Source organism: Benincasa hispida, chromosome 4 (assembly GCF_027475165.1).
Source record: "Benincasa hispida cultivar pf3 chromosome 4, pf3_genome.v1.1, whole genome shotgun sequence".
NCBI lineage: Eukaryota > Viridiplantae > Streptophyta > Magnoliopsida > Cucurbitales > Cucurbitaceae > Benincasa > Benincasa hispida.
This window is the reverse complement of record NC_143481.1, coordinates 33,449,165-33,521,253: the sequence shown is the minus strand read 5'-3', so window position 1 is coordinate 33,521,253 and position 72,089 is coordinate 33,449,165. Positions and strand designations below refer to the sequence as shown.

Below are 72,089 nucleotides of genomic sequence, written 5' to 3'. Positions count from 1 at the left end.
CAAGCCACTACATACTCAGCCTCCATGGTGGAGTTAGCAATGCACCCTTGCTTGGTGCTTCGCCATACAACTGCCCCTTTGTTAAGATTGAACACTGATTCTGAGGTGGATTTCCAAGAATCCTTATCAGTCTGAAAATCAGAGTTCGTGTATCCTGTAAGGATCAAATCCTTATAACCATACACAAGCATGTAGTCCCTCGTTCTTCTTAGATACTTAAGGATGTTTTTAACGGCGATCCAGTGATCTAATCCGGGATTAGATTGATATCTACTGACTATCCCCACTGCATAGCAGATGCCAGGTCTAGTACATAACATCGCATATATCAAGCTGCCCACAACAGATGCAAATGAGTTGACTCATGCTAATGAAGATTGAAAATTGAAAATATGTATGACAACATATTTAGAAATTTTGACTTCATTCAATAACCATTTGGAATACGAGGTATTCACTAAATTTTGAGTTAAATTACAATTAAATATATTTTATGATTAACATTAATTTTGTTGGTACATAGAAGGTATAAGTTTTCATTTCTATTTTCAACCATTAATTTCTAATTATCATTTTTAGATTTTGTAGAGCTTTGTTTTAATGATATTATTTTTAGATATTGGTTTTTTTAAGAATTAAAGTTAGTTTTGATTTTTTTTTATTTGCTTCACAATACTTATATTCCGAATTCAAATTTATGAGAGATTTAGGGTGATTTAGTTTATTAGATCTTATTTTAAGTTAGATTTTTTTAAAAAAAAAAAAATACACCATATTCATTAAGGGTGTTCAAAAAATCTGATGACATGAAAAAACCGATCAACCAACCTGTGCGATTTGGATTGGGTTATCAACTTATTTGGGTTGGGTTAGGTTCAAATAAATGAAAATTTTATGGGTTGGGTTGGTTCATGGGTTCACCTAATATAACCCAAACCAACTCGAATCGACCCGAATTTATTATTAACTTTAAGATATATTTTTTTATTACTTATAACACAATTATTTATATATATGTTGATTTTAATTTTATTTAATTCCAATATTTTTTAATAATTTATTCTTTAACAACTCTTAAAAGTGGTTTATTTACCCTTTAGAAAAAAAAATCACTATATAAATTGAAATTGAGTTGTTAATCTTAATTCAATATATGAAAATAATTAAATTAGACTTTTACATATTCACGTTTTGCTTCTTTTTATAACAAAATTTTAAATAAATTACCCAATTAACCCAAACCAACTCAACCCAAATATTTTATGGTACGTTTTGCTTCTTTTTAGAACAAAATTTTAAATAAATTACCCGATTAACCCGAACCAACTCAACCCAAATATTTCATGGTTAGGTTGGGTTCATTTTTAATAAAGGTTATTTGGGTTGAAAAAATTTACAACATGAATTAGGGGTGTTCAAAAAACTTGATGACCCGAAAAAATAGATCAAGTTTGGGTTGGGTTATCCACAAATTTGGGTCGGGTTGGGTTCAAATAATAAAAATTTTATGGGTTGAGTTGGTTAATAGGTTCACCTAATATAACTCAAACCAACCCAAACCAACCCGAATTTATTATTAACTTAAAAATATATTTTTTTTGTTACTTATAACACAATTATTTATACATATATTGATTTTAATTTTATTTAATTTCAATATTTTTTTTAATAATTTATTCTTCAACAACTTTTAAAAGTAGTTTCTTTGCACTTTAGAAAGAAAAATTTCACAAGTTGTTAATCTTAATTCAATATATGAAAATAATTAAATTAGAATTTTACATATTTACGTTTTGCTTCTTTTTAGAATAAAATTTTAAATAAATGACCCGATTAACCCAAACCAACCCAACCCAAATATTTCATGGTTGGGTTGGGTTCATTTTTTAATAATAGTTATTTGGTTTGAAGAAATTTACAAACCGAACAATTGAGTTGGGTTTAAAAAGTATTTCAATCCAACCCAACCCATTAACACCCCTAACCCGAACAATTGGGTTAGGTATAAAAAGCCTTTCAACCCAACTCGTAAACATCCTAATATTCATAGAGATTTGGCAGTAGGGATGTTTTTGTCCACTCTTAAATTTTAAATAGTATCAAAATTAATCGTTTGACCATTTTTATAAAAGAAATCTGTATGATCATTTTTCTAAAACGTGATTTTATTTTAGCTATTTATCCGGTTGCCCCGAAGAAAGCAAAAGAAAAGAAAAGAAACTGATTCACTTATATAGAAGCTCGGCCCAATTAGCCCAATTTCGGTATTGGGCCTCAACTGGGATCTCATCTCCTGTTCTTCGACATATCGGATTCCGATCCGCTTTCCTGAATCCGATATGTCGTTTTTACGTCAGACAATGTCGTTCATCTTTGCGATTCAATTGAAAGTTGAGTTGTCAAATATTGGGGGAAAATTTAAACAGCCATTAACGAACCAGTCCCGAAGGCGAAAGCTTCTTCTTCTCTTTTGCAGAATTCTCCAATTGCTACACAGACTCCACGAAAGTTCAATTAACAGATAATTACTTGGATCGGTTATTTTACATACGCTTTATCGCCATGGGTTGCTCCTCCTCTGTCCCAGGTATTTTCAATTATTGAATTTCATTTCTTCTGCTTTGTTGGGCCTATGAGATTCTTTATTCGTTTATTTAAGTTTGATCAAAGAGGGTGTATTGAGAATTCAGGAGGTTGATTTTTTGGTCTGTTCTATGTCGTTAATTATGGAGTTGTCTTGGTTCCTTGATTTTCTTTAATGGGGGGACATTAGGGTTTGGTGGGTTTTGCCTTAGGTATCTACTATTCAGTTTTTACTGTTACTTATTGGAGTTTTGTTGAGTTTCATTGATCTTTTGGGGGTTTATAATGCAGACAGGGCTTCTGGGCGATCGGGTGGGCTTAATCCAGAGAACAATGCAGCTGATTCCAAGAATTTACGCGTCAAGGTATTTGAGAAGCACCCAACTTATTTACTTGTAGTCCTTTCCTTTTCTTTTTACTGTTAATGGACTCTATTTCAGTCTGATAATTGGTAATTTGTCTGACTTACAATTCTTTCCTATAAGAAGACAAACATACGATGGCTAAGATGCAGCAATGCTTTCCTCATTCGGGAATTGTCGATTGAGCTATATATATTTTTTAATTTAATGATATTTGAAGTTAAAGATATGCTTATATGTCAAATACCGTGCTTGCTAATGCTTAAAAGTTCTTATGATATCTTCTTTTTCTATCTTCTCTTTCTGTCTTTATGCAGCTTGTCCTGCTAGGTGATTCTGGTGTTGGTAAAAGTTGCATTGTTCTTCGCTTTGTCCGTGGTCAGTTTGATCCAACGTCTAAGGTTAGGACTATGTTACAGTTTGTAAATTCTTAAAATAAATATATGCTTAATACAATAAATTAACATTTTTATCATTTCATGCCCAGAGTAGTTACAATCTTTTGATTAATCATGTTTGTTGAGAAAATTCAGGTAACAGTTGGAGCATCATTCTTGTCACAAACAATAGCTTTACAAGATTCCACAACAGTGAAGTTTGAAATATGGGATACCGCTGGGCAAGAGAGGTAGGATTATCCAAATCTCTAGTTGGTACCCGTGTGTTTGTAACTTCTTAGCAAGTAACCATATTCTCATTGGAAGCCCTTTTCTGCTTTTTCATGTTCACAAGAGCTTTTTGTTGCAATAGGTTATCACTGTTGATTTGTCTTGATTTAGGTATGCTGCATTAGCTCCACTTTACTATCGTGGTGCTGCAGTTGCAGTTATTGTATATGATATAACAAGCTCAGATTCCTTTGCCAAAGCACAATATTGGGTTAAGGTATGTTTCAAAGTGATTAAGTAGTTTCCTACTTCTGTACAATATTTATTGCTTATGATTGATGTATCTATTCGAGTTCAGATTATAATATCCATGGGCCTTTTACTAGCAATGGTCTTGTTTCATAGTCATTATGCATAAATAAACCAAAACCTATGTGGCAATTCCTCATTGGTTGAGCATCCCACTCACCGGTGACCAATTTTGGAACAAAAAATGTAATTCTTTTTAATCTATGGGCAGATTATCAAATAATCACATTCTTTACTATCTATCTGTTGTTCTCTTGGAGCTTCTCCACATTTTCTAGTTTACATGCACTTTATATGGACTTGGTAATGGAACCTAAACAAATCTTCGTTAATGTGTTCATGTTGATTTGGTTATCCTTTAAGCTTTGACTAATTCACAATCTTACACTTCATATTGGCACTTACAGGAGCTACAGAAGCATGGTAGCCCTGATATCATTTTGGCATTGGTCGGTAACAAAGCTGATCTTCAAGAGAAAAGGAAAGTATCTGTTCAGGTAAGTTCAGTGTTATTCAATCAAATGCATCCTTCTTCTCCTGTCTTCTTTATTTATTGTTTTTTTTTTTCTCTCCAAAATGGGGGAAAGATATTTTAACTCACTAATGTGAGATATTTATGTTTCACTTTTGAAGGATGGGACTGAGTATGCAGAGAAGAATGGAATGTTCTTTATTGAGACATCTGCAAAGACTGCAGATAATATAAACGAGCTGTTTGAGGTATTCCCGACTTTATCCTTTTTATATGACTTTCATAGCTTCTGTTCATAAACAAGCGAGGTAGATAATTGTGTATAGTGATTTTTTATGATATTCCACTGTTGGCTGTGCGGTATTAAACATTTGAATATTGCTGTTTATGGTTAGAAGTTCAGAATCTGCATAAGTCATTATCATATCCCGTAATCTTTATAATATTCTTTAGAGTTTCGGAACTTTAGCAAACCAATTCTCTATTGGTGATAGTGTTGGACTCCAGAAGGTGTGAGGTTAGAACGTTCTTTCACCCCAGCTTTTAGTTGGTGGTTGTATCTGTCATTATGCTATCTCCATAAGGTGTCAAATCAAGTTGCATGCTGCCAGAACTTTCACCTCAGGTCTCTATTGGTGGTTCTATCATGATTGCTCAGCGCCACCCTTAGAATGTGGCCCGCAGGAGGACAATTGTAATTGGAAATTTTCTGGCTGTTAGCTCTTTTGCTGATTTGTTTGTTTGTTTGGATTGAAATGCTTTTTTTTTTTTACCTCTAATTTGTCTGTAGTGCATGTTTTATTAAATGTCTTTCGTCTCTCTAGTTCATCCTTCTATTGTTGAAGCCTTAGGATTTTTTTCTATTTCTGTCCATGCCCTTTTTGTTGAACGGTGGACGACTAGCCCTCTGTTAATTAGTTAGTTTGTTTATTTTATATGAAAATTGGAATCTTTGGAATCTTTGAGAAACATATTTCATGGCATGAATTATGTGAAGATGTTTGGATAGCTGTAGTGATCACTTAGCGATGCGAGAACCTGTCTCCCTTTCGTATAAAATTTCTCTAGAAATATATGTCACTCATACTGAGAGGGGCAGTTTAAGATATTTTTTTTCAAATACATTTCGAGATCAACGATATCTTCTCTATTTGATTTGGCAGGAGATTGCGAAGAGGTTGCCACGACCAACTTCCTCATGATCTTGTGTGACATGAATGATGTTGTCAGCAGCTTATCCTACAGGAAATCGGCCTGTTCCCTTCTGATCTGTGTATAGTTTGGTGAGTCCTGCAGTCTTTTGCTTTGTTATTTGATTTGACTTGTTGATATCTTCAGTCTAAAGTGTAACTTTAAACAGATATGAAAATGGTGAAAGATTTATTCCCCTTTAAACCATAAGCTGTATTTGTAAACTATGTTTCCTGTGACTGATAGAAACATTACTTGGGTTTTATTTCTTTTTCTTTTAGATGATATTCAATGGGAGTGGAGAAATTCAAACTCTATTTATGATCTTTAAATGCATTGAAGGATCAAGTAAAGCATCATGTAATGGAATTTGGTTATTTTGTTTCCCTGAGGTTTTGGTGGTTTCTTTTTGCCATTTTAAATTAGAATGTCCAATTACTTAGAGGGTGAAAAGTTGGTTGGAGTGTCGGTTGGACCATCCCTATCACCGACTACTGATCGAAGACATAGGAATAAGAAAAATAAGGGGAAAAAACGTTTTTTTCTCAAGTAAAGAAGCCATGGTTGATTGGTTTCATTTGGATGGCTGATTGCTTATGAAAGAAGCAACTTTAGTTTAAGGTTACTTTCTCTGAAAATTTAGGTTAAATTGATACTTTGGTTTTAAAATTTAGTCTATATATTTTATAATTAGAATTTAGTCCATATGTTTTATAAAACTCTCGTAGCTAGTCCTTGCAGTTAGAACTATTTGTGAGGATTTTATCAAATCATATGGGTTGTTTCATGGCTTTCATCAAACCACAAGGACTAAATTCTAATTTTTGAAAATGGACCAAAAATTTAATATGGATGGGTGGTTTTCATATTCTTTAAGGGGGCGTTTGACACATGATAAAAGCCTAGGGTTGAGTTGAGCTGGTAATTATATCTGGAAAGTTACATGTCTATATTTGGTGTGCAGAGTTGAGTTAAGTTGGTAATTATTGTCTGCGTTTAGATGCAAAATTGAGAGTTGAGTTGAGTTGTGTTAGGGTATTTGGTGTTGATTTTGTCGTCTTTTTTTTTTTTTTTTATGTATTGTTGATTTTAATTTTCAACTATACACGTATTTTTCTAACTTTTCTAAGATAAAAAATAAATTAAAAAAATCAATTCTTTTCCATTCTGAAAACATAACAATTCTCTATAAAGTATTCATATACATAACATAAAATTTTGAATTCAATTTTTTAAACACTTAAATAGAAGTGATTGTTCCATTCAAAAATCCAGCTTAATTATTAATTATCGTAAAAATTAAAAAGAATGGAAAGGATTAGTGCCATCAAATGAAACTATTGACACCCTTTTAGATAGAAGGGATAACACTTAAATGTTAATCTTAAGAAAAACAAAAAATTTACAATTTAAATAATAAAATCAACTATTAGATAGTCTTTTTTGACTAATTTGTTGAATATGGATTTAACTTTTTCTAAAACCAGTGAAATGATTTTAGAAATATTGATATCTATTTTTTCTATCATAATGTTGCATCAGTGTACAAACTATCTATTAAAAAAGACACACACAACTTGAGCCATAATTTTAAACTCCACTATTTCATTAGAATTATGTAATATTTAAAAACATCAAGGGATAAGTTGTTTAAAATATATTGTTGAATTTTTGTTTTGTAAAACAATAATAAGATGTCATATGTTATATTTTTTTAGATCTAAGAAAAAAATGAAATAGAAGAAGAATAATTAGATCTAAAAGAACATCATAGAAAGAAAATCAAAAAAGAGAATGGAGGAGTTGAGAAAGAAAAGAGAAAATAAAACTCATACGAGCCAAACAGAGAAAGAAGAGAGAAACTGAGAAAGACGAATCGGACGGTGAAAGAAGAGAGAAGATAAAAGGAGGGGAGTAAATGTGAAGCAAGCATAAGTGAGAGAGAAACGACAAAGTAATTGAGGGAGTTGGGAGAGTAACAAAAACATGTGGAAAAACGGGTGAGAGTGAGAATGATAAAATGTGGGTAATTAAACCCACCGTTTTATTTTTATCAGTGGTCGTTGAAGTTGGACACACGAAGATGGGCGGAAGTTGCTTGTGCGAAGGTAGTCATTGGAGTTAGTCGCTAGAGTTGTCGTCGAAGGTGGTTGGTGGAGCCTGGAGTTCTTCGTCGAAGTTGGTCGTGTGAATATGGAAGTTAGAGTTTTTTTTACCAAGGTGGTTGTCAGAATTAGTTGCCGAAGTATCGTTGGAGGTGGTTGTCGAAGCTCGGAGTTGGCCACCCGAAGGTGGTCATCGGAGTATGTCGCTGGAGTGTGGTAGCGATAATCGCAAATAGAGACCGATGGGTGGAACCATTAAAAACATTGGAGGAAAAGAGAATTTGGGAGAGTTGGGGTGAGTTGGTAAAATAACCAACTCAACTCTACCAACATTTAAAGTTGGTTATTAAACATTGAGTTAAAAATACCAACTCAATGCAACTCTCCTCGATTGTCAAACACCCCTAAGAAAAAATGGAAGAGAGAATAAGATAGGGTCTTGCATGTGAGAGAGTAGATTGACCTTTAAAGATAGATGTATTTGACAATAGGGGAATATAGTGGGGAATCAATTGGAGGAAAAAATACTTTACCAACTAGGTTGAAACCCATATTAAGTTTTTGACAAGTAGGAGAAAAAAAAATACGATTCGACTATGAGAAACAGAGAGCGGACTTTACAGAACTCTCGTTCAAGTTTAACTAGACTTTGAAGTTTGTGTATATTTAGTTCTTGAACTTTTAAAAGTATTTATGACTTTATTAGGTCTCTAAACTTTTAATTCAATAGGTCTCAAAAAAGATTGAAAATTTTAAAATTAATTGATTTTATGACTTATGGATGTATTTAAAAGAAAATTGAATTTGGTTTAATATACTTATAATCGAATTTTGTGGATTAGTAATAATATTTTTATACAAGGAAGGCTATATTCGAGATTTTTTTTTAATAAATATTAACTATGATTTTAAGATTTATTGAAATATAAAGATTTAGTCTTATTTTCTTAATTTTTTAAATTTGATTTCTAATTATTCTTCAAGTTTTGAAGTTAGTTTGTAATGGGTCCTTGGCATGAAAAATACATATAAAAATTCTATGGACAGAGTTTAATGATCTTGTATTGCTCTCGATTCATCATTTCATTAAGTTAACTAACAGCCAATGACCAACTAAAAATTCAAATGAACAAAAAAAAAAAAAAATTTACTAATTCTATAACTTGAAATTTTTTTTACCCACATTTTTAATAGTCCTGAATTCTTTACTCGATTAAGGTCCATTTGGATTGACTAGGAAAAAAAATATTTTCTAAAAATTTATTTTTATTTAAATATTTTTTATAAAAATTATTTAAAATATAATTTAAAAGTATTTCAAAAACTATTTTGAGTAGTTTCCAAATAATCAAATTTGTGTCAAAATAATTTATGTTTTAAATTAAATATTCGAAAATGTATTTCAAATACACTATAAGAATGTTCTTCAAAGAGAATATAGTTCAATTGGCTATATGTGTTAGCGACTACGAACTCGATAGTTCAAATTCCTCGCTCGAAGAAGAAAAAAAAAATTAAGAATATTCTATTAAAAGTTTATTCAACTAAATTTTAGCGTTGCAAAGTACTTTTCCATTACCTGAGAACTGAGAAGTTGGTATTAAAAAAGCAATGATTTTTTTTTTAACGAAAGAAAAACGAAAAAAGAAAAAAATAAATAAAATAAAATAAAAACAGTTTTTTGGGCACGCACCTCTATGTGGATGAGGTTATCTAGTGAGGCTCATGGCTTGAAGTTCTAAAAGAGTATATGTATATATTTATATCTTTCTTTTTAGGTACAAAATAAGGTTATTTGGTAATTAGTGGAAGGTTTAAATCCTATTTTGGTTCATGATCTTTTAACTCTATTCTATTTTGATCTCTAAACTTTCAGAAACGAGCGTCTTAGTCCTTGAATCTTTAAAAAGTGTTTATTTTGGTATCTATTATTAAAATTTTGTTAACTTTTTTATGAAATTGTGTCTAGCATGTGTTAGCAAAATAAAATTGAAATAAAATGTCAACAATAAATGCGCCAAAATACTGAATGGTCAAAATCTTAAACGCAAAAAAGACTTTTGAGTAATATAGAAAATCGTTTTACTGCCTAATTCAAAAATTGAAACCCTACATTTTTTAGCATGACTAACTTATTTAGCAATCTAGTCATTTAAAAATACAAGTCATCTCATTATTTTGTCTAAGAATTAACCGAATTTAACAGCAAGGACTAAATTAAGTATTGTTTATAAGTTCATGAACTATAATAGAAGTTTTTAAAAGTTTAGATAACAAAATAAAACAAGTTTCAAAGTTCATTGACCAAAATAGGATTTAAATCTTATTTTAATCCACATTTAATTCTCCAAAAGCATTTTGAAAAGTTTCTACAATTTAACTCAAATTTTAAGTTATAAGAAAAATTAATTCTGAAAAACTCTTGCCCTTCTGCCTTCAAGATTTGGTTAAATTTTTTACATTTATTTTTTTAAAAAAATAGTAATCATAATAATAATTCTTTTTTAGTTCAATTCATATGGGATGAGAATTAAACTTCAACTTTTTTAGTATAATTGAAAAAGAAAAATTCAAACTACATACTTCTTGATTGTTATGGATGATTTTGGATCGAATGGTATAATTGACATTTAGAAACGACAAAATCAAGAAGAATAGTGATACAAGCAAAAAGTGGAAATTGAGGACCAAAATGGGCCAAGAAAAAGATGATTGACTAGAGCCTAGGCTAAGCCATGGTCGAGGTTGAGCCTTGCCAAATGCCTAACAAAACATGCATTATGCATGTCTTGGCCCGAGAGAGCGTTTTGGGTCCGAGATATAGCCCAAACAAGATTCTCGGCCAAGGTCAAGGTCGAAGCTGACCCTAACCAAACATAAAATTAGGCTCGCCTCTTGGTCCGATAGGTCATCAAATTATCCTAAGGCGATTCTGAAATCCTAGGGAACAACCTGGTCAACTTTTCCTATAAATGTATCTATTATAGCTCCGTATTTGGTAATTTAAGAGTTCTGATTTCTTTTATACATTTAATTCTCTTACTGACTTAGGCAACAGAACCCTTATCACAGTTGCTGTCACGTAGAGGCTTATTGTTAGACCCCTAAGGCTCAACATGAGCACGAAGGAAGGTTCGAGCATTGGCCAAGGGTGCCAAAGAATGTAGACTGACAATTGACGATAATTGACAAAGTGTGGACCAGAGTCAAGGGGCTTGGCGGGGACCAAACAAACACACATGAAGACCCACCCAATCATCAGAGGGTGGAGGGTCGAGTGGCGCACGCCTCAACTGAAGGAGGAATGGTTGGACAGGCGAGCGATGCGCACAAGAGGAGGGTGTGAGGGCAAGCAGGCAACACAAAAGGCCCAGGGCTAGGAAGACGCGTGCGCAAGAAGTGGCATGCCAAGAGGGTGCGAGCGCATGCACGGCCAACGCCAACCCCAACGATAGGAGCTCAACTGGGCAGATGCACACGAGGAAGGCATCCCAAGCCCCACACGGACAGGGTGGTCCACAGGCCTCACTCCTTGAGTGCTGCCTGAAAAGGTCTAGAAGAACACATGGCACTCGCTGAAGTGATCAGAGGGGGGGACACGTGGCATCCATTAGTGGATGGAGTGGCTAGGAAGAGGATTAAGAAGGAGGAGAAACTTTAGGTGCAAGTAGTCCAAGTCCACCGCTCCCTCCCAAAAGATAGGAAGGATGTTAGTTGTGGGACTCAAATGAGTGCTCGAGAAAGAAAAGTGAATAGTCAACCCATCCACTTAGGCCACTCCATCCACCTTTATAGGTTAAGTTCACTCTTCCTCTTTCATATAAATAGAATGCAAAATTTGTAAGGGTCACAAGGAAATTCACTTGAGCATTTGAGAGCAAAAGTAAGTTCTCCATTGAAAACTCTTCTAGAGTTGGTCTTGCAAGTTAGAGCCTTTTTTGTAATTGTGGTTTTTATAACTTGGACAATAAATATATGAAGATGATTATTGTGCAAAAATTAATTTAATATTTGATATTAAATTAATTATTATTTTAAATTAATTTATGAAATTAATTTTAGAAAATGTTTTTTCAGTTTTATTAATCAATATAGTTTTGAAAATCAAAATTTTGATTTTAAAAGGAAATTGAAAATCGGTTTTTGCACGCCATACAAAATGGAAAATGTTGTCTTTCCATTATCATCTTCATCATGCACACACAAACCCCATCTTCTTTTCTTCATTAATACTCCAAGCATGAGCTGCAAGTCATGCAATTCACTTCTTTACATGTTCATCTGCAATAAATAAAGAAGTTTGGAGCGATTTGAGGAGAGCTAATACAAAAATTTTGAGAGAAAATCTTTGTGAGAAGAAAGAGTTCTTCCATTTGGGTTGCTGTGTATTTTTCACTGTTCTTCATTTATTCAAGTTGTTCTTGAGTCCCCCAACTCTGTCTAAAGCTCCAAGAGGATAGAAGGGAAGACCTTGAGGTGGTTCACGATGATCTTTGGTGAAGACTGTTGCTGTACAATCAAGTTCTTGGAGAGTTCTTCAAAGGTATGATCTTAAAACCCTCTTTTTAGAAAAGCATGCTTTAGCTTCTGCCAAAATTAGTGAATTCGAATGTTTATGGATCCTTGATATTTCTGCTGCATGTTATTTAACTCTTTCAATTCAAATATGGCTCACCTACATAATTTGGATTATAGATCATATCTATAATTAACTATTATATATTAATCTCATTAATATTAAATTCTCTCATTTGACTTGAACAATTTAAATCATTCCTCATTACTATCCTTTAGTGAGCTAACAAGGGGATCTTATGGATGTACAGATTAGAAGCTCCAATGATATGGGATTAATTAATTAAAATCTTTTAATCCAATTAATCAATATTCATTGACTACCAATCACTCAACTAAAGACCGATAGTTGCACTCTTCTTACTATAGATATATTTCTATGTCCATGTATATAACCAATCAATAGAGCGATGACTCTTCACAAATGCTCATAACTATAGTTGGGTCAAAATACTGTTTTACCCCTGCAGTTACATCTAATTCCTTAAATACCACTGATTCCACTAATGAACAAACAGTTTATAGTCCAACTATAAACTAACACCTCTCAGGCTAGTGAAAGGTCGAGGCCTTATTGTTCAAGATCTGGAACTAGCAATTAGGGGAGCAATTCATCTACTTTCCCAAGGAATGGGAATGAATGAATTCCATCTTGTGTAGCTATGTTCCTAACTCCTAAATCACACAAATCCTCAAAATGATCGGCTTGTTAAGTCGGTTATCATAGGCACTCTTGCCCTTACAGATCAAAGAATTTTCGTTATAAACAGGAGTTTCCAAACTCACTCAGGATTAAGGTCAAGTCTCCTATGGTCATCCTAGTGAAATATTAGTTTCTTCAAGTAACGGTATTATAAAGAGAAACTAATTATTTCGCAGTCCGGTCTATGTATAAACTCCTTTATACAAGATCCCCCACCCACATGTCTCTACATGAACATTATGATTCATAATGTTTGTGACACTTATGTCTCATGTAACAATTACAAAATGGGTTGTATCCCCAGTGTTACTAGGATAAGGCACCCAGCCTTCATCCATTTACTACAAATCTTTTAGGTTATTACTTGAACATGAACCACATGTATGTTAACCACATACTGTTTAAGTGACATCATATAACCTTGTATCTTAGTTTATTGGATTGAATTGATGTTATCTAAATATCAAATAAAATACGTCTAATTTTGTTATATAAATAATTTGTATTAAAAAAACTACAAACTACGAGATATACTAGATTTAGGACATCAATCCTAACATTGAGGAAGTCAGGAATCCTAGGACAAGGGGCACAAGGCCTGCCACCTGGAGTGGAGATAATCCAATTCGATAGTGACAGTGACGACTATGACCTAAGCATATGCTCAAGCCTCGGTGGCGTCGAGAAGTGCTTACAATACTTTATCGATCATCTACCAGAGGATTGCTAATAGGTGGCAATCCGGGCACTGATGGTCCCTGATGGTCCACTCTTCTAAAGCCGACATGGAGGCCTGCGGAGCCACGCAACAGGCTCTAGGAGCTTCCTAAAGGAAGGGATGCATGTTGTGCTCAATAACTTCAATCAATCAGGCATGGTTGGGCAAGAAGCTGCAAGCTGGACACAGCTAAGGGAAAAAAAACTCTTCGTCTTACTCACTTTAGAACCCTGATGACTGTAGAACAGAGGAATGAGCCACCTCCAATGAGGACATTGGGGTTTAGCCAGGAGAGGTTTGTCAAATCCCTAAGGCTCGACATGAGCACTAAGGGAGGTTTGAGCATTAGCCAGGGATGCCAAATGGGGTAGACTGACAGTTGACAACAATTGACAAAGTATGGACTAGAGTCAAGGAGCTTGACGGGGACCAAGCCAACGCACGTGGAGACCCACCCAATCATTGGAGGGTGGAGGGTTGAGTGGTGCTTGCCTCAACCGAGGGAGGAACGATTGGACAGGCAGACGAAACCACGAGAGAAATGCGCGGGGGCAAGCGGGCGACATGGGAAGGCCCCATGCTAACCTCCAAGACATGGGCAGGAGGACCCGGGCTACATGGTTGGGAAGACACGCACGCGGGGAAGGGTGTGCTCATAGACACGCCAAGCACAGGGATGGCACGCATCCAACGCGCACAACACGAAGGACGTGCGTAGGCATGGGCGGGCATGCACAGCCAATGCCAGCAACAGGCACTCGACTGGGGTAGACGCATACGAGGAGGGCATCCCAAGCCCCACACGAACAAGGTGGTCCGCTTGAGAGCTACCCGAAAAGGTCTAGGAGGACACGTGGCACTCGCTGAAGCGATCAGAGGGGGGACACATGGCAACCATCAGTGGACATAGTGGCTAGGAAGAGGTCTAAGAAGAAAGAGAAACTTTAGGTGCAAGTGGTCCATGTTAACTCCCTCATAAAAGATATGAGGGATGTTGATCATGGGACTCAAGGGAATGGCCGAGAGAGAAAAGTGGAGAATCAACCCATCCACTTAGGCCACTCCTTCCACCTTTGTAGGCTAAGTTCACTTCTTCTCTTTCATATAAATAAAGTGTGAAATTTGTAAGGGTCACAAGAAAATTCACTTTAGCATTTGAGAGCGAAAGTGAATTCTCTCTATTGTAAACTCTTTTAAAGTTGGTCTTGCACGTTAGAGTTCTTTTTGTAATTGTGTTTTTTATAACTTGAGCGATAAAGTGTTATTTTCACAAGTGTATCTTTATCCATTCCCCCTTTAATCGTGAGTGTCTAGCACAACCCATTCTAAGGTGTGTTCGACTATCTACAGTCACTTGTGAGAAAAAAAAATTAGGGCCTAACGAGTAGGCTGGTCAAGTGAGACTTGACGCTGCACGAGAAAACCTCAAAATATGCAACATCATGCTTCCATCTCGTGACATCAAATACGTTTACCCTTGACTAAAATTTGACATTGATATTGATCATCAACATATATTTTATGCGAATTAAAATAAGCTACCACATATAATATAATAATTAAGTTGTCACGATTCAAAGTGTAAAATACTCCGAACTCCATGCTTTTATTTTCCTATATTCCCTTCAGCCATGATTCATGTCAACCTTGCAATTGTAATATTTTATTATTAATCACTTTTCCTCTTTCTATCTATCTCTTATTTCAATTTTTCTTTTCTGGTAATCTAATTTTTTTTTAAAAAAAAATGCAGCTCATATTATTTGGTTTCAATTTAAAATTTAGTCCGTCTCTATAATTTAAAAAGCCCCAAATAATTTTTTTTTTATTTGAACTCAATTATACATGGTAATTGAAATTCACAAATTATTACCAAAACCCGTCTTTTACCTATCTTAAAAAGTAAAAATCTAAATATTTCAATATTTTTATTTTATTTTATTTTTCCTTTTTGCAAATGTATTGAATTATTTCATTATTTCTTTATTCAACCCATCTTAATATAGTCGTGGACATGAGCATTGTTTGACTTTGACTCCCAATATTTAGAATTTTCCAATTTCTCTCCATATTCATATAAATTTTAATATTAGAGGGAAAACTTGAAATTTCACTCCCAGACGACATCTTCACTAAGTATTGTGACTATAAATATATCATTGACCAAAATTATAAAATGTCATTAAAAAACTAAATAAAAACAATTTAAAGAAAATAGATTAAATTGAAAATACATCGAAATATGACAAACTAAAACACGTATTTAGGGACTCTTTGGGATGCTGGGTTGAGATGTGATATCTGGAGTTCAAATATCTATAGATTTTATATATCTGTGGAGTTCATATGTCTGTGTTTGAGATGCAGAGTTATTTGGTCAGAGTTCATATGTTTGTGTTTGAAGTGTAGTGTTGAGTTCATATGTTTGGGATATCTGGTGAAATTTTTTTTAACTTTAAATAATATTCCTTTATGATAACTATTTTTGTTTTGAAACTTTTTTATTCAATAATTCTACTTATCTTTGTGTTAAAACTTAAAATTTTCTTCCTTTCTTTCTCTCTCTTTTTTCCAATGAACAACCATCAACCCATTGCATTTATCAGGAATATAATTAAATAAAATGAAAAATTATAGAGAACCAATTTTTTTTATTCCTAATTTTTCTCTGTGAATTTCACCATTGTCTTCTTCTTTTTCTTCTTATTCTCTGTATTTTTATTATGTCATAATTTTTTTAAATGAATCTTCTCCATCATCTTAGCAATCAATAGAATGTTATCACATTTCTTCGACAATTTCACTTTCAATTCATCCAAATTTAGAAAATCATCAGAGAACAAATCTTCATTTTTCATTATTTCTTGCCAAAAAAATGTTCCAAGAAAAATCTCTTCTTTTTTTTTTTTTTTTTTTTGGTTATGTGTTATATACTATTCAACTACATACAACTTTTTCAAATATTATTAACACTCATTTAATATGTGAAATCAATTAAATAAAAATATATTATACAAATTACGTATAAATATTACACTTAATGTAGACAAAAAATTGCTATTTATATAATCAACAACCCTACAACGTACTTTAACAGACATTGGTCTTATAATAGTCGAAAGTGACTGTCAAAGTTGATTATTGAAGATGATTTTTACTGGAGTTTGTAGTTGAAGGTGGTTGTTGGAACCTGAAGTTGGTCTCATGAAGGTGTTATTGGAGTTGGTCGCCGAAATTTGTCGTGGGTGGTGAGCCTAAAATTTGTCGTTGGAGTTGATCGGATGAAAGTGCTCGTCTAAAATTTGTCGTTGGAGTTGGTTTGTCGAAGCCCGAAGTTGATCGTCAGAATTGCTCACTCAAAGATGATCATCGAAGGTGATTTTCGTCAAAGTTTGTAGTTAGAAGTGGTTGTCAAACCTATGAAGGTGGTTGTCGGAGTTAGTCATCAGAATTTGTTGTCAGAGGTAGTTGTCGGAGCCCAAAATTGGTCGTTGGAATTGGTCGTGTGAAGGTGGTCGTTGGAGTTGGGTCACCAAATTTAGGTGATTGCGGGACCTTGGAATTAGTCGTCAGAATTTTCATCAGATATGGTTGTCGAAACCCAGAGTTGGTTTCCAGAGTAGGGTAGCAATAGTCACCGACAATGATCAATGTGTGGAGCCATTAAAAACATTGGAAGAATGGAAAGTTTGAGTGAATTGGCAACATATATCAATTCAACTCCATCAACATTTAAAGTTGATTGGCCAAACATTGAATTGGTATATTATAACTACTCAACTTAGGTTGACAATTGAAAAGTTACCATTGAGGTGAAACGGAGAGGTAAAGTCACGTGGATTCCAGATTCGCTTTGTACGGTGGCCGCCGCCAGGTCACGAGCTCCTACAGGCACCTTTATTTTTTCTTTTTCTTTTTTAAACTAATATTTAAGAATATTGTGAATTTACCTAAAAACCAGGGACTCGATGGGTGCAAATGAAACGCCCATATTGTTCTTCCATCCGACAAGGACTATTAACCATTTTTCTCTCTTTTTTTCTTTTCTTTTTCTTCTTTTAAATATCTTTATGGTCTTTTTGTAATTTCAAAGGTTTAATTTAAGTTTTTTAAATAAATTAATTTGGTTTCGAAGTTAGTTCGTTGTTGATTTTTTTAATTATTATATTTTTATGGGAATTAATTAAAAAAAACCCTTTTAAGAACTAAATTTAAGGTTTATTGCAGTAATAAATACTACAATGGGACATTTGAATATACAGAGACAAATCCAACTTCAAATAATGACCAAAATATTTTTTTGAAAAAAATACAATTGACATTTTTTAAAATTAAACTTAAAACTACGCAAAATATGAAATACCTTAATGTGTGGAATGCGTTTATTATTATTATTTTTTTAATATAAAGATTTCAATTATACTTTTAGAGTATGAAAAGTTTAATCCTATTTTTTTAATATTAAATGTATTGTATGTGGAGTTAAACCCTTGATTTAAAAAAAAAATAATATATGTTTGAATTAGATTCATGTTAACGATTTCATTTTAATCTTTAAACTTTAAATTTTATTTCATCATGAAACTGGTGAATGAAAATGGATATTATGACAACTAGTGCGTTAAAATTTAAAGTCCATGTATAATACAGTATTTCCAACCTTTTTTTATGTAAATGTGCAGACAAATTAAGAAAAATATTTAATTCTATAAATAATGAGATAAATAACAAATTAGGTCGATGATATATATATATATTTTTTTTTGATGAAATAGATAGCTCAATATTTTTTTTGTTATATGTGTCCATGTAGTTTATTTAGGACTAGTTACATTGTTAATTTTTATTTTTTGGTTTAGCAAAAACTGTTCAAATGTGATTTTATAAACCCATTTGAAGTTTTTTTTTTTTTTTTTAATGAAATGTAAAATAAACGATTAAAATAAAATTTGTTAATAACTAAAAAGAGGAGGGAAAAAAAACCTTAATTGAGGAATATTTTGCTATCGTAGTATTCTCTATCTACCTTTTTAAGTTTCGTCCATATCTATATCTATATGTACTTTCCAACTTTCCTTTTTATTTATATTTTATTTTTCTTAATACTTTTTTAAAACTACATTTATTTCTCATCTATATCTCTATCTTTTATTTATTAATTTACTTATTATTATTATTACAAATAAGAGGGAAAAACAATACATTTTGCTTCAATTCTATTTAGTTTCTAGATTTCAAAAGATTCACAATTAATTCTTATGTTTTGAATTTGGTTACAATTTATTTCTTAAGTTTCAAAATATTGTACTTTTACCATTGAAATTATTTGAGTTTTTGTTTTAATTTGGTCTAAGTTTTAAATTTTACATTTTTAAATCTCTTTTGATAATCATTTTGTTTTTTGTTTTTGTTTTCGAAAATTAAGGCTATCGACACTATTTCATCTCCAGATTTCTTATTTTATTATCTACTCTAAAAAAACCAAGCAACATTTTGAAAACTAAAAAAAAAAAAAAAAATAGCTTTTCAAATGTTATTTTTGTTTTTGGAATTTGACTAAGAATTAAACCATTGTACTTAATAAAGATGCAAAACGAGGTAAGAAATGATGAGGGAATAGACTTAATTTTCAAAAACAAAAACAAAAACAAACAACAAACAACAAACAACAAAATGGTTACCAAACAGAGCGTTAATCTTCAACTTTTCACAAAATACTCACTTTCGTTAATTCCTATTAATTAATTTTAAATAATTATGAATTGAAATTTTAAATTTAATTTTAATGGCCATGAAAAATAGTGAAACTCAATTAATTATGATGCTTTTAAATTATTCAAACACAGAAAGTGAGTATTTTGATGAACAATCAAGGTTACAAGTATAAATATTGAAACTAAGAACTAAATTGGAATAAAACTCAAATTTTAGTGATAAAATTGTAATATCTCGAAAACTAGAGACGAAATTGAAACCAAACTCAAAATTTAAGAACTAAAAGTGTAATATTTTGAAATATAGAGATCAAATAGAATCTAGTCTCAAAACTTTAAAATGTATTTTTTCTTTCCCTAAAATAATCATGCACAACTGTTATTATTGTGTGAAACCTAGATTTCCATTTTTCCTACTTAAGCAGGTGATTAAGGGGTTAACTAGGAGAAAGTTAAATCCTATGTTGAAGTGAAGGAAATTTTTAAGTGTTGGATAGATTTTCCCTTAAGTAGCTTTGGGTTAAGCTTAAATTGATGAAAATTGACAAATTGTTGGACTAGGCATTGCTATGCATTGGCATAAGATCTTGGAAAGATTACTTGGGCAAAGGGAGAATTTGAAGTGGGAGTGACGAATGCCTTGGAGGTTAGATCAACACATTAGACCCAATGGATGCGTTGGAAGAGTTGTGATGGATGTGTTGGTGGTGGTATGCGTTGGTGAAGGAAGATGGTTGTGTGAAATGTGTTGGAAGGGACCAATGCGTTGGAAGGGTTGTGTTGATGCGTTGAGGGGATTGTTGGTGGTAGAATGCGGCTGAAGTGAAGGCATGCGTTGGAAGGCAGCCTATGCGTCGATGCACAGTGCTCAGCCCATGCGTCTGAGCGATGCCGAACGCTGCCAAGCGCTGCCGAGTGAGCCAAGCGCCCATGCTTCAAGCACTTCCAAGCGCCCATGCGTCGAGCACTGCCGAGCGCTGCCAAGCGAACCAAACGCCCATGCATCGAGCACTGCCGAACGCTACCGAGCGTTGTCGAGCGAGCCAAGCATCCATGCGTCAAGCGCTGTCGAGCGCTCATGCGTCGAGCACTATCGAGCGTTGCCGAGCGCCCATGCCAGCACCCATGCTACACGCCCATGCGTCGAGTGGCCAGCCTATGCAGCACGCCCATGCGTTGGTGGCCAACACCATGCGCCCATGCCAAGCAAGCCGTGCGGTGCTACCTAGTGAGCCATATGTCGAGGATGAGCAGTCACTCTATGCGTTGGTGATGGTTGGCTCTTGCGATGGCCAAGTTGGGTTGCTATGCATTGAGTAGTAGGCTATGCGTTGATGACACCATGCGTTGAGCATCCAAGGGTGGTGGACGCATATGAAAGATGAGATCACATAGAAAACGTCATCAAACATGTGTCTTCTTGAGAGGAAACCTTAGGCCTTAAGCATTTGAGGTGGAGGCTTGAGGAGACATGCAAATTTAGTCTCATGCGTTGACAATGTAGAAGAAAGACATCCAACACTTGCATGGATCAAACCTTGCGTTGGTAGACACCTCAAGCAAGAGGTGGAAGAGGCTAAAGGTTGGTAATCTATAAGAATAACACATGGAGGAAATGGTGTCGAATTTGGAGAACATTTGGACGCCTATAAATAGGGCTAAGGACTTGAGATGATAATTCAATTCTCTTCAAAGGACATAAAGAAGAGTGTATTGGGAGGAGGCTATGCGTTGATGGTAAGACCAGGCGTTGGTCAAGAGATTCCAAGAGGGGAGATGTTGTCGGATAGAAAGGTCAGTAAGTAGCATCAACTTAGGACGAGGAGATCTCCCAGAATACTTGTGCGTTTGATGTGATTCTAAAGCCATCTAAAAGCTAAAAGGGTCTATTTTTCATTGTGGGGCTGCCAAAGAAGAAGCTCTAAGGAATCGGGCTGGAGAATGAGGAAAAGACAAAGAGGTCGAGTTGTCAGGTAAGCCGGGCCAGTCTTGATGTTTTGATGTTTCCGGCCAAACCCCAAGGATTTATGAGCTAATATTTTGAGATAAACTTCTTGAGACATTTTATAGCATATTTGTAGAAGAAAGTAACTCGAGATAAAGCCTAGAACTATGAATAGTTTTAGCTTTAATCTAAATCTGAAATTTAAGGTTCAAAAGAAGAGCCCGAGAAGACCAAGGAACTTCTAGAGAGAAAAGTTCCTAAAATGACCAAGATGAGTGATACTTTCCTTTAAGCCTTAAAGCATATCTTTTAGAGTAATTTGTATATGCTTAGGTTATGAATGTGTATCTAGTATGAAAATGAGATTATGTGATGGGGATGGTCAGGGGGTCAATAGACCTAGTGCTTGAGCCTGTAAGCAAAACCTCACGGAATGGTCAGGGGACATGAGAAGTCTGGTTCTTGAGCCTATGAGAGGATCCTCGTATGGGATGGTCAGAGGGACGACGGGCCTAGCTTCTGAGCCCATGAGCGGGGAGCTATACACAGAAGACAGAGGGAACGTGAAGAGTAAACATTGTAGCTAGTAACAGTTATCTATCTACCGTGTGTGTAGGTAGACAGCATACTCATTCTAAGTGGTTATCGATTTAGCTATCTATCGTGCACGTAGATAGAAGTTTGAGAATAGACTCGCTCAAGGCGGAGGTTTGAATGGAAGCTCGTATTCGTGATATGCTTGTTATTTATGAGTTGAAATAGACTCTAGAAGTTGCTTACCACTCACTGAGATTTGTAAAAGCTCATTCCGTTATTTCATGTTTTTCATCCCAGGTAGCGAAAGGTGAGGAGTTCCAAGGTGCTGCTAAGGTCAAGGTCTGCCACAAGCCACAGTTACACTTCCAGCGAGTTTCACAGTTGGTGTTATAAACTTCTAGTTAAGTCTTGGAGTTGTATGAACGTTACATTGTTGTAATAAAATGGGTCTACTTAATCCGCTGTTGTTTGCCTCCTTGACTTAATTAGTTGGTTGTTGAATTTGTTCGTTGGTATCAGAGTTATTTCCGCAAGAGTTATTAGGCAGTAAGTGTCAACCAAAAGGTTGATAACTGCTGCAAGTCGCGCCCTGTCCCAGGCTCGAAGAGTGATCTGGGGCGGGGTGTGACATATTGTCATCATTTTGGCAAGAGCTATTTTAATTATAGAAATATTACTTCTTTTGTCTTTCCCCCATCCTTTTGTGGAAAGATGATTGATTCTTTTGTTACTAGTTATAAAAATATAAATTTGTTATGAACTTGAGGAGCACAACAGGAACACAGATACCAATATAATATAATATTAAAATAAATTATACATAATATATAAATAAACAAGATAAAAGAAGAAATTTCTCTAAATTCTCCACCTTCTCCAATTTTCATGGATTTTACCTAATGTGTGTGTCCTCCAAAACTCACCAAATGCCACTATTTAAAATCTGGCAAGTAGGAGGTGGATTAGATAAACACTAATAATGTGTAATGTTGAGACACATGAACAACACTTTGGGAAATGGGGGCATGATACATGGTCAATGAACACTAAGTATGAGCATCCAATGGGCATCTATTATCATAATATTTATAATACTCCTCCTTAGATGTCCATTATATATATGAAATATGTCTCATTAAAACATTATTAAGAAAAAACCTAATGGAAAAAAATCCTAATGAAGAGAAATGAGTACATATTTCATATACTTTATACTCCTAAAAAGTATACTTACTTCTCCTTATGGAAACATCACTTGAGATCTCTGAGTTGGCGCATTCTAATGTGCATCAGTTTTTCAAAGATTGCGGTAGGTAATGCGTTTGTAAATAAGTCTACCAAGTTATTTTTCGAACAAATTTGTTGTACAGTGATGTCGTCATTTTTTTCAAGATCATGAGCGTAAAAAAACTTTGGTGAAATATGTTTTGTTCTATCTCCTTTAATATGTCCGCCTTTGATTTGAGATATGCACGTTGTGTTATTTTCGTATAATATTTTTGAAAGATTTTTATTAAAACATAAACCACATGTTTCACGAATGTGCTGAGTCATTGATCTTAGTCATATGCATTATCGACTAGCTTCATAAATTACAAGAATTTTAGTATGATTTGAGGAAGTAGTTGTTATGGTCTGTTTCACTGACTGCCATGATATAGCAGTTTCTCCACATGTAAATAGATAACTTGTTTGAGATATGGTTTTGTGTGGATCAGATAAATATCCAAAATCTACATAACCAACCAGATCAAAATTCGATTTATTTGAATAAAACAAACTCATATTAATCATTCTTCAGAGATAACGGAGCATATGCTTAATTCCATTCCAATGTATTTTTGTTGGAGAAGAATTATATCTTGCTAATAAATCTACTGGAAATGCAATATCTGGTCTTGTATTATTAGCAAGATACATAAGTACACCAATTGCACTAAGATATGGTACTTCAAGACTAAGAAGTTCTTCATTATCATATCGAGGTCAAAATATATCTTTCTTCACATCTAGTGAATGAACTTCCATTGGAATGTTCAATGGATGTGCTTTGTTCATATAGAACCTCTTCAAAACTTTTCCTATATAAGTTGACTGATGAACAAATATCATATCTACTAAATGTTCAATTTGCAAACCTAGGCAAAATTTTGTTTTTCCAATATCTTTCATCTTAAATTCTTTCTTAAGATATTCTAATATCTTTGAAAGCTATTCAGGAGTTTCAATTATATTTAAGTCATCAACATATATAGTTATAATAATAAATCCTGACTGTGATTTCTTTATAAAAACACATGGACATATTGGATTGTTTTAATATCATTCTTTCAATAAATATCCACTCAGGCGATTGTACCACATTCGTCCTGATTGTTTCAATCCATATAGCAACCTCTGTAACTTTATTGAATACAATTCCCGGGAATTTGATTTATATGTTTCAGGTACCTTAAATCCTTTTGAGATTCTCATATAAATATCATTATCAAGAGATCCATATAAATATGTTGTAACTACATCCATAAGATGTATGTCCATATTTTCATACACAGTCAGACCAATTAAATATCTTAATGTTATTGCATCCACCACTGGAGAATGTCTCCTCATAATCAGTACCAGGTCTTTGTGAAAAACTTTATGCAACTAGTATTGCTTTATATATTGTGACCATATTATTTTCATTTATTTTCCTCACAAATACCCATTTATATCTCATAGATTTGACACTGTCTGATGTTCAGACTATTGGTCTAAAAACCTGACGTTTTGAAACTGAGTTTAATTCTGCCTCGATTGCTTCTTTCCACTGAAGCCAATCTTTTCTATGTCGACGTTCTTCAACAGATTTTGGTTCAGAATCCTCATTTTCAAATAACAGCAACATTATATGCAAAAATGTTGTCAATAACTACCTGATTTCGGTTCCATCTTTTTCTTGTCATGACATAGTTTATTAAAATCTCATTATTATCTTTAAGTATTTCACCTTCCTCACTAGTCATGATAAGGAATTTTTTCATGGGTATTTACATCTTCAGCCAAGTCTTTTTTTTACTATTAATTTTTTTTTTTTGGATTTGTATCTTTGGAACCCACTGGTCTATCACGCTTTTGGTGTGTTCCAGATTCATTAGTGACAATTCGCTATATTGGGATATCAATTTTCGATGGAACATCTGCAGTTGGTATATTTGAGTTAGTTATTTTCTTTGCATCTATAAATGCATCTGATAACTGATTTGCTATATTATGTAAATGAATTATCTTCTAAACTTCAAGTTCACATTGATCTATACGGAGATCTAAATGAGACAATAACAATGCATTCCATATAATTTCTTTTTCCAATCTTTAATTCCTCCCCCCAATGTTGAAAACATTGTCTCATTAAAATGACAATGAACAAATCATGTAGTAAATACATCACCCACGAGGTGTTCAAGATATTTAATAATCGATGGGAAATCATATCCAATATATATTCCTAACCTCCTTTGAGGACCCATCTTAGTACGTTGTGGTAAAGAAATTGGAACATATATTGCACATCCAAAAATTCTCAGATGGAAAATATTTGGCTCATGGTCATAAGCTAATTGCAATGGCGAGTATTTATAATAAGATATTGGCTTAATGCATGCAAGTGACGTTGCAGCTAAAATAGCATATCCTCATACCGATGTAGAAAGTTTAGCTTTCATAAGCAATGGTCTAGCAATTAATTACAAACGTTTTATGAATGATTCTGCTAAATCATTTTGTGTATGAATATGAGCTACAGGATGTTCAACACTTATCTCAATTGACACACAAAATTATCAAAAGCTTGGGATATAAATTTACTAGCATTATCAAGACGAATGGTCTTAATTGTATAATTAGAAAATTGTGCTCTTAACTTAATTATTTGAGCAAGTAATTTCGAAAAATACAAGATTTTGACTTGATTATAATAAGTACATGTGTGACCATCTACTGGATGCATCTATTAATACCATAAAATATCTAAATGGTCCACTTAGTAGGTTAATAGGTCCACATATATCACCATGAATTCGTACTAAAAATGCAGATAATTTAATCCCCACTTTAGCTAGTGATGGTCTAATTATCAATTTTCCTTGAGAGCAAGCATCACATGATAATTCATTAGATTTAAGAATTTTCTGGCTCTTCAATGAATGTCCATTTGAATTCTCAATAATTCTTCTCATCATTATAGACTCTAGGTAGCCTAATTTGTCATGTCAAATTGTAAATATGTTTGGATTAATGAATTTCATGTTCATTGTTGCATATGTTTCAATTACTCGTATATGAGTATAATATAATCCAAAAGATAAAGCAAACAACTCTTTCAATATATGCTTTTCATATAAGACAGTAGATATGAAATAAAGATACACCACATTATTTTTTCTATCAGTCTCAATATGATTACCATTGCAATGTATATCTTCAAAACTAAGTAGATTTCTCTTTGCCTGACTAGAGAACAATGCATTGTCAATTGTAAATTTTGTTCCTCTAGGCAAAATAATATTTGTTTTTCCAAACCCTTCAATCAAGTTTGCAGAATCTGATATCGTATTGACTTTTGCTTTTAGCATTGTTAGTTTGAAAAAATATTTTCTATTTGTAAGTATTGTATGTGTAATTGCATTGTCTGTCAGACATAGATCTTCTTTACTCATTTTTTAGTCACCTAGCATATGAAAATGATCCACGTTTCTTCACTAAAAGAAAATAATTACAATAAGAACAACAATATTTGGAATATACAAAGGTTAACATCTACTAAGAGGAAAACAAAACATGGAGATTAATTTTTTTTAAAAAAAAAAAAAAAAACAACAACAACATTAAGTATAGATATTTTCAAAGTCAAAAGAAACATTTGATGTTCCATCAATTATGTCGATGTTATCTTCAGAAGATTCAAAGAAGTTTGTCACATTCAAATTTTCATATGGGATAGGTCAAATATGTTGATCCTGGTATGCAAAATTTGCTTTCACATTTTTTTCCCCATTTTTTCCTTCATGGAGGGTTGATAGAGATCAGCCAAATGTTTTGACACGTGACCAATGCCCAGTCATTCCGCATCAAAAGCATTTATTTTCAACACTTCTTGAACTCCTATTTTGTATAGTTTTTCATTCGCGATCATCGGTTTGTGTGGTTCTTTTGAAATTTAAATGATTAGAACGATCACCACAAAAATAACAATGATTTCTTCCTCTACCACGGTCATGACTTCGATCACAATTATTAATAAAATTCATAGCATTGACTTTAGGGAATGGTGTCATTCTAGTAGGTCGAGATTCATGATTTTTCATCAATAACTCATTATTTTGTTCGACCACGAGAAGACATGAAATTAGTTTAGAATATTGTTTAAAACTTTTCTCTCGATATTGCTACTGTAGAAACATATCCAAAATGTAGAAAAATGTCTTCTCTAACATATTGATTTAAAGTTTTGAAACCTCAAGTGCATCCATTTACGACGAGGTTTAGGAAGAAGTTTTGTTTTCTGATGATCGCATTTTTATGGCATCCAGATGTATTTCGGCATCAAGCACTAATGACAAATAATTATTACAATTGATATCAAATGCTATAAATTATAATTTTATAACATTTTCATAACAACACTATTACAAAATATTGTATTTATATTATAAATTTAATATATATCAAATATGTAAAACAACATTTAATTTATTAATTATAATGAAGAGAAAAACTAACCTACTTTTAGGACCTATCTTTAGCGAAGAAAACGATTGGAGCATGTGTTGATAACGTGTTGTGAACGTAAGGAGCACAATAGGAATACGAACACCAATAGAATATAATATTAAAATAAATTAAACCTAATATATGAATAAAAAAATAATTTATCTAAATTCTCCACTTTCTCCGATTTTCATGGATTTTATCCAATGTGTCTTCCAAAATCCACCAAATACCACACTTATAGGCAATTTGGCAAGTAAGAGGTAGATTACATTGACACTAATAATGTGTAATGTTGAGACAAATAGACAACACTTTGAGAAATGGAGTATAATACATGAGCATCTAATAGACATCTATTATCACAATATTTATAATAAATTTGTATTTTATACTCTAATATTTAACATGTTATTTCAATGTTTAAAAGGGTTTGTTTTATTTATTTTTTAGTGCAAACAGTTTTAGTTTAACCTTTTATATTTTAAGATTTTAAAAATTAATTACTCTGTTATTAGTAGATTAAACTTGATTGTAATAAACTTGAACAAGATGACACTTAATTATTTTGATTGACATACTAGTATTAGAATTTTAAATAAGAAATTTATATTGATTCAAACAAAATAGGGTTATGTTTCATATTTTTAAATATGTGTTTTATATAATATTGATCAAAATTGGATTATAAATAAAACTATTGTTTGAAATTCCTTTGATATTTGATAATATATTTATGGTTAAAATATTGTTTAGTCCGTACTTTGAGACTCATTCAATTTCAATCTATACATTCGAAACTCATTCAATTTCAATCTATACATTCGAAACTCATTCAATTTCAATACATACACTTTTAAATATTTAATGATAGTCCGTTCATTTTTAATAAATCTTAAATTTGGTCCTTAATATTAATCTATTGTTCATTAAAAAAAAAAGTTATCTATTAACATTTCTACCATTAATTGTGGAAATATATCACATATTGTATTTTAATGCATAAAAATTATCATTATTATTTAACAAATTTTAATAAAAATTAACTTTAAAAGACAAATTAAATTAAATATTTTATTGAAAGTACATTGACTAAAATTAGACATTTAGAAATACTGTGACTAATATTAAACAATCTATAAAGTAAATGACTAAAATGGTAATTTAACTTATTTATAAAAATGTAATGACCCACGAAATATTAAGTTTAATACAAAATACTATTAATATGAAGATACTTTTATGTAAAGAATTGTACAATATTTTTTTTGGGCCAAATTATATAAAATACCTCTAAACTCTATATTTTGTGTCAGAAATACCCTTGAACGTAACTTTCAAAAATTTCAGAAATACTAACTTTCAAAATGAGTTCACAATAATTCACTTATTGCTAGTTTTGGAGGAAAACTGTTAATATTTTGTGTAAAAAATATACCTGAACTTTCAAAAGTTTCAAAAATACCTCTAAACTTTAAAACAACATTAGAAAATGTGTACCCTTACTTTTATATGAACAAAAATCGTTAATATCGTCTTACTTATTTATTCCATGTTTTTCTCTCCTCCCTTCTTCCATACCCTCTTACTCTTCTTTTTGTTAACACAAGGATTTTAGGATTTAAATGTTTTAACAAAGTTGTACATTAGTAGTTGAGTGTGTGTTGATAGCCAAATACATTTTTTATTCGACTATTTATCGTTTTGGTATGCTTAAGGAGAGATTTTGACTTGGGATTTTGTGAGATTTTATCATTTAACTTAAAATTTTGGTTTTTATTTTGTGGTGAGAGAAATGGTGTAAGTTGAGAATTGGAAAATTAATAGAAAAATGAGGACACCAATATAATTTGTTTTAAAGTTGATTCTTAAACTTAATAAAACTTCAAACAAATTAATCACAATAATAACGGTAAGAGCATTTTTATAACAAAATTTTAACGGTTTCATCTAAGACTAACGACAAAGAGCAAAGTATAAAGTTCACAAGCATTTTTTTTATAATTTAATACATGAATGAACTAAACATATAATATTATTATCTTTTAGTACAAGTACAATCAACTATAAGGTGGGGATTAAATCTCTTGACCGGTTGAGATCGAGATCATGTCAATACCATCAAATTATTTTGACAATTAAACTCATAATACTAAATACACTATTTATTAACGCTTTTATACATAATATTGTATTTTACAATTATAAATTCAAAATTTAGTACACCATGAAACAAAATACACATTCCCGGCTAAGAAGGCCATAACATTAGTCATCAGAATTCCAATTTATTTTCCCTCAGAATGATGATAATAATTTCCTCAATTTATAATAATAATATTAATAATAAATAATAATAGTAATGATAATTCAATTCCCGATTCCCGATTCCGGGCTCCCATCCAACAAGAGACGTCTCCAGTTTTCCGTAAATTTATATTATTCCTGCGATTTTATCATTTATTTTATTTTATTTTATTTTCATAAATTCACTGCGATTCTGTTGCTACACGACATCATCACCATCTTTCCCGCTGTCCTGAACCACCGTCCTTATCATGGCCACCGCCACACGGCTGAGTAAGCTCGCCGTCGCCGCCGTAGCCACAGCAGCCGGTGGCTCAATTCTGCTTCAGCCTTCTTTCTCCTCCAATGACCGCGGCACTAGTGGTCACGCGATTGAGTCCTACAGGAACAAGATCAATGATCCGACTGCAGTCGTTCCGCCGCGATCAGTCCAGGAGTCGGCTCTGATCGGAGCCAGCCCAGTCAATCCGCTTGACATTCTCGTCGTCGGCGGAGGCGCCACCGGCTGTGGCGTCGCCCTTGATGCCGTCACTCGAGGACTTCGCGTTGGTCTCGTCGAGCGCGAGGATTTCTCATCCGGCACGTCTTCGCGCTCTACGAAGCTCATTCATGGAGGTACTTAGAATTTGAAGAATTTGAAATTATGTCATTGTTCATTTGTTGAATAAGCTGTGTAACCTGGTTTCGAAAGTCCTATTTTCTTCATTCGCTGTATAATGAATGGTACGGTGAAATTCTGCTACTCGATTTCATAATTTTGGTTCCGATTTATATATTAGTTTTCGATACGATCAATAACATTGAATTGTATTCGGTTTCTGGTTCTTGGACGCTAAAATGCCTCGTATTCGTTCTCAGGTGTGCGGTATTTGGAGAAAGCAGTGTTCAATTTGGATTATAAGCAGCTTAAACTTGTGTTTCATGCGCTCGAGGAGCGAAAACAGTTTATTGAAAATGCACCACACTTATGCCATGCGTTGCCCTGCATGACACCTTGTTTTGACTGGTTCGAGGTCATCTACTATTGGATTGGGTTGAAGATGTACGATTTTGTTGCAGGGCGTCGTCTCTTGCACTTGTCTCGGTACTATTCTGCTCAGGAGTCTGTGGAGCTCTTCCCTACCCTTGCTAGGAATGGTGGGGGCAGAAGTTTGAAAGGCACCGTGGTGTATTACGATGGGCAGATGAATGACTCGCGGGTCAATGTGGGGCTGGCTTGTACTGCCGCTCTGGCTGGTGCGGCGGTGCTTAACCATGCTGAAGTTGTGGGATTTTTGAAGGATGAGGCTAGTGATCGAATAATTGGTGCAAGGATCCGTGACAAGTTGTCAGGTGCCAAAATACCCTCTTTGCAATCTTTTATAATCTGATTTGAGTTGTTTTGGAAGACGTTTTTTTAGTTAATTGTTACAGGGTATGTCATTGTGGATGCTTACAGTTTTACTGGAATTGGAATTTTCAGGGTTCAATCTCTCTCTAAAGAAAAGAGAGAGAGTTTATTTTACCCTTTCCCCCAATCTCTTTCCCCTCTTGGTTTTTGTTGCTTTGTGGCAATTACTGTTGTAGGATTGGACATCAGTTGAGGGGCTATAAAAATTATCATCTTCAACATATGATTAGAAGCATCGAAACACTATCTTTTGTTGATCAGCTTGCTATATTGATTTAAGATCACTGCAAGAATCTTCTGTAGGAAGTTGGAACTAGATTTTACATGGTTTTGTATTTGGCATAAATGAGAGTAGATGCTAGTTGGAATTTACTCAATTAAACTAGTGGCGGAGTGATGAATAAAATTCTAGACTGGCCTCTATATTCATTTTGTTTATCTGATTCTCTCTAACTGTTTAAATGTACCAGGTAGAGAGTTTGATACCTATGCAAAGGTGATTGTCAATGCTGCTGGGCCATTTTGTGACTCAGTGAGAAAGATGGCCGATAAAGAGGCAGTGTCTATGATCTGTCCCAGCAGTGGTGTCCATGTAGTTCTCCCTGATTATTATTCTCCCGAAGGAATGGGTCTTATTGTTCCCAAGACTAAGGACGGACGTGTTGTTTTTATGCTTCCATGGTTAGGACGAACAGTTGCTGGAACCACAGATTCCAACACCGGCATCACTATGCTTCCTGAGCCACACGAGGATGAAATTCAGTTTATACTGGATGCAATCTCTGATTACCTTAACGTGAAGGTATGTGGATTTTATATTCTGACCCAAAAATGGTATTTGATTGCTCATTGGCACCTGTTTCTTTTTAGTTTTTGGTATAAAATTAAATGTTTCCTTTTCTTCTCAATATATCTTGATTGTATGAATAGCTGTGTTAAGATTTAAAACAGTTGAAATAATTCTTTAAGGTCTTCCTGATTTCCATGTATTTGTCTGCATTCATGTTTGTGGTTTGTATCCATAATTTATACAAGGTCGTCTTTTTTCTGCTTTCTGGTAGAACACTGAAGCTCAAAACTCGTGTCTTTTTTCTTTTGTCTTTTTGTCTGTTGGTTTATTGTTTGTCTTCTTATCTAATCAGTCTAAGTTAATTTGGTTATCATTCTTAATTACATTGATTTATAATTCTTTGGGAAATTAACATTTTGAAAAATCTTCTTAATCGATTTCCTGGACCAGAAAAAATTTGGTAGTTGTCTTGTTCTTTCAGCCTATATATCTGCGTCCTGGCACCAACCTTTATTCTTTACCTGTAGCTACTTTCCACATTGTTTCAATAAGATTTGCCAATAACTTCTGTTGATAGTACTCACACTTCAAATCATTAGCAAAAGATGACATTAAAAAAGAAAAAAGAAAAAACTTTTCAAGGTGTACGCTATTAATTTCTATATTATGTTAAAAGAGGGTCACATTTTAGCACAGTATAATTTTTAAGTCTCCTCTTTTACACCTAATAAGCTAAAATAAATTTAAGCGTGCACCCTCTAATTGTTAAGTCTCCTTTTTTTTGTGCAAAGATATACCAGCTAGGCGGCTATACATAGTCATAATTTTTCTTTCCTTGCACACCCTCTGATTGGGTTCCTTTTATATACCCAATGATTGGGCTCCTCTTGTACCTTTGGATATCTTTGGATATTTCATTCAATCAATGTGTGTTTCTTATCCAAAAATAAATAAATAATAAATGATAATGATAATGATAATAAATTTATGTGTGGGTTCTTTAGTTTAGTATTTGTGTGGCAGTAAAGTTAAGGTTAGTAAACTTTTCCTAAGTTTGCACGTGGAGAATAAGTTCAAAGATGACTCAGACTTGTTTATTTTACTGTTCCTTCATATGGATGTTTGAAGCTGACAGTTACCTCAAACGGATGGTGGTCAGTGATATCATTTTTGACTGCTGGTATAGTGATGCAGCAAAGGGAACTGTAAATATGTAGGTTGGGATTGTGCTTGATGGATAACTTATATATTATGTATACGTTTGAATGTTTAAGTCCTCATGACACCTCAAAAGTTGTTGATGTTCTAGTTAACTTCACATTCACTTGCGCTTGATAAAAATTGTTTCCGTTTCCTCCCCCATTCTGGTAGTATTCTTCAGGAGACTCAAACTCAATTCCCCTGCAAATTTTAGGTGCGGCGAACAGATGTTCTCTCAGCATGGAGTGGTATTCGTCCTTTGGCTATCGATCCATCAGCTAAAAATACAGAGAGCATCTCAAGAGATCATGTTGTTTGCGAAGATTATCCCGGATTGGTCACAATTACTGGTGGGAAATGGACTACTTATCGGAGGTACAATTATCCTGGCTGTGATTATAATGCCTGGCCTACATGCTTGAGAATTGTTAATAATTGAAATGGAAATCTTAATGCATGTTGCAAGGCTTCAATATTTCTTGCTGTATAGGCTGGCAGAAAGGAATTCTTGGCGAGCCTTACACCTGAGATGTTTTTGACACTCTTTATCTTGTTGTCCAAAGTAAACCACGTTATTGTATTGTCGGACATAATCACATAGTACTCATTTCTTTCTGTTTTTTTCATTTTTGCCTTTTATCTTTCTTCTGCCTTCAATGTCTTTACACATTCTTTTTACACCGAGTATAGTTCTGATTGGAATTGGTTTCAGCATGGCGGAGGATGCTGTTAGTGCAGCTATAAAGTCTGGGAAGCTGAAGCCGACAAATGAATGTGTAACTGACAAGCTGCGGCTTGCTGGTGGAGATGGATGGGAACCTGCATATTTTACTGTCTTAGCTCAACAATATTTACGCATGAAGAAGACTCATAGTGGTAAAGTTGTCCCTGGAGTTATGGACACTGCAGCTGCAAAACATTTATCTCAAGCGTATGGTGTTTTAGCTGAAAGAGTGGCCACCATAGCCCAGGTTTGCGTTTCTCTCTCTACCATGCTAACCTTTTTTTATTCTTTTTATTTATTTTAGTTCTTATTTCACATCTCTAAAGAGAACAATTCCATTCGACTCCTCTTAATTCTGCATACTAATTGGATAGTCATATTAGGGTTGAATAGTCATTAGTCTGAATTTGTCGTAGGAATATGGTTGTATATGCTACATAAGTGGTTGCCACGATTACCTCTCAGATCGAGCAAAATGAAGGATAGTGATATGGCTTTAACCCCGAAATTGTTGTGGCATTTCTCTTAGGAAATAGACCCCCTTTGGAGATGGGGGCTCACTGTAAGAGCTATGGGCATCAATAGCAAGTCCTAGGAATAGAAACTGTATTCCTTAATCTAGAGTGAAAATAAAGTCTTGAAGATTAAAGTTGGTAAGGGATCCCCAATCTTTTTCTGGTCGGATTTGTTTTGAGAAAACCAACATAACAGCCGTGGATGAGAAACTACGGTGTTCTGTATCTTTATTGGTTAAGGATTGCCTAATCTGGCGGGAATTTAGAACTCACTTGGATTGAGCTTTCTCACCTTCTTGAAGGTGTTCAGTTCTGACTAAAGGGTTTAGGCATGGTGGAGTTTGATTCAAATGGGTTCGTTTTACCTAAATCTTTCTTCTCCTTCCTTAAAACCAAAGGAAATGGTGATGGTATCTGGTTGAAGCAGTTCTGATAGATTTTTGGAGGAAGAAAGTGCTCAAAAAGGTGAAAGTTTTAGTACGGTCCCTTACTGAAGGAGACGAGGTTAAAGAAAGGAGCCCTATTTCTCCCTTCCCCCAAGTTGGCGTAATCATTGTAACAGCAACTATTGTGCTGTGCTGCCTTCCGATCCCAAGGCCCGACTTGGTCTTGTGCAGTTAAGTTTTGGTTTCAACAAAAATGTTGGAGAAAATGATAGTTGAATCTTTAGTTTTTCATAGGCATCGTGAGAAAAGTCTGCAAAGGGGATTTTGGAAAATTCAGACGTATAGTCATTTTGTGTACTAAATATCTAATTCAACTAACCAATTTAAGGGAAGGGAAATCCCTGTGCGTTGGAGTCGAACCCAAAGCGTATTCAATTTTAGTAATTTAGGCCTGTTGATAACCATCTGGTTTTGATTTTAAGTTTATAACCAGTACTTCCACCGATTGATTTCTTGGCTTTGTTATCTAGCCAAACTTTGAAAACTATAAAAATAATAATAAATAAATAAATAAATAATGTTAAAATTTTGTTTTTGTTTAGATTTTGGCTGATAATTCAAATCTTTCCTTAGAAAAGATGTAAACCATCCTAAGAGAATTAGAAGAAAACGAGCACAAATTTTAAAAACTCTGGGCCAAATTGTTATCAAAAGGAGTCAGAGATTTAAAATCCATGAAGCCACTAAAGGCTTACATTCGAAGCTTGTAGAGACATTTTTTAGTTTAGTTTGTTTGATGAGCTTTCCAGGACTGAATTCTTTTTTTTTTTTTTTCTTTCTTTTTAAATGATAGAATGAAAGTTTGGGGAAGCGATTAGCCCATGGCTACCCCTTCTTGGAGGCTGAAGTTGCATACTGTGCACGACACGAGTACTGTGAATCTGCAATAGATTTCATTGCCAGAAGATCACGACTCGCTTTCCTCGACACTGATGCTGCTAACCATGCATTGCCTCGAGTAATCGAGATATTAGCAGCTGAACATTATTGGGATAAGTCAAGACAGAAGCAAGAACTACAGAAGGCCAAAAAATTTCTAGAAACTTTCAAGTCTTCAAAGAATGCTCAGTTCCATGATGGAAAGCATAACTAGTGAGTTCCTTTGATGCTTTATGTTTGTTAAATATTTCAGTTACATACATGTTCATCATCATGATTGATCTTGTTTGAATCCAAGGTTTTCAAACCCGACTACCAAGCAGAAATTTTTCAAGAAAATTCTACTCCTCAACTATAATCAAACTCATCAGGTGAAAATAAGTATGCTTTGCATCTTGCCTTTAACTTGTAATTGCCTAAGGCTGATATGGTGCAGCCTACATATACCAAAAGAATAAATAACTCAAAGATAGTTTTATATCTTATTCACCACAGGAAGATAACGTTCTTTATATTAGTTTGAAGATGCACTGTCTTCACATGCTCATTTCTTTCCCCATTTTGTATAAACTTCTTCAGAATTTCCAGGTATAAATTATTGGAAATTGGGTTACTTTTTGAAGTCTTATTCTCTTACTTTGTGATCTTGATAGAAATTTGAACTATTTTGTCATTTGTAATAGAAGGATCAGAGTGGAACTGGGTCCATAATCTTGTTCTCAATTCAGAACTCAAAATGTATGTCTCTATTCATATTCGTTGTAAATTATGTTCAGTTTTTGTTTAAACATGAGGGGCACGCCTAAAACTTTCAACGCAATAACCTTTTGGAAGTTGAAAGAGATGAAAAATAAGTGGAGGCTTTGTTTTTAGCATGGCACAGTTGGATAACGTTTTTCTTCGTTTTCTGTTTCCTATTTTTAAAAAACTAGAAACAAGGATATGTTTGGAAACTATTCTAGTTTCTTATTCTTTAAAAAAAACGAAGATAAAAACATATATGATAACTATTTTTTGTTCCTCATTTCTAGTATTTTTTTCCCTTATTTCTCTCTTGTTTTAGTTTAAATATAATATAAATATAAATATATATATATATATATATCAATGCATTAAAATATATAAAATACAATTATCAAAAGTTTACATTGTTTATTAAACCTCGATGCAAAACTAGAAATAATAATACAATTGTTTTCATTCTTCAAATGTTGTCCAAAGTTGAATGGTTTTGTTATTTGTCACTTAATTCATTTGACTCAAGAGATAGTGATGTAGGTTTGGTTCGATTGTACTGTTTTTGTAAATGTGTTAAATATTAAAGTTGAATTAAATGCATTTTAATTGAAAAAATTATATATTGTGAAATTAAAAATTATAATTATATGTGTGTATATATATATATATATATCGAAAAATTATATTAGGAAGTTTTAAATAGAACATGGAGGACGTTCATTTCCAATTTTTAGATTAAGGTGTATGTAGACTGGTTTAAACATTTACAAACTGTGTACTAGACTTTTTAAATGAATATCTAGAATAGAAGTACATGCGTAACTCAAAATTACGTAATCATTCTCAAACTTGAACCACAAACACATGAGAAATTTCTTGAATTGTCATTCTACCCGTATCTCTTTAGACAATGAATAGTATAATTGGTTTAACTTTTGTTTTATTTTGAAAATAAACCATTTTTGAAGGGGAGAAAAAACTATAGTTTTTTATCACTATTCAAAATAACTTTCGTAATATTATTGAGATTTAAAAATAACTTTCGTAATATTATTGAGATTTATTTTAAACATTTTTTATCAAAAGAGTTGGAATAAAAACGATTATTAAAAAAAAAAATTCTAAACAATCCAAATATGTCCCGAGTTTCTTTGAGAAGAAATCACGTGGTCTTTGGTCTAAGTCAAAGCAGATTAAGAAATACAGTGCATATGAATACATACAATTCAGCATCGTTCAATTAAACCAATGATCTTTGGGTAGCAGTTTCACATGACAAGTGCATATACATTTAATATTTTAGTATACTAAAAGCTTTAGTTGACCTATAAAATTTCGATCTTATTTAATAACCATTATGTTTTTAGGGAAAAAATGCATCCACTCATAATTTCATTCTTTTACTATCTACTTTTGTACACGTTTGTAATATTTTACGAGAAATATGAAAAACATAGCAACAAACTGGGAGCAAGCGATACATCATTAATATGATAATATCAAAAATGGCTTCGTTTTAATCATCTATTTATTAATCACCTCCCTCTTTCACTTCTCTCTAACTCAACACATCAACTATCTTATGAAAATTAAGTCTATTTTCTCTATAATTCTTACCATGATTTGTATCTTTATTAAATACAATAATTGAATTCTTAGTCAAATTTCAAAAACAAAAACAACATTCTAAAAGCTGCTTTTTAGTTTTCAAGTTTTGGCCTAGATTTTTAAATTATTGGTCAAAAGTAGATAACAAAGAAGAAATTTGGAGGTGAAAATAGTGTCTATAAGCTTATTTTTCAAAACCAAAATGGTTATAAATTGAAGTCTTAGTGTGTGAATTTTAGATCTAATTTATTAGAACTCATCATTAATCAGATCTAAAATCACTCCAAAAAAATTGCCTCCATAAATTCTGAAATTCTCCTACATGAAACAACGAAACACTATTGTTTTATTTGAGTGTTGAAAAAATTTTCTAACACTACAATTGTATATATTCCACTCTTCCGACATTTGACATATCATTAGATGGTATATTATTTTATTTAATTGTTTCTTTTATGGCCGGGAGGTAATATGGAAAATTTTTCCTACTTATATAATACTAGAAAATTTCCCTTACAGTTTCAACACACCAGGCATGATTCACTGAAATCCATGACAGAATCCAAGACTTCCAACACAAGGGAAATGGGCCTAGAGGAGTAGAGGAGAAAACATGAGAAGAAAGCTTTTTGTCAAGCAAGTCCGTGAAAAAAAATGGAAGCAAAATTTTGGGGGCATAATCCCTTTGGGGCCTTGATGTGAAACCAGTCAGAAGCTAAAAGCACACACTTTGGAGAACAAGGCCCAAAATAGACATTTGAAAATCAGAAGTATGTAGGCTATTCCAATTAGAGACTGTAAACTGTAGAAGATCACAAAAGTAACCAAAAGAATTACATTCATATGATTTTTTCCTATTTGAGGCATTTATTTTGATGGGTGGGTTTACCATGAACTAAGAGCCTAGGAATTCTTTCCCACAGGCAATAGTTCGATAAAAGAGAGAGACAGAGTAGTAGAAAGAAATAGGCCAAGGTTATACTTCCATAATCCTATTGAGAAGCAGCTTGATGATCTAATAGAATCATAAAACCAAAATCCAGTTGGAAAATGATTTCGTAAGTATTAGATATCCTATAAGAATAAAATGTCGAGGACTGTCTAAAAAAGGAACGGCAGGCATAATAAAGGTAAAGATATTTGATTCTATTCAAAACAAAATTGATCATGATGAGCACAAAATATTTAGTGGAGAGATGGGAAACCATGTACCATATAGGCTATGAAATGAAATAGTCTCGTATCATTGATGGAGGACAAAAATTATCCGCCCATTTGGGTCAATGAAACCAATTTTGAGAGGAGATTTCCGTAACCTGTTCAAATACAACAATCACAAATCATGTTATTCCTTTCATTCTCCATGCTTGAAGAAAAGCTTTCTTTTTCTTTTTCTTTTTCTTTTTTCTTTTTCTTTTTCCTTTTTTTTTTTTTTTTTTTTTTGCCACTTCCCTGGATGTTTATAAAAAGAGAGTTTTTTCATCCAGTTCAAAATGATAACTCAGAAAGAAAATAACTTCCGCCTTACTCTCTAATTCCTGAACATCAAAAACCTTGGCAAAATTAAATTTATGATGGAGCAGAAATGCTAAACCGAAAGCCAGTTTTTCCACGATCGTGCTGTTGTTGCTTCAATATGTAGTAGAAGTTCCCCTGTTCATACAACCAAACTCGAATAAGTAGCTAGTAAAAAAAAAGCAAATCGTAATGCAATCTACAACAGTTGTCCCTTTTTTCTGATCAATAGAAAACCATGTGGAGGAATCAGCAAGCAGGACATTATAGGATCCGTATGGACCACACCTTTTCTTTAGACACAAAAACAGAGATCAAACCCAAACCAACAAATTATGTACTAAAATAATAAAACACACAAATCAGAGATCATGACTGACCTCTAGGCGGAAGAGTCTTGTTGGAACCACAATCCCAGCTCCTACAGAGGTACGGAATGTTTCCATGAACTTCTGAAAAGAGAAACTACGAAACTCGTTCTCCGTCAACTTTGCAAGGTTGCCTGCACCAGCAAAGATGTGTCCATGGATTCCATGTTCTCTTAACCAGCGAATCGGGAGGTCAAACGAAAGATCAGCAAAAGCAGTGACTGCAAGATCCCCTCCAACAAAATCCCTTCCAAGAGAATCATCATTTTCTCCCTTATTTTCATCTCTCACTTCACGTCTTGGCTCAGTTGGCCCCATTCCACGTGTCTTAAATCCCCATACAGTTGTGGGGCCTCCAATGGTGCATACTGGAGAGAAATCACCGCCTAAGAAAAAGCGTTCTGGAAGGGATGATGGCTTGTTCAAAAACCCATTTCCCCAAGGAAGAACAACACCGGCAGAGACTCCAAAGTTCATGGCAGCACGATCGAAGCCAAAAGGAATGGCATAACGTAGATCAAATTCCTGTTAAAGTTGGAAACAGAAAGTTATTCCTCAAAATTGAAAGAAACAAGTATTCACACGGCACATCTATAAATGTCCATCGACCAACTGTTAGCTACACGTAGGCTTGGGAAAATCTTTTGTTGTTACAGAGAGCCAAAAGGAAAAGAAGAAAACCTGGCGAACAAATCGTAAGCTCCTATGATCAGGTGCAAGACCACCAATTTGACTAGTAGAAACAAAAGCATATCCTCTAGTCGGCCTCACTGCTGAATTCCTCTTGTCGACCTTAAAAGTATATTTTAGAGATGAAAGCAAACTATTTCCAAGTTGTCTCCTCACTGAATTAGATGCCATCTGTGAAGGGTCAGTTAAGGTGCGCCATCCAAGGTTGTATCCCAAGTCATGATACTTTGTTGAATATAGACCCAGAGAAAGACCTAAAGACCGCTCTTTGTAAGATGAAAACTCCAACCAATCTTGGGAAAGTAGGGATAGTCGTGCCACCAAAGGAGTCACCAATCGCTTCAGCCTAGGGAAATAAACACCGGCACTCACCTCAGATGTTTGATTTGGACCATACGCCAAAGAGCCATCCCATAAATCCCCATATCCAAGCCAATTTTTATACTTAACAGAACCTTCAAAAGTCCACGAACGAGCCTACAAAAGCATCATACCACTTCAAACTTCCCCCTAGAATTAGCAAGCCAAATAGTTCGTGCACGACTTCCAATTAAACAATAAAAATTATCTTTGGAATCATGGTCTGGTTCTGAACAGAGGAATCACATTAAAAATTAACCAGAGTTTATGAAATCAGAGTTGCTAATTGATATGTAATAAGCATTAAAAAGTTCAAATATCTATAGTTACGAGGTTTGGTGCCAGGAAGTACGATGTCCGAAAATAATGACGTAGTGGGAAAAAAGAACAAAACAAAGAGAGAAAACTTGATTTCAAATTACTAGTGACAGACAAGTGTGCGTTGGTTACACACAGACAATAGCATAGTCCTCCTCCCAATCTACTTTAATTCAAAACAATCCATCTAATACTTCACTCTCATACTCGTATAATGAATAATGAATCAAACAACCAACCATTCTTAAGGCAATGAATGAGTGTAAGATTACCAAAATAACGACCTTCACTTTCCACAGTTTAGCACATGTCATAGTACTAAGCTAGAAAATACAGGGAGCATACAATCAACATTGTTTACTACCTGGGAAGCTCACTTTTAGATTCTAATTTGCAGCAACTCACTTCTGTCTTATATTAATGTAATTTGCATATCTGAAAAGGGAACCACGAGAAGCACACAAGCCACAAAAAAGATGTCAAACCATTTAGATTTAATGGGGTAGACAACCATATTTTCACGTAATTTCTTCCTTCTTCGGCAATATCTTATCAAAACAACAAGCAATCGGTTAACGCATTAGACAAAAGTATCTACACATACACATATAGAACAAAATCCTACCGCAGGTTTTGTGTAAGCACCGCATTCGCCGGAGAGAGGGTTGCCTGTCTCCACGACCTCGATGACAACATTTGCAGTACCAGGGAGCTCCGGCGGGCCTGAATCAAGTGTAATCTTGACAGAGTCGAAGATCTCCAGCCTCTGGAGCTTGGCATTGGCTACGCCAGCGGCCTCCAGCAATTCTTGCATGGTTGAGGCATTCTTAATAGCCTCCACTTCGGCCTCGATTAGAGAATCCTTGGTCTTCGTGTTCCCCTTGATCAAAATATCATGAACCCGAAGTCTGACCTTCTCCTTCCTCATTCGCTCAACCAGATTCTCTAACTTGGACCTCTGAGCTAGCAACCTTGAAGCATCCGAAATAGGCTTCCTCCGCGGCAGTTCTTCATCATTGTCATCCTCATCTTCCTCGTCTTCTTCCTCATCTTCAACATCCTCATCTCCATCCTCATCTTCTCCGTCGCCATTTTCGAAATTGGAAGGTTCGCGCTCTGCTTGCTCCTCCTCGGAGTTTAATCCAATCGAACTTGTTCCTACTTCCTCAGAGTTTGCCATTAGGAATGATTAGAAATTTTAAAGCGAAATTACCAAATGTCGAATGAGTTCACTCGAAAATCGCAAATTCTGAAATGAAACCGATTCAAGCCAGTAGTCTTCTCAGCGGTTAACGAGTAATTCTCTTAAATACAGTGAAATTCTGCAGAAATGAAAACATACAGTCCTATCTTCGTATACAATGACGCCTAATTTGCCCCTCTTCCCGTTAATCAGAATTCAAACAGAAACCAATGCTGCTTGCGCGAACTGTGATTGATTCATCGGATTCAGTTCCATGGAGTCGAACTCGGAAGAAGAGGGAGAAAATGATGGTTGATTGATCCGATTCTGAATTGGAAAAAGAAGGATGGCTAGGGTTTGTGATTGGAAATTTGGAACATCAGTATCCAGTACTGCTCCGGTTCGTAGAAGAAAGCGCGCGTTTAGCCCACGCGTTCTGAATGAAGTGTTGTTGGGGCTCGTGAGTCTAAGGTTTGGGCCTTGGAGCCTGGCCTCTCCTAGTAAGGATTAACGAACAATTAGTGGGTTCTTTATTCTTATTTTTATTTTGTTTTGTTAAATTTAAATTTTGGTAAAATTATAATTTAATTTTAGGTATTTTAGGTTAAATTATAAAAAATGTTTTTACACTTCGGATTAAAAATATTCTTAGATATCAAAAAAAAAAAATTAAATATTCTTATATCAAATCTCTGACTTCAAAGTTGATAATACGAGTTGAGCGTTTATATTGACATTAATAAATCACTTTAGTCTGATTAAACTAGACATAAATAAACTAAATGTTTCTAGATATAAATAAATTCAAATTTTCTTTCTATTTATGATAATTATCTCCAACTTATTTGCATCTGATTCGTCAAATTTTCACTATCCTAGAGTTTTTTTCGTTGTCTATTAAATTAATTCAAAACAATTAAGAAATTAAATTTTAAAATTAATTTTGATAGGGTGACAAAATAGCAAACTTAATTAGTTACAATTCTTTTAATTAATTAATAGACATTAACACTATAAACTAAATAAATTAGGTTCAAAGTTAGATTGAATTGAATTGATAACCATTGCTAGTAATAAATGTTTGTGTTTGGGATGCAAAGTTAGCTGAGTTTATAAATAATTGTATGTGTTTCGAATGCATAGTTAAATTGAATTGGTTAAGGAAGTATGTGTTTGGAGTGCATGTTGAATTGAGTTGAGTTATGGATATATAGTGTAGTTTCTCGTGGTTTAGAAAACACGTACATCTTTTATGCTTTTTTTTTTTGGATATTTTTGTTGTCATTGTTGTTGTTATCTTTTTTTTCTCTCCCTTTTCTTGTTTGCCTTTTCCACCTGCACACATATTTTCCTAAATTCTTAACGTTCATTTGAGATATGAATTAATTGAATACAAATATATTTTACAATTTTATACATATACAAATTGCACTTAACATAGATAAAACACTATTATTTATAAAATCAACAACTGTATAATATACTTTAAGTTCGCGAAATGTATGAGTTGAACATGCCATTGTAGGGGTCTATTTACATATTGACAGATATAAATAATAACCATCAACGATGAGCAAATTTCATGTATAAAAAAATGTTCATTAAAATAGTTAGGTTAGTCAGTCCTACCAAGTATATGCAACACAACAAGTCTTTCTAAATTATGTAGGATCGTTAAGAAATAATCAATTTTCTGGATGTTTGTGACAAGTAAGTCTATAAGGATGATCCAGTCATCCTTGACAATCTCTTCGTATCAAATTACTTTAAAAGACGATTATTAAACACCATTAACTATTCATTTTTTATATTTAAAACACTTCAACCAATTTTTTGTTTCTTAGTTCTTCTATATGATATTATTGGTTGCATAGGGTTAGGGCACGTCCCCCCCAATTTATCCGCCTTTTGTATTTTTAATATAAATTATAAAGTAATATATATTAATATATACAAAATAGTTCAAGTTAAATAACAAAAATAGTGTTGGCTTGTTGTCGTGTAATGTTGTTTGGTTGGTAGCAAATAGGGGTTTGACTCTTACTACTTGTAAAATTTTATTTCGGACTTTTGTATAAGTTTTTATCCAAAATTTTCATCTCTAATGGGCTTTTAAAGCCCAACTCAGGTAAAGAATAATAAAGGAAAGTAGGTCAAACAATGTGACATTTAGAATATAATAATGTGTCATTTTTTAAATAAACAATGTGACATTTAGAATATTATAATGTGTCGTTTTTTAATAAATAATCAAACAATATTTTTTTATAAGCAACAAGATTTAACAATTTATAGATTTTTTTTCCTTCTTTTCGAAATTCACTTTTCAATCTCAAGAAAATTCGATTAAAAATATATCGTTCATTTTTTACACATTACACTTTATATATTTTTGTTTGTTTCCATGTTATTTTTACATTTACATTTACTCGTATAGGTTTCTAAAATTAATTTTCAAGTTCAAACAAGAGGATTATTTGTTGTCAATTGTTTAGATATACAAGCTTAAAGAGTAAGTTTTAAAATCTTCTTAGATTTTAGGTTTTTATGCCTTTAAATTTATATAATAGAATGTAATTTTCTTATTATTAATACTTTTGTAAAGTTGATTCAAAATCAATATGGAGAGATATTATAAAAGGAAAATAACAATAGAGACGGTAGAGATATCATCTTCAAAAAAGAAAAATGTTTTGGATTTTGATCAATCTTATATAGAAATCAATATAGAAAAACTACCTGCACATCCGGGTATAAGAACCAAAATTTATGATTATAATTATTGTTGGGTTTTATGTCCTAAAACTCGTGATTTGCAAACAATAAACTTATTTGTTAATCAATATAGATGTTATTGGAGTTTGGTTCAATAAAGTTGTTATTGAATGCTTGAATTGATCATTTCGTTTAAGAAATAACCTAAATCCAACAAAATAAGATCCATGACTATTACACGAATACTTGAACTTTATGTGGAGACATAAGGGTGGATCAAATTCGAGTAAATAGCCAAAATGGTCTATAGTATATGAATATGGCTAGGTACTTTATTATGGGAACAACAGTCCACTCCGTAGATGTTACAATTATTGTAAAATGCTACAAACGAAGTGATCCTTATTCGTTCATGTGGAGACATGAGAGTGAGGGCATTCTATGCAGAAAGTTTGTATAATACCCGATAAACAAATAATTGGTAATGACTAGGAGTTAGAGCATTAAAAGATTTGCTTCCAAGTTAAGCTTCCAAATAAAAAGAGTTGCAATCCTTCAAGAATCAAAGCCACCAAAAGTCATAATGAATATGGAAATTTAGATTCATTTACATATTCAATACTAGATGTATCAATTTATATCAATGCATTTACATTTATGGATGTTCATGTATGTAGTTGAAGAGTTTTTGTTGAACGTAGTCAATTAGGTGAAAGGTTGTGTCCTTTTAAGTTGTATTTTCAATTAGTATAAATACCTATGTACTTTTATCATTTGAGAACAACACTTTGAATTTGAATGGAATTTCATTAGAGTTCATTCTCTTAAGCGTTATGCTTTTTCGTTGTATTCTTGTGTTTAGAATGCATGTTTTAGGACTTTCAATCTAGTTTGATCAATTAGATTGTGGAAGATTCAAAATTTTGAAGTTAGGAACTTTGTTCCCTTTATCATTTTGTTCCTAACTTCAATAATTCAAACTTTCCATAATCTAATTGGTCAAACTATATTGAAAGTTCTAAAACATGCATTCTAAACACGAGAATTCAAAGAAAAAGCATAAAGTTTGAGATAATAAACTCTAATAAAATTTCATTCAAATTCAAAGTGTTATTCTCAAATGACAAAAGTACATAGGTATTTATACTAATTGAAAGGATGACTTGAAAGGACATAACCTTTCATCTAATTGACTAAGTTCGACAAAAACTCTTCAACTACATACATGAACCTCCAACAATGTAAATACATTGTTATAAATTGATACATCTAGTATTAAATATGTAAATGAATCTAAATTTTCAGATTCATTATGACTTTAGGTGGCTTTGATTCTTGAAGGGTTGCAACTTCTCATATTTGGATGCTTAACTTGGAAGTAAATCTTTTAAAGCTCTAACTCGTAATAATTGCCAATTATTTGCTCATCATTCTCCCTTTTTTCGAGAAGATTCGTCTTCGAATCTTAGATGACCTTGCAATGCAACTTTGTAATCATCTTCTTGAACTTTGGAAAGAAGTTTTAAATGCTCATCTCCACCAAAATCAAATGTGAAATTTCTTTTTATCACACTCCAGCCCAATTGTCTTTGATGAAAATTTCCAAACTGGACCATCTCTTATCATGCCTCCAATGCAGCATGTAAAAGACAATGGAAATAATATAAAGGAATGTTAGTTGGAAAACTACTTCTATGATTTTTCTCACATTAATATTTTCCTTCACTTCCAGTCTTAATTACACTCTCTTCTTTTTCTCTGGTCATCAATATCTCACTTTTCTCTGTTTTCTTAGTCTATATATTGTCCTTACTTTCCTCAAGAAAGTTTATTATGATTTCATTATGAACACATACTTCAGATATCTTCTCTCCCTCCAAAACTACTTCACATGTTGACTCATCTCCCAAACTTTGATGACCACTCACTTTCATCTCGACGTCATCACAGTTGAAATCTTCCTTTTTGACTTGTGGATGAACTCCATCGTCTGGAATCGATTGATCAATTTCTGGCAATGAACTATCTTATTGATTTTTAATGGTTCGCGCGACATGATTCTTTCTTACTAGCTTTTACAACTTCAACGTTTCATTCAATTGACCTATGTAATCAATGGATTGATGCAACTCAGCCAGACTTTCTTAAAACTCTTCCAAAAAATATCATCCTTGTTGTAAGTTGCAAGACAATTTCTTCTTCGATGAGACATATTATAAGACTTCTAGTATCTCAAACTTCAGCAAATCTTATATTATTCTTATGAGAATCATGCAGTAAATTCCAATATAGCTTAGAATGCGTTTTTTTTTTTTTTAAATTATGGAAAGATGCAAAGACAATTTTTTTTCTAATTTTTCCAGCAAGTATAGTAAAGTATGAAGGAAATAAAAGAAGATGAAAGGTCACGAGAAAACAATAAGACACTTTTCTTTTCTGTTTTTTCACAAGCTTTTTTTTTTCCCAACAAGCTTAGTGTATGAAGTAAGAAAAAAAAAATGAGAAGACGAAGAGACATAAGAAAAAATAGAAATGGATGAAATGATTTAAAGAAATAAAGAAGATAACATCCAAAGGAAGATAAGAAAAGATGGATAAAATGAGAGATAGACGAAGAAAACAAAGATAGAACAAAAGATAAGAAAGGATATAATATGTCTAGAGCCAAAGCTTTGATACCAAATGATAAAGGGAATTACCTCAATCACGTTCGAGAACTCCCCCTTATTCTAGGTGAACCCCCACAACGATAATGAGAATAACGCCCGATAAACAAAATAATAACAACCCCAAGAAAGCTAAAAAAATTTGGCTTGGAAATATTCGATCAAAGATCAACAAGAAATGATAACTTGTTCATGACTTCAAGATTTCGAACTTTCCACAATCTAATTGATCACACTATATTGAAAGTCCTAAAACATGCATTATAAACATAAGAATACAAATAAAAAGCATAAAGCTCGAGAGAATAAACTCTAATGAGATTTCATTAAAATTCAAAGTGTTGTTTTCAAATGACAAAAGTACATAAGTATTTATACTAATTGAAAATACATCTTGAAATGACACAACCTTTCACCTAATTGACTAGGTTCGACAAAAACTCCTCGACTACATACACGAATCTCCATAAATGTAAACACATTGTTATAAATTGATACGTCTAGTATTAAATATGTAAATGAATATGAATTTTCATATTCATTATGACTTTTGATGGCTTTGATTCCTGAAGGGTTGCAACTCTTCATATTTAGAAGCTTAACTTGAAAGTCTTTTAATGCTATAGCTTTTAATCATTACCAATTATTTGTTTATCAAGATCGGACCAATAAATAAGTCACTCATACTTATGATGTTATTTATTATTTAAGACTGACTATTCTAAAGTGATGACCTAGGTAACTTGATCTTAATCTTGAGCTAACTATGAACTTTTGTTTATTTGAGATTATCCTTAGATTTGCATGGGTGAGGGTTGGCTCAATAGGCTGGCTCAATAAGGTGAAAGGTCCATTAGATCTCTTACTAGCTCACAAAGGGATTGAACATTAGAATAAGTGATGAGATAATTTGAAACGTTCAAATTCGAAATGAGGGAATAATCAATTATATGTGATATAATTTAACGTTTAATTGTCGAATGAAACAAAATTGAAGAATTAGATAATATTTAAATTTTATTTAAATATTAATTACATGAATATGAATTCATGATTATGGAATTGATTTTTTAATAATTTAATATTAGATATTAAATTGTTTTAATTAATTAAATAAAATTTATTTCAAATTAATTATTTGAATTAATTTTATTTAAAATAAAAAAAATTGAAATTTTCGAATTTGTGAAAATTCAAGATATATAAATCAATTTTATATTGATTTGATTTTTAGAAAATTAAATTAAATAATTGATTTAAAAGAAAATTAAATTTAATTGAAAAAAAATCCAATTTGAGTGGGTTTTTCCCACTTTGACTCATAATTTCACCCAAATCCTCCAAGTAGGAGGTGACAACCTCTTGAAAGAATCTTGGCATGATGAAGAGGAATAAAACTCGGCTAATTATGTTGACATTGATTGCCATGCAAAGTGAGTTTGGCTAAGTTTTGTTGAAGAACTTCAATTGAAAAACCAGTTCTTACTCTTCAATATTCCCTAAATTTCCTACTCATTTTGGGTTCCACCACCCAATCTAATGTCCAAGATAATAATAAAGAAGATCAAATAGTAGTCTACAAGCTTTTGAAGTCGAGATTGAAGCTGAATTCGTGCATTGAAGAAGGTCTTTAAACATATATCATCAAGTCCTAATTTTATTTTATGAACATGCTTTCTTAAATGTTAAAATTGATGAATTAAAGTGTTTAGTGATCCTGATTGCTTCCGTTAATTGCATGCTAACTTCAACAATTATAATATTTGAGATCAAGTTCATGTAACATATTTACTAAAAGGTCATTGTCAACCTCGAAATCATATTTTTCCACTTAAGATTTTTGGTACAAAGTAAAGACGATTTAATATAGTTTGGTTAAGTAAATATCCTAATTATTTTGTTTATGTTGCTATTTATTCAAATTATAAGTAAGTGAAAAGTCAGGATCGATTTTAAAACATTAGAACTTGTAGAGGGCAATTGTAATGTAATAAATTAGTTAATACATGAAGTTATCAATATTTTTTTACATTCATCTATAGTTTTTTTTTTGTTAGACTCGTACATATAGTACCCCCATATAAGATTAATGGCTCCGCCACTGATTAGTTAAGTTGGTTGTTGAAGATGAATGATGAAGTTAGTGGGTGGAGTTGGTTGCCTGAGGTGATCGTCGAACTTGGGGCGGCAAAGATGGTCGTCACATAAATTATTATTAGAGGCGATATTTGCTGGAGTTGGTTGCATGAGGCGATCGTTGGTATTGGTCATCAGAGATGGTTATCATCGAAAATGAATCATCAAAGGTGGTCTTCACTAAGTAAGTCGCGAGAACTCGAAGTTGGTCATCCATGTTAGTTGTCATAGTTGTTGTCAAATATGGTTATGGAGAACATAATTGGTCATGCAAAAGTGGTTGTCGAAGTTGGTCGACAAACTATGGCAAGGATAGTCATGATGGTTAATGAGTGGATTCATAGAAAATATTGGAGGGGAGAGTTGAAATGATTTGGGCCAAATATTAAGGGTGTGTTTAGGACGAAGATTATCCTAAGATTATAATAATCCATTCTTATTATTTACTATTTGGTATGATTTTTGTATTTAATATTTTATTCTTTTAAGTTAGTTATAGGAACTCCACAACCTAAGTATGGTGATTAAATTTTAGAAACACTCAAAAAGATAAAATTATAATATTTTGAGAAAATGAAATTGGATAAAAGATATTTAAAAAGAAAAATCAAGTTAGCTTAGCTTCAATCGTCTTCCGCCTCCAATCGTATAAACCGAAGGCGAAGTCGCGAATACAGCAAACCAACTGATTACCAGAACGAGAATTTCCGTTCCAAAATGGTTTCATTAGCATCTTCTTCACTCTCATTTCTCTCAAAACCTTCCTTCATCCTCAACCCCATTCGCGCCATTCCTCGCATTTCATGTTCGCTTTCCTCCAATTCCACTCCCAACGCCTCATCTTCGTCTTCATCTTCATTGGAGTTCAACATCACCTTCGCTCCCCCTAAACCGAAGCCTAAATCCGAAGTTGAAGGTCCTTTTCAGTTCATCGATCGAAACACTGGCGGTCAGCTCTTCATTCCGTGGATAGTTCGCGGCGAAGATGGCAACCTCAAACTCCAATCACATCCTCCTACACGGTTCCTTCATTCCATGTCGGAGGATGAAACCAAGCCCAAGAAGAAGAAGGTTTCTGCTGATAAACGGCCAACCGAACCCCCTAAGCATTCGAAGGCTGCGCGAAGATTTTACAATGAGAATATTAGGGACGCGTCGCAACGTCTCAGTAAAGTTCTTGCTGCCGCTGGAGGTTTGTGCTTCTCTAACTAAAATGCTAATCCTGGCTTATAGTAGCTCGGCATGTCTTGTCACACAGCATTCTTTTGTGATTGTTATGTGCTCTTTACTTGTCGGTGTTTGGTTCTTGGCGTGGTAGTTAGTCGTCTTTATTTGGGTTATTTTCGAAAAATATTTAGTTATTTCGACAATGGGTTTTGGCAATAGGACGGAAGCATCCCTTTCTAGTTTAGTTAGTATTAGAATTTGTAAGTATAGTTGTGCAAATCGATGCTAAAGGTGATTTTACTTGGCATGAACTTCAAGTTGTTTATTACACGTGGATAGAATGGAGAGACTGAACAATCTGAGCGGTTTCTACACCAGTGTTATGTGATATACGAGCTTAAATATAGTCTCCTTCAACAACTATACTTCAAGAAGAAATAATCAAAACAGCACAGTGGACCCAGATTAACAAAGGCACTCAATCGGGTAGAGAAAAAGTTGATAGGGGTTCAAGCTCTTCCATCTCAACATGTGGTTCCATCTTAAAACCAATTGGCAATGTGAGGAGTAGGCAGTAGCCCATCTATCTTATTAAGAATGTGAGATTCCTTGACTTTTTCCGTGTGGGATCCTCAACATGCCCTTCAAGATGATGCCTCTTTTGGGTTCACAATTCTTGGTCAGATCCCAATTCCTTTTTATTGGATCAAATACCTGTTTGGGATATCATATTAGATAATAAGAGGGTCCATCTCAAAACCAATTGGCAAAAAGAGGAGTAGTTCATATATCTTATTAAGAACGTGAGGTCCCTTGATTTTTCCAAGGTGGGATTCTCAACATGCAACCTTCTTTTATTCTTGTTCTAGCAACATCTTCTTATTTGTGGCTTTCTTTTTTTCTCTTCTATTTTTGCTGTTTGGTATTCTGTGCTCTGTTATTTGCTGTCTGTTTGGTTTAAGTGTTATTCTTCCCTTTGAGCTCCATTCTCTTTGTAAAACCACAAATAACAGAGTATGTAAGTTGACATGTATTGTAAAAATACGTTTTAGTAAGTCATGAATTCACGATAATAGAATCGATTTTTTATAAAATTAAATGTTGGAACATTTGGCCTGAGAGAAACTGGAAGAGGTAGAGATATCTTGTGGGGGTCTGGACTACAACTTGGTTAAATGCTATTTGCTACCCTTTGGGCATTTGGTTCCAAAGGGTTATTCTATCTATCCTCTATCCATTCACCCCAACAACTGGATCCTTGTTTACAGTGGTAGGCACTTAAGTTGGAATCTTTCCATAATACCATGCTGTTTCTAGCTAGCCTCTCAACCCTTGTTAGGAGGAGGGTTGCGGATGAAAATTCAGTTGTATACAATTTGGTCGAGCTTGTAAGAACAGATTTTTATTTATTTTTATTTTTTATTTTTTGAAAAGGAAATAAAGATTTCATTAATATATGAAAAAAGACTATTGCTCCTAAATACAAGATCTCCAAATAGAAGACAAAAATAGGAGACAAACATATACACAATTAACGAAGAGTATAGGCAAAAGGAAGAAAACCTTCGACAAACTTAGAGAGAGACTCATCTTAAACTAAGAGACAAACCGAACCAAGACAAACCATGCCAAAGACAGAGAAACAACAAACCAAATAAACTGACACAAAAGATAAAAAAAAAAACTCTGAAAAAGCCCTTATGAGAGGGAGACAAGACCACAAAGCAAATGACACTTAAAACGTAACTCAAACACCTCGGACAATTCATAAAAAATACAAATAACTTTTAACAAACAAGGTGAACACCCTTAAACTGCAGCTCCTGGAGAACTAGAAGGAATTGCCTGGAACTGAAGACCACAAGCCTTAACCAAAGAAGCGAATCTGTCATGAATGAAAGAAAAATACATTGGAGAAGCTGCAGCAAAATGCTCTGAATAAATTATAATTGTTAGTTTCTTTGATCTAAAAGTTAAACTTCTAAAGCAATGTACTTGATCGTTCTTTTTCTATTGTTTAGCATTGGTCATGGAGAGTTCTGTTTTGTCTTCTTCTGCAGTGTTCTGTTTACATTGGTTACCAATGTCCCCATAAGATCTCATAGTTGGTATTGTACTCCTCTTTTGTTTGTCAGTGGCATCAAGACGGAGCAGTGAAGAGCTTATTTTTGAAGGTCGTGTGACTGTTAATGGTTCTGTTTGCAATACTCCTCAGGTTAGTTTTCATGACATTTGGGTTGGATAGATTTTGTCTTAACTATGAAGGAATAAATGATTTCACCTTTCTTCAGACTCGGGTGGATCCTGCAAGAGATGTTATTTACGTGAATGGAAATAGGCTTCCTAAGAAACTACCACAAAAAGTTTATCTAGCTCTGAATAAGCCAAAAGGGTAGGTCACTTATTCTCTAAGATCGATTTCCCTTTCCTACCTCAAGCTTCTCTTGGGAATTTGGCTTTTATGTGCTTCCGTTGCTAATCTTATAAAATGCCATGGCAGGTATATTTGTTCGTCTGGAAAAAAGGAGTCGAAGTCTGTGATAAGTCTATTTGATGATTATTTGAAGAGTTGGGTATGTCAAACTCAAACCTACTAATCATATTGTTTTCAAGCAAAAGATTTGAAAGGAATGATAATCTTATGATCATTTTGATGCATGAAATATTGTTTGCAAGTTATTGAACTGACACTTTATATTTGCAGGATAAAACATATCCAGGACAACCCAAACCACGGCTGTTCACAGTTGGCAGACTTGATGTTGCAACAACTGGGTTGATTCTCGTGACAAATGATGGTATGCTATACAAAATTCTCATGGTTGCCTCCTTATTTAGGATTACTGTACAAAAGTTGGAGTTGAAAGGATAGATCTTGAACCATTTGCAAAATTATCGTTGATATTCTTTCAGGAGATTTTGCTCAAAGTATCTCACATCCTTCATCTGGTTTATCGAAGGAGTAAGTGATTTAAATTTATTTCCTTACTCTTGCTGATGGCATTTAAAGTTACCTACAAAGGTAATTTCTGGCATTATTTTCTTCATGGAGTAATTTAGAGATCAACAGATTTATAAAAATCATTGAGACCATAAACATCATAACAGGAATGATTGTGGGCTATCTGTGGCGTATTTATTGAATGAAAATTGCTGGAACCTTTACCTACTGACCATTCAGGGATGAGAAATATAATAGAACTTGGTTATATATTCACTACAGCCAAGGAAGCCGAGGCTCCTTCCCTTACAAGCTCTCTGAGCTACACTCAAGTCTAAGCAAAAAGATGAAAATCTCTCTCCCCCCCCCCCCAAAAAAAAAAAAAAAAAAAAATACTCCTTGTAACAACTAAATATTTCCTCTCGGCCCCACAACAAATTCACCACTCACCCATAACTAACTAATTTCCCTCTCTCCATTATTTACATTTAATTCTCCCCATCTCTTTCTTTTTCTCATATATCTTTTAATAATCGGGGGTCTATTACTACCCGCCCCCTCGAAAAACTACCTTGTCCTCAAGGTGAAAATCAGGAAATTGCTCAGCAATTGGCAATCCATTTTCCTACATGGCGTCCTCAGATGTCATGCCATCCCATTGAATTAAAACTTCAAAGTCGGTGGGTGAAACCACAGTGGTTCCAATTTTTCGAACATCCAATACTGCGGTGGGCTGCGGTTACCAAGTCCCGTTCTTCTGCCAGATCGGGGGGGCTGCAATCCTTGTTAACATAGAACCAATCGCCCTACGCAGCTGAGAAACATGAAAATCTGGGTGAATATTTACGTTTGCTGGCAGGCAGAGCAAACTTATACGCCACAGGTCTGACTCAATCAATAATCTGAAAAGGGCCAATGAAACGAGGAGCAAGTTTTGGATGTTTATAGATAAACAGAGTGCTATGCCTGTAAGGTTGGAGTTTAACATATACCCAATCCAAGATTGCAACTCCACTTCCCTTCGTCTGACATCCGTGAAAGCCTTCATACGTTGTTGTGTTCTCTCTAGTGTAGCTTTTAAATCCTTCAACATATCATCTCTTTCCTTTAAAAGGGTATCGACCTCACCTACCACAACAACTCCCTTTTCACAAGATATAAGTGGTGGAACCGGTCGGCCATATACCACCTCGTACGGATATTTCTTTAATGATGTGTGCTAAGAGGTGTTGTAGTTATATTCTGCCCATGCTAGCCACTTTGACCACTTGGTCGGTGTCTCCATAGTAAAACATCGTAAGTAAGTCTCCATGCCTCGATTCACCACTTCCGTTTGACCATCCATTTGAGGATGATATGAAGTACTTCATTTCAGTTGAGTACTCATTGGCTTGAATGATTCTTCCCAAAATAAGCTTGTGAATACCTTATCTCCATCCGATACAATACTTCGTGGCACACTGTGTAGTCTTACAATTTTGTGGAGGAACACTGTTGCCACTGTGGTTGCTGTGAATGGATGCTTTAAAACAATAAAGTGGGCATACTTGGATAACTGATCCACCACTACCAAAATTACGTTGTATCCTTCGGATTTCGATGGCCCATCAATGAAGTCCATAGGGATGTCATCCCAAATCATTTCTGGAACAGGGAGTGGTTGTAATAAACCCGCTGGCGCTAATGACAGATACTTGGCCTGCTGGCATATAGAACAGTCACCCACGAACGATCGTATACCAGATTTCATACCTTTCTAGAAGAACTCTTTTGTAAGGCGCTGATACATTTTGAAGGTTCTGTTTTGACCTCCCATCAGGTTGTTATGGAATTCCTGAAGTAATAGAGGGATTGTGGGTGATGTGGAAGGTAGAACCATTCTCTGTTTATAGAGTAGCAAATCTCCCTTCATGGAATATCCTTTCGGAGCTAAGTCCCTAGCCTGGATGACTTGTCGGATTTGCCTCAATTCCTCATCTTGATCAATTTGATCACCGAATATCGCTGAATTTAGTCTGTCCACACAATTCAAAGCGCTTAGTTCCATTGTTGCTGGTACACGAGTGTAACGACCCGACTTTCTAAAATGGGAATCGGACCATTACTATATGCACGCATAAATCTCAAGACGGAATTTTCACAGAATTTGACTAAATCCAAAGAACAAAACAAATCTTTATTATACAAACTATAAATAAATAAATAAATAAATAATAATAATAATAATAACTAAAATATAATAGAATAAAATAAAATCTTTGTTCGAGGTACCCCTAGCTTTAGTTTAAAATAAATTAAATAAAAAGAAATAAAAAAAATCGAGTGAAATATTCAAAGAATTTAAAGGTTTAATTACAAAGCTAAAACTTGCAAACATAAGAAAAACATGTGTGGAAGCGTTGTCAAGTCCTAAGGCCCAGCCATGGATTCTTCTTGTCATTCGCCATCCTAACCTTTCCTTTACCTAAAGAAAAAAAAAGGAAAATGGTGAATATAGAAATACTCGGTAAGTGACCCACTAGGAGTATAGGTTAGTATCCCTATCAAGACAAGGGTATGCATCCCAACATAGGCTTAATGGGCGAACACAAAAGCACGCTTTCATAGGAAGTGACTCTGAAGAGACACAATAACATAATCGTGGGTGACGATCCCATAAGGACGCCGAAACATACTCAGAGGATGAATACATTCCGATAGGGGTGCTAACCATCACCATCAATCCAACATGCAACATACATCGTCCATAATCATAACAAGCCATAACATATTATACTAATCATAGTAGCATAACTCATGAGTTTCCTGAATAGTCTCAACAATCGTATAACAATCAACCATGGCAGAATATTTCATCACAACAGAAACATGCCTATAGTGCATTCACAGTCCTAAAATCAACTTGGAGTTTAAGGGTGAACCGGTAGTAAAACACTTTCCTGACTTTAGGCCTAAACGTTGTTATTCAAGCGAGCCAACCCTTCTAGTTTCCACACACTTTGAATCAAATCCCCACATGTGGTTTATTCCAAAAACCACTCCAAAACTTCAATTGAGCAACCGAACTTGAAAGTAGGCCACAACTAATAATTATAAACTAAAATTACAGCATCCTTTACACTCCAATCAACCAAAAACTCAAATCCTTACAGAAATCTTGTTGAAATCAGTCCCGTACTCACTGGACAACACCCTAAAACCTTCCAAAACTCCAATCTAACCCTTCACACACCAAGAACAAGATTTTTTAAGCCAAAAACTTGTTGGGTAATCAAGAACCAAACCCAAAAAATTAACCAAATGCCAAGAACTTACCCCCAAACGACAAGTTAAGGGACGACACGAGGCAAAGCCGGTGGCAGTAGATGAACGGCGATGGAGCAACACAATCGGACGACTCCAATGACGTTTCAATGATCGGCGGCGACTGGGAGTTGAGGATGGTGGACGAGAATGATCGGAGGAGAGACGATGGGACGCGACCGACTGGAGGAGGGACGACAGTGAGCGGTGGCTGGGAGATGAGGACGGCGGACGGCTCCTACCCGGCGAACGACTGAGACGAACGGCGCGCTAAATGTTGGGGGGGGGGGGTCTCATGTGGCTACAAGGGAGAAGAAGCACGCTTCCTAAGGCAACCTTAACTTGGAGATATATATATATATATATATATATATATATATTAAAACCCTAATTCTTTTCCTAAATATAAAATCCCCTTTCACTTCTCAAATTCTGAACTCAAATTAAAACCCAAAAAGAATATTTTATTAATCAAGGAAGTCTTTTTCAAATCTTCTCCAAATTAATTTCAATAAAAAAATTCAAATAAAAACCAACCCTTCAATTAAATTAAAACCACCCTTAGTTCCTTGTCATACTAATTAACAATTGAATTATTTAAACATAATAACTCAATTTCCTCTCAATCTTCACATAATAACACAAGACAATTAGATAAAATTTCCCTGAAAATTTGGGTTGTTACAACGAGAAAGGCCATCAGTAGCCGAATTTTCCAAACCTTTCCTATATTCAATCACAAAACCATACCCAATCGGTTTAGCCACCGATTTTTGGTATTCTCCAGCGATAATGCGTTGCTCCAATAAAAACTTGAAACTTTTATGACCTATTCTCACTACGAATCGTTGCCCCAATAAATACAACCTCCACTTCTGCATCGCCAAAACTATTGCGATTAATTCTTGCTCATATACTGCCTTCAAACGGTGGGTTAAGGGTAAGCATGGCTGAAGTACGCTAGGGACGACCTTACTGTATCAGTACAACCTCTACTCCCACTCTCGGGCATATGTTTCAACCATGAATGGTTGCTTGAAGTCCCGCAACCCCAAAATAGGGAGTTTTTTCATTGCCTTCTTTAATGTCTCGAAGGCCATTTTAGCTTCCTCACTCTTGGAACTTGTCCTTCTTGAGTTGCCGTGTGAGTGGAAAAGCAATCGAGCCATAATTAGTCACGAACTTGTAGTAATAACTCATCTGTCCAAGAAAACCCTGTAGGTGTTTAACGGTGGTTGGTACTGGCCACTGTTTCGTACCTTCGATTTTCAAAGGGTTAGCTGCTACTCCATTTGCTGATATCAAATGACCTAGGTATTCAATTGTTGATGCTGCAAACGTACATTTTTTTAAATTGGGGGACAAGTGATTTATGTGATCATGAGCAGAGGTGCTATGCACCAATATGTCGTCAAAGAAACCAAAACAAATTTACGCAAATAGGGGCGCATGATGTCATTCATTACCGATTGAAATGTTATTGGAGTATTGCGCAACCTGAAAGGCATCACCAAAAACTCGTAATGTCCCTCGTGGGTTCTAAAAGCTATTTTGTGGATATCCTTTGCTGCTACCCTGATTGGAGATCAATCTTAGAGAATATGGTTGCTCCCGCCAATTCATCATGGAGGTCATCAAAGATCGGAATTGGGAAGTGATCTGGGACCGTTGCTTGATTAAGAGCTCGATAATCTACGCAAAACCTCCGACTATCATCTTTTTTCTTCACTAATAGTACCGGGCTGGAAAAGGGACTGGTGCTTGGCTGTATAACCCCTGCATTCAACATCTCTTCCACCAAATGTTGAATCTCGTCCTTCTAGAACTGAGGGTAGCGATACGGACACATGTTTACTGGCCCTTCCCCGGGTTTCAGCTCAATGGAGTGATCATAGTGTCGTATAGGTGGCAAACCCCCACTAGCTTAAAGACTTCTTGATATTTTTGTAGGGCCACCTGGATTTCCGAATTTGGAGAGGTCTGATCATGACTGAGGTGAGCATCATTCCTTTGAGCTGCTACTGCATTTAATTCTAGCAAGATCCCTTGGCCTTCCTCCTTCACGAACTTCATCATGGATTGCAGGGAGACTTAGGACTTCATTAAGCTTTTGTCCCCTTTGAGGTTGTACCTTCCCTTCACTGATTTGGAAGTCCATTTCAGATGTACTCCAATCACATTCGACATGACCCAACGAACCAATGAACACCTAAAATAACATGTGCATTGCTCAACGACAAAGGGAAAAAATCATTAATAATAGCCAAATTTGGAAGGTTAAGAACTACAACTTTGCAAACGCCCTTTGTTTGAATTGAATTCCCTGTTCCCAACATAATTCCATAGCTTGAGGTTGGAGCTCGCGGTAGTTTGAGGGTATCTACCAGTTTTTCGTCGATGAAGTTGTGGGAAGCTTCACTATCGATTAACACTAGAGATATCCACAGGGTGGGGCGGGGACGGGGAAGCCCACCCCCTCCCCGCCCCGCCCCCCAATCCCCCGGGGAAGCCCTCCCCGTCCCCGTCCACGCCCCCTATTCCCCATGGGGATTTCGCGGGGATCAGGTTCCCCGCGGGAAAATTTCCCTACCATCATTTTTTTCTAACAATTTTTTTTTTTTAAAATTTCAATTAAATATATATTTTCAGTAATTCTTTAAACATATCCAATACAACTTTCACTTAAATAAAATATTATCAATTTTGGTAATAAAAACAATAATACACATTCAATTTAAAAAGATATAACTAAAATGCTAAATTTTCATTATTTTTATAAATTAAAATTCAACAATTAGAACATTCTATCTTAAATATTACAACATCTAAGGAAGTAAAGTAATAAAATCTTAAACTTAAATAATTAAAACCTCTATAATTATCCTAACAAAGTCTACAATATTAATATTATATATATATTATAAATTTATAATTTATATACAAAAGTCGGGGCGGGGCGGGATGGGGACACGAGGTGGGATCAGGGAAAATATTCCCCGTCCCCGACCCCGACCCCGAATTGCAAACGGGGAAAAAAATTTCCCACTCCCTCCCCCATTCCCCATGTATTCGAGGATTCCCCGCCCCGTTCGGGGCGGGTCCTTGCGGGGCCCCGACTCCATGGGTTTTTTGGACATCTTTAATTAACACCACCACCTCTCTATCTCCCATTGTGCCCATAAACTTCACCATTTTGGATGAGTCAATCCCTGCCAGGGAGTTGAGAGACAGTTCATCGACTTTCTCAGCTTCGAGGTCTTCTTTAGCGGCTGGGTTCTCTTCCTCCTTGCCATTATAAATCAATAGATTCAACTTTTTTCTTTACAACGATGACATGGTGTGTATCTTTCGTCACATTGGTAGCATAATCCTTTGTCTCGACGGCTTTGCATCTCATTGTCCGACAGCCACTTGAACGAACTGGCAGTGAACGTTTTCCCATTCACATCGCGTAGGGTCACCGAAGTCAATGAACTAGTCGTACTTTGACTAGGGTTAAGGGAGATAGTTTGGGCTGCTGGAGTACTTGGGCTTGTTTGACCCGAAATCGAATTGGTGCCCGATGAGGTAGCAGATCCGCTTGCCTTAGTCAATGGGCTTGGGCTTCCTCCCCCCTTCTTTCTACGGGCTTCTTCAATATCCTCAATCAATTGGGCCATTCGCATCTTCTCCTTGATGCCCACCAATTTGAACATTCTCATCTCCACTTGGATATCCTCCTTCAGCCCACTCCCGAACTTGTTCTCTAGCGTTTCATTAGATAGATCTTTCAACGGTCCAAATAGTTGTTCAAATCGGCGCGATATGCCCCCATCGTCCCTTCTTGTTTCAGGGTGAGTAATTGGGCTCGTCGATCTTCCTCTTTCGCCGGTAAAAAACGAAACAACATCTGCTTTTTGAACTTCGCCCAGGTGTCCATCGACGTTTGTTCCTCTTCTCGTTGGTGCCATTCCAACACCTCCCCTTCCAAACACAACACCGCCGCTTCGATCTTATCCTTTTCCGACAATCGATTGACAATAAAGTATCGTTCCACTTGATGGAACCGGTCCAACGAATCATCTCCTACCTCTCCTTTGAAAATTGGTATCTCAAGTTTTCTTAAACGCATATCGAATGACGGTACTTCTCTCTTTTCTCTTTCAGACGTACTTCCCTTCCGTTTTGCCTCTTCAACTGTTGGTTGTTTGCCTTTTTCCATCACTGTTTGCTCAGACGACGCTGATTTCCCCCCATCATCCATCGTACCTCCTTGCCTTGACCACACCTCAAGTGCCATCAACATTTTCTGTTCTATGGTCTTCCCCATCACCTCAAATCAAGTTGCCATTGGCGTTTTCTATCAGTTGTTGCATCTCTGCAAACCGTTGGTCCATCCAAGCTTCCATACCCTAGTAATGTGAGTTGTTCTTCAACCACAGATATTCGAGCCTCCATTTTCTTAACCATCCCCAAGGATTGACAGCTCTGATACCAAAATGATAGAACTGGGTTATATATTCACTGTTTAGACCAAAATAACCAAGGAAGCTGAGACTCCCTCCCTTACAAGCTCTCTGAACTACACTCAAGTCTAAGCAACAAGATGATGAAAATTCCCTACATTTGCCCCCTTAAATACTCCTTGTAACAACCGAATCTTTCCTCTCGGCCCCACAACATAACTAACTAATTTCGCTCTCTCCATTATTTACATTTAATTCTCCTCCTGTAACGACCCAAATTTCTAGTATGATCCTAGGACGTTACTCTATGCATGCATAGGCTTGGCAATACATTTCTCGAAGAATAAGTAAATAAAAGAGATAAAAAAAAAAATTATTTCCTTAAATAATGCTCGAATAAATGAAAAGAGAAATCCTAAAAATACCGTTCGGGGTACCCCTAACCCAATTTTAAAAATAAATAACAATTAAATAAATCAATAAATGAAATCAAGGAATACTTCATAAGATTTTAGAATGCCTGACTCTTAAACCAGACACTAGTACATGAAACCTAAGTGCGGAAGCAATTATTCGTCCAAATGGTCGGGTCACGGATCTCTCTTGTCATTCGCCGATCTATCTCTATCTTTACCTGAAAAACATGAAAGGAAAAGGATCAGTATAAAAGTATACTCAGTAAGCGACCCACTACTGGGCCCATTCAGTGATCTGTTAGCCTTTCCATTGGGACACAAGTGCACAAGGGCATCGTAGGCGTAGCATAGGCATAGGCATAAGGTGCGAACCCGAAGACACGCTTTCATAAGTAGTGACCCCGGAGGGCACAATCATAAACATAAGTGGTGGTCCCAAAAGGATACCGTACATAAGCATAGGGTGTAGGCCCGAAGGCTCACAACATGCAATGTGCATAGCCCAATGGAAACACTAACAGTCACTGTAATCTTATACAGACATAAGCATTCATCCAACATCATAAATCATGCTAAGACTACATAATCGTTCACCATTCATCCATCCATATGCAGACATATAAAAAATATAACATTCCAATTAGAACTAGAGGTACGCATGCTTAAGATCGAGGGCAAACCGTTAGTAAATCGCTTACCTTGGGTTTAGGCCCACGGAAAAGAAAACGAATAGCTGAAACTCCCGCCTAAATTAGCAAAGGCTTGAGTCAAAGCCCCTGACACCAACTACAAACACAGTTCAATTTGTGGGGCGAATCCCCAAAATCCAAACAAATTAATTCAGCAATCCTCACACAACTTACCCCCAAAACTTGCCAAAAAATAACCAATGAAGGCTTTGGCTGCTGCTACAACACCTTAGAACTTCCACTTCAGTCTCCTAATTCAATATTGGACCAAATGTCAAGCCAAGATTTCACTAAATAGCCAAGATCTTTCAAGAAACCTGAAAAGAACTGACCAAAACAACTAAGTTCTTACCCTACAGTACGCGAACAGAGGCCACACGAGCAGGTCGACGTTGTACGAACAACCACTGCCGCGAGTGTCGACGGCCTTGACGACGACGGTAGGATGCATTTGAGGTCAGCTGCGGATGGCGTGGCTCGCGCCTTCACGGCGATAGCGGACCTGGTTAAGGTCGACGAAGGCAGTTGGCGCAAGTCTGGAACGACAAGTTGAAGCAGGGACACGTGGCGTTGGCCGCGGCGGCTGGACGAACACCGCTTCAGGTCGACGACAAATGGCAACGCCTTCTGGTGCACGATCAACGGTGGCTACGGCTAGGCGGCGGGCTCCTCACGCGGCTGAGAGAAGAAAACCGGCTGGGAGAAGAAGCTTGGAGAGGGCGGCGTCGGCTGGGAGAAGGAGAAGAAGATTTTCCTTTTTCTTTTTTTTTCCCTTTTTTTTTCCTATTGCACGCTTCCGAGGTCCCCCTTTCTAAAATAACCAAACCCTTAACCCTAATTCTTTTAGGAAAAGGCAAAACAAAACAAAAAGAAATAAATATAAACAAAAAAAAAATAAATATCACAACCCCCAATTTCCCTTTTCTTTTTTTGAAAAGGAAACAATTCATTAAATTATGAGAAATGTGAGCTAAGGCCCAAAGTATAAGAGGGTTATACAATGAGCGGAATAACAACCAAAGACCAATCGGATCAGCAAGCGCACCCGGGTATCTCAACTAGGTTGACACCTCCTTAGCGCCCTCATCACATCCAAAAATAAACTAAAACTAAACTAGAAAAATAAGAATAGAACAAAACACTACAATCACAAATAAAGGCCAAACACAGGGGAAAAACAAAACAATATAGTCTGAAAAACCAAAGAAAACAGTAGACTACTAAAGAAGCTAAAATCCACCGCTTGGAAGGGAGACAAACGCTCTCCAGTTGAGATTGAAATCTGATAAACTGTAGCTATTAAAAGGCTTGGAGAGGATACACCAAGAAGAGGCAAGCCGTTGGGCGGATTCGAAGCGATCTTGGCAACCAAGAGACTTATCATGAAACACCCTTTGATTTCTTTCAAACCAAATGTCTGCCAAAAGAGCTTTGACCGCATTAAGCCACAGTATACGGCTGGATTTGTGGAGATTTGTTCCAACTAAAAGCTGCAGCAAGTTTCCCTTAAAATCATTGCTCATAACCCATGAAATATTGAAGAAGGACAACAATTTTTCCCAACACCAAGCTGATTAGGAACATGCAAAGAAAAGGTGGAGGGAATCTTCAAACGAATGAAGGCACAAAGGGCAGATTGAGGGGGAAATATAGCTGGATGTCAACTTCCTTTGTAAAACCGTGGCTACATTCAGCTGTCCATAAAGCATTATCCAGACAAGAATATTAATCCTTCGAGGGCTACAAGTCTTCCACAAGGCCGAGAAAAGAGATTTGTCCAAAGGGGAGGAGGGAGAAAGGTGTAATTTAAGGGAATTGACTGTGAAAAGACCCGAGGCTGAAATGGACCACTCCCTTTTGTCAAAATCCTCTGAAACTCTTCTTGCTGCAAGAACCCCAAGCAGTTCTTGAAAAGAAATCATCTCCTCATCTTTAAGCAAACGATGGAAGGTAATCGACCAAGCGGCCAGTCGGATGTCCCAATGGTCAGCAACCGAACCATTTGGAAACAAGGTGATTCTGAAGAGACTTGGAAATAAAATATTTAATTGCCTAAACTTTGGCCTTGAATTTAAAAGAAACGATTAATTCCACGAATTAATTTAAATCTTACCTAGATTTCGGGACATTACACCTCCTCTCTTTCTTTTTCTTATATATCTTTTAATAATCGGGGGTCTATCAAAATATTGTACTGATTCTTTTTTAGTTATTTTTTCCCTATAAAAATTTGAATTCAAGCATTTTCTTTTTATATTGTGCTTCCTAGTGCATATAGCTTTTAAAGTTTTGAATGTTGGATTTCTGAAAAATGAAAATGCAACATTTGCCCTTTATAATTGTAGATACATTGCAGCGATAGATGGTGCTGTTAGTAAGCAGAACCTGATAGCAATCAGTGAGGGAACAATAATTGATGGCATCCATTGCACACCGGATTCTGTGGAGTTACTACCACGACAGCCAGATATATCAAGGCCTCGTCTGCGTATCGTGGTGCTGTGTCCATCCATATTATAGTTTTTAAATATCTATCCACTTTGAGCGCATTCAACATTCATTACTTCTTGTTTGATCTAATTGGTCATGGAGTAATGATTGTACATACCAACAAAGTCTGTTGCTTTGTACCTTGAATGTTGATGATCTGAGTTTTACTTTATTATTGTTGATGCTATACAGCAGTCTGGAGGAAAATGTATTAGTGCCTTTTTTCTGCGTGCAGCGCTTGTCATGCATTAGCTCCCGACTAACTTACTGTGCTTCTGCAGGTACACGAAGGAAGGAACCATGAAGTTCGGGAACTTGTAAAAGCTGCTGGTCTAGAGGTTAGCATCTGACCTTCCTTAAGACACTTGTCCATTACTGTGATACTTTCCCACCATAGCCATATAAGATACAATTAAGTAATACTATTTCACTTTTTTCATAATACTTTCTTAATAATGATAACAATGAGAAGAAGAAGATGACGAAAAAACAATTTCATTGATGGTAGAAAGGGGGAAGCCCACTCCAAAGGAGTTGAAAAGAGGCTTTCTAATTGGAAATAAGGCCTTAATATTTTGATCAAGTCTATTCTGCCCTTGTCTTTTATTCATATAGCTTTTCAATTTTTCAGTACACTAAGCTTTATTTATTTATTATTTAAATAAGAAACCTGTAGATTTATTATTAGATAAAAGGAAACAATGGGGGCAGGGGGAGGAGGAATCCCCCACTCAGAGAAGGCTAATTACGGGAAAAAAATTCTTCCAATTGTGAAGGATCAGTGAAATTGGATAGTTACAAAGGAATTTTTGGTTGTATGGCACCACCGGAAAGCAAGGAGCTGTATATTACTACAAAAAATGCTATAACTAGAGGACTTGTCTTAAAAAATCCTGTTGTTTCTTTCCAGCCAACACCCCTGCATGAGTGTTCTTGAAGCAAAACCCCATCAGACTTTGGCTTCCATGTCTTTCAGTACATTAACAAATTAAAATTTATGTCTGATAGTGCTCGAATGATTTTTTCCATTTTGGGGAGGAATGAAGTATATTGTGGCTGGATGGCACTATAGGTTTTGCCTGGGAAATTTGGCTATAATATGGAGAAATTGGAAGGTTTTGCTTGGGAAATTTGGCCATAACAGGAAGGCTTTTGGGCACAAGTTTATGGAGAAATTGGAGGTGGAAAGTCTTGTGAACTCAATACCTTCGTTTGGGCTTCTGATTATTATTCATATATGATTATTGAAAACATAGATTTGGGTTTCATTAAATACCTGAACCTATTGGTACATTTTCAAACAACTCACTATTGCGTGATATATACCACCTGATTTGGAAGGGTCATCACCCTAAGAAGATAAAGTTTGTCATATCGTTATATGGGAGCTCTCTAAAAAAGCTATCAACACGGGACAAGCTTCAAAGAAGAATGCCTTACATGGCATTGTCGTCTCATTGGTGCTCTGTTTGCAAACAACAATTAGAACCACAGAGTCATCTTATAGTATCTTGTAAGTTTTCTAGGACCTTTTGGAACCATCTCTTTTCAACTTCTAATTGGCACACGGCTCTTCTGAAAGACCCTGAAACTCTCCTGAGTCCTATTCCATGTCCTTGGAGGCCAGCCTTTCCAAAAGGAAAGAAGCTTCTTCGAGAGAATTTTATTAGAGCATTCTGCTGGAACATTTGGCAAGAAAGGAATAGAAGAATCTTCTATGAAAAGGAACTCTTTTATTATAGATTTTTTTATGCTACAGTTAATACTCTTGTGACTTGGTGTAAATGCTCTCCCTTATTCCATCACTATACGTTTTTCTAGTCTCCCTTCAAATTAGAAATGTCTTTTGTAATCTCTCAATTGGGGCTTCCCCTTCTTTTGTAATCTCATACCATCAATGAAATTGTTTCTTATTCAAAAAAAGTTTCATTTTCTTTTTGGAGGGCATTGTTGTATCTTTTATGTCCTCGTTGGTATCTCTCTATTGTAGGCCTTTATTTTCTATGACCATGTTACTTCATGGAACATTTGTTTTGAACCTATAAATGTGAACATATATTTAATTACCTGTTGCGATTTTTTTTCTTCTTTACTTTTTGTCCCATTCATTCATTCATGATAGCCACATTAAATACTCGGACATGAGGAAACTGGGAATATGACATCAAGGGAGATACCTTTTTAATGCCATTTCAACTACTTGTTCTTGTTTGAGTTTGTCTGCAAGTTCCATTTGCATGTGTAATTTCTGGAATTTATTGAAACAGATCTATTCATTAAAGCGTGTAAGGATCGGTGGCTTCAGACTTCCATCAGATTTGGGGTAATTTCTTGTTATGATCACCTTTGATCTGTTTCTTTTATTTGTTGAACTTGTTATCGTTTGGGAATGGGCACAGAATCGGATTAGTTGATTCAATTGCAATTCGTTTTCTTTTTCACATAACAGAAACCAAGTAACAAAGGTAAATAATTTATTATGTTGCATGTAAGTATTCGGAAATGTTGGTGAATATAGTACGTGCCAGTATATTATAATTATGGTGATGTTATTAGATGTCAGAAGACTAACCAAATAAAAACGTATCTTTCAACTGAACAACGAAGATCTTAAAAGTTTATTCTTGAAGATAAATTGAAATAAAACAATTTTAATCTTGAAAATAAAATTTATCACAAATGATAATCAGGTGGATAAGGTTCATTCTCTGTCCTCAAATCTATCTCCAACAATTTCCTTTTTAACTTCGGTCAGAACCCTCAAGATTGTGCAACAAACTTCCCTTTTTCTCCCCTTCTTTTACAGTTTTTCGAGGTGAACCTAGAAAATGCTTCGAAGTTTTAGCTGGAACTTATTTGTGAACATGAGAATTCAGATAATGGGATGCCATGTAGGTTTATCGAAAATTTTCCGAATTGTTTCAGGCTTGGAAGTTACACTGAACTGAAACAAAGTGATCTAAAGGCAATTGGTTGGAAAAGTTGAGTTTCTGATGACTACAGAGCCGTCCATATTTGTTGAAGCTTGAATGTGGTAGGAGTGATTTCAGACATACCACATGCATGGAAGCACAGTACTACTTTCTAACTGCTGGGGCAGTATATGAACATTTGAAGAAGTTGGATACTGTTTATTCCAGCTCACGCTTCACACCATGGCCATTGATTATTTACAATTATGCTTGGGTTTGAAGATTTCAGTCAACATTGAAGGTGCAGGTCGTCAACCATCAAAATTTTATAGATAATATGAATGAAGTGCGATGCCATTCTATTATAGAATTACTTTCATCCCATTGTGTATTAAACTGAACAGTAAAGGAACATACAGGTAGTTGCAATGGCGCTTGTTAACGAGACCTTGTGTTTCTCTCTCCACATTGAAAGCGAGTGTGGGAGGGTATTCTAACACTGTGCCTTAATCCTGTATTCATTACTCATATATGACTTCACATTTAATTATATTCTTTTCTCAACTTCCTTTAGTCATCTTCTCTAGCTTACAACTTCTTCCAGCAGATGCAGAGGATCAACATTGCGCACAGATGAGGCTTCTGTATGAAGCTTCTTTTAGCAAGGAAACATCTTATATGGGTTGCAAGTTCAACATGCTCTGCCTTTGAAAGCTTGTATGTTGGTAGGTAAGAGCCTCTATTGACAATATCCTTTCATTTTGTTGTTTTAATCTCTTGCATCTATCCCCATAGAATACAACAATTAGTACGAATTTTCCCCGTGGCTAAATGGATCTACTTGTCATCCAATGAGTCGTCTGACTAGTTTTATGTTCAATATACCATGCTTCATTTGATTGAAACAAAGATTTGTAGTATTTGGATCATGTTAAACTAGAAAATTGAAAGAAGGGTGATTGAAAACAATACTTTTTTTTTTTTTTTGTGGGTGGGGGGGATAAGGACTCGAACTAGATGAACAGTATGGAAAAACTGCCTATAATTGTTCTACTCAGTCCTCCAATTCAACTTTATCAAGATCCATGTCCTATCTGAAATAACTTGAGATCTGGGAACATGGATTTTGTTCTAATTTCACAACTCCAAGAGCATAAACTAGCCTAGATCTTAGCCTTGCTAGCTTAACTTTCTATCGAGTCCTGCAAGCTTCAATTTTATTAAGATCTATGTAGTATCTGAAATAACTTGAGATCTGGGAACATGGTTTTTGTCCAAATTCCAGCTTGCACCGACTACAAAACTGCCATCTCTTGTCAGCAAAATGAAGCAACAAAAAACAAACGGACAGCAGAGCCTCTCTTGTTGTACAGTACCACCGGAATCGTCCTTTGGACTGACAAAATGGATATTATACAATGGGATTTTGGCACAACCATCAACTCAAACTCCCAGAGGTACGAGGTTTGGTAATTCATTTTAACCCTCTCCGGGTTTTAACTTTTTTGGTGAGACTAAAAAGTTGGGAGATTTTCAAAAATAGAAAAATAAGAAATCTTATCAGTGGTAGAAATTAATAGAAGTTTATTAGTGTTTATTAGTGTATCAGTGTTTTTTTACTACTTTTATAAATAGTTTGACATTTTTTCTATCTATAAAAATTTTCCAAAAATGTTATGTAGCAAAATGAATGGCTATGGTAATCAGTTTGATGATATTGACTATAGGTCTGCTTGATAATCCTTTTCTGAATTATAACAACACGTGAGGGAAACAATTGAGTTATTCTCAAGATGTAGGTCCGCTTGATCTAAATTTTATTTAAGGGGTAAGTTTGATATGATTATTATTGACTAATAAAAAAAATATCTTAAGTTAATTAGAAACCTTTTATTTTCGTCGTATTATTTATATAATTAAGAATTAATTTGATATTTTTTTAAAATTATTTAGAAATGTGAGAAGTCCTTTTAGTCAAGGAGGTATATTTGAGAGTTATTTTGAGATGGTCAAAATCATTTTTTTTCTTACCATAATCACTCTTCCTTAAAATGGTGGTGTTTGACATGAGTAGAAATTATTTTAGAAAAATATAAAATCATTTCAAATTGATTTTGTAGGAATTAGTTGATGGGTGATTTCTGTCAAGTGATTGACTGGAAAGCAATCCCAAAATGGCTATTTATTTTAATTTTTGTTAAAATATTGTTGGTTGGTTATTTGTGGAATCATTTTTTTTTTTTAATTTTAAGTACGGGAACAGAAGATGTCATTGTCTGTCATTATATTATTAATAAAAAAAATAAGTATAAATATTTTGAATTTTCTTTTAATATCTATTATAAACATCTACCTTACTCAAAATATCAACCATGCACATAAGAATTTAACAATATAATAAATAGAAATAGATATTTACCATAATTATTTAGTTAAATAATAATTTCTCAAATAGAAAATATAATTTTGAGTAATTGGGTAACTCTATTTTAGAACAAAATATAATAAATTTAAATAAATTTTAAATATTTGAAAATCACTTAAAAAAATTTGGAACCAAACATAAATTTGATTGTTTAGACCCCGTTTGATAATCATTTCTTTTTTATTTTTATTTTTGAAAATTAAGCATATTTTCTCCTTATTTCTTATCGTGATTTGCATCTTTCATGAGTACAATGGTTGAATTCTTAACCAAATTTTAAAAGCAAAAACAAATTTTTGAACGGGGTTTTTAGAAATAGAAAAATAAGGAAAATTATTTACGCAAAATAAAAAAATTTTAATCTTATATAAGGTTGATAGAAGTCTATTAGTGTTTATGAGTAATAGAAATTGATGGGTTTTTTTATTGATAGACTTTGATGGAAGTCTATCAGGTTTTTTTTTTTTTTTTTTTTTTTTTTGCTATTTTTGTTAATAGTTTGACATTTTTTCTATATGGAAAAATTTCTCTTTTTAAAAGTTATTTTTTTTAGTTTTCAAATTTTGGCTTAGTTTTTTTAAACTATTGGTAAAAAGTAAATGATAAATGAAGAAGTTTGGAGGTGAAATGAGTGTTTATATGCTTAATTTTAAAAAACAATACAAAAAACAAAATAGTTACCAGAGACCTTAAAAATAAATTATATCTAAATCTCTTTTTCTAAAATCATCATTCCAACTATCACTCACAAATCCGGAATAGGCACTTCTAGTAATAAATAAAATTGTATGATTAAAAGTACTAATTTGGGGTCCATTGGGATTGATTAAATAAAAAAATGTCAAATAAATTTTAAAAGGGTTTCAAAAGCTATTTCGTGTGGTGGTCAAATATTTTCTATTTTTTTCTAAAAAAACTTATTTTTAAAATTAAACACCTGAAAAATTAAACTCAATGCATATTTGATATTCATTCCAAATTCACCATTGGACTTACTATATATTACGGTAAGTGGAAGGGAAAAAAAAGTGATGTTTAAAACTGACAGGTTAAATAATCAATACTATAAAAAAATTGTATCAAAATTAGGAATGGATTTTTCTTCAGAGAATTATAAGATGAACGTTCAATTGGGTAATTATTTGATTATAAAAATTAATTTAAAAATGTTTATTCCATC

At 34.5% G+C, this 72,089-nt stretch overlaps 4 protein-coding genes across 6 annotated transcripts; 3 read left to right on the top strand and 1 right to left on the bottom strand.

Moving 5' to 3' along the window:
* Positions 1–2,357: 2,357 nt before the first annotated feature.
* ARA6 (Ras-related small GTP-binding family protein) lies at positions 2,358–5,842 on the top strand. The gene is made up of 8 exons (XM_039028344.2): positions 2,358–2,587; positions 2,875–2,948; positions 3,263–3,346; positions 3,479–3,573; positions 3,725–3,830; positions 4,270–4,359; positions 4,496–4,582; positions 5,498–5,842. Exons 1-8 carry the CDS (start codon positions 2,563–2,565, stop codon positions 5,534–5,536), a joined length of 600 nt encoding a protein of 199 aa, XP_038884272.1. The 5' UTR covers positions 2,358–2,562; the 3' UTR covers positions 5,537–5,842.
* Positions 5,843–29,873: 24,031 nt separating this feature from the next.
* On the top strand, positions 29,874–36,446 carry SDP6 (FAD-dependent oxidoreductase family protein). 2 transcript variants are annotated; one of them, XM_039030341.2, is made up of 7 exons: positions 29,874–30,495; positions 30,739–31,212; positions 31,741–32,072; positions 33,475–33,635; positions 33,973–34,231; positions 35,739–36,037; positions 36,123–36,446. In XM_039030341.2, coding segments are annotated over exons 1-7 (1,890 nt in total). In that variant the 5' UTR covers positions 29,874–30,131; the 3' UTR covers positions 36,124–36,446. The 2 variants fall into 2 exon arrangements, with proteins under 2 accessions (XP_038886269.1, XP_038886271.1); XM_039030343.2 differs by having other exon boundaries at positions 29,953–30,495; positions 35,739–36,163.
* Positions 36,447–39,386: 2,940 nt separating this feature from the next.
* Positions 39,387–43,113, bottom strand: LOC120075803 (uncharacterized). Its single transcript, XM_039029478.2, has 4 exons — positions 42,047–43,113; positions 40,735–41,220; positions 40,066–40,578; positions 39,387–39,823 (listed from the first exon to the last, which is right to left on the bottom strand). The coding sequence occupies exons 1-4, from the start codon at positions 42,599–42,601 to the stop codon at positions 39,740–39,742; spliced, it is 1,638 nt and encodes a 545-aa protein (XP_038885406.1). The 5' UTR covers positions 42,602–43,113; the 3' UTR covers positions 39,387–39,739.
* A 7,625-nt stretch (positions 43,114–50,738) lies between these two features.
* On the top strand, positions 50,739–70,208 carry SVR1 (pseudouridine synthase family protein). 2 transcript variants are annotated; one of them, XR_016529269.1, is made up of 12 exons: positions 50,739–51,313; positions 53,424–53,503; positions 53,580–53,680; positions 53,789–53,861; positions 53,993–54,086; positions 54,202–54,250; positions 65,428–65,578; positions 65,854–65,910; positions 67,840–67,895; positions 68,498–68,785; positions 69,092–69,213; positions 69,770–70,208. XR_016529269.1 is itself a non-coding variant. In XM_039028648.2 (10 exons), the coding sequence occupies exons 1-10, from the start codon at positions 50,839–50,841 to the stop codon at positions 68,556–68,558; spliced, it is 1,197 nt and encodes a 398-aa protein (XP_038884576.1). In that variant the 5' UTR covers positions 50,739–50,838; the 3' UTR covers positions 68,559–69,048. The 2 variants fall into 2 exon arrangements, 1 of the variants encoding a protein (XP_038884576.1); XM_039028648.2 differs by lacking the exons at positions 69,092–69,213; positions 69,770–70,208 and having other exon boundaries at positions 68,498–69,048.
* Positions 70,209–72,089: the final 1,881 nt, after the last annotated feature.

What these genes read in the sequence shown, in the direction of transcription:
- ARA6 (XM_039028344.2), top strand. Translation starts at nt 2,563, where the DNA reads ATGGGTTGCTCCTCCTCTGTCCCAG. An exon ending in AGTTTGATCCAACGTCTAAG is followed by an intron (nt 3,347 to 3,478) that starts GTTAGGACTATG and finishes GAGAAAATTCAG; the next exon opens with GTAACAGTTGGAGCATCATT. An exon ending in AAAGGAAAGTATCTGTTCAG is followed by an intron (nt 4,360 to 4,495) that starts GTAAGTTCAGTG and finishes TCACTTTTGAAG; the next exon opens with GATGGGACTGAGTATGCAGA.
- SDP6 (XM_039030341.2), top strand. Translation starts at nt 30,132, where the DNA reads ATGGCCACCGCCACACGGCTGAGTAAGCTCGCCGTCGCCGCCGTAGCC. An exon ending in TACGAAGCTCATTCATGGAG is followed by an intron (nt 30,496 to 30,738) that starts GTACTTAGAATT and finishes ATTCGTTCTCAG; the next exon opens with GTGTGCGGTATTTGGAGAAA. An exon ending in AAATGGACTACTTATCGGAG is followed by an intron (nt 33,636 to 33,972) that starts GTACAATTATCC and finishes AATTGGTTTCAG; the next exon opens with CATGGCGGAGGATGCTGTTA.
- LOC120075803 (XM_039029478.2), bottom strand. Translation starts at nt 42,601, where the DNA reads ATGGCAAACTCTGAGGAAGTAGGAACAAGTTCGATTGGATTAAACTCC. An exon ending in GTGCTTACACAAAACCTGCG is followed by an intron (nt 41,221 to 42,046) that starts GTAGGATTTTGT and finishes ATGCTTTTGTAG; the next exon opens with GCTCGTTCGTGGACTTTTGA. An exon ending in GCTTACGATTTGTTCGCCAG is followed by an intron (nt 40,579 to 40,734) that starts GTTTTCTTCTTT and finishes CAACTTTAACAG; the next exon opens with GAATTTGATCTACGTTATGC.
- SVR1 (XM_039028648.2), top strand. Translation starts at nt 50,839, where the DNA reads ATGGTTTCATTAGCATCTTCTTCACTCTCATTTCTCTCAAAACCTTCC. An exon ending in GCTCTGAATAAGCCAAAAGG is followed by an intron (nt 53,681 to 53,788) that starts GTAGGTCACTTA and finishes ATGCCATGGCAG; the next exon opens with GTATATTTGTTCGTCTGGAA. An exon ending in TCATCTGGTTTATCGAAGGA is followed by an intron (nt 54,251 to 65,427) that starts GTAAGTGATTTA and finishes TTATAATTGTAG; the next exon opens with ATACATTGCAGCGATAGATG.